Source organism: Quercus robur, chromosome 5, assembly GCF_932294415.1.
Source record: "Quercus robur chromosome 5, dhQueRobu3.1, whole genome shotgun sequence".
Lineage (NCBI taxonomy): Eukaryota > Viridiplantae > Streptophyta > Magnoliopsida > Fagales > Fagaceae > Quercus > Quercus robur.
Genome location: NC_065538.1, coordinates 18,654,295 through 18,707,692, shown reverse-complemented (window position 1 = coordinate 18,707,692; position 53,398 = coordinate 18,654,295). Strand labels below are relative to the sequence as shown.

General features: G+C 33.1%; 3 protein-coding genes and 1 long non-coding RNA gene across 7 annotated transcripts; 2 read left to right on the top strand and 2 right to left on the bottom strand.

Annotated features, from left to right (window-relative positions):
* Positions 1 to 7,170: 7,170 nt before the first annotated feature.
* On the bottom strand, positions 7,171 to 9,174 carry LOC126725372 (uncharacterized). The gene is made up of 3 exons (XR_007655444.1): positions 9,117 to 9,174; positions 8,157 to 8,222; positions 7,171 to 7,378 (listed from the first exon to the last, which is right to left on the bottom strand). It is a non-coding gene; the product is annotated as an uncharacterized LOC126725372 (long non-coding RNA).
* Positions 9,175 to 14,347: 5,173 nt separating this feature from the next.
* LOC126725370 (ABC transporter G family member 29-like) lies at positions 14,348 to 22,031 on the top strand. Its single transcript, XM_050430070.1, has 21 exons — positions 14,348 to 14,733; positions 14,858 to 15,067; positions 15,271 to 15,355; positions 15,509 to 15,668; positions 15,751 to 15,827; positions 15,919 to 15,972; positions 16,219 to 16,309; positions 16,639 to 16,940; positions 17,337 to 17,932; positions 18,044 to 18,204; positions 18,433 to 18,542; positions 18,770 to 18,923; positions 19,049 to 19,168; positions 19,240 to 19,397; positions 19,575 to 19,907; positions 20,000 to 20,374; positions 20,451 to 20,584; positions 20,676 to 20,903; positions 21,007 to 21,178; positions 21,282 to 21,536; positions 21,616 to 22,031. Exons 1-21 carry the CDS (start codon positions 14,417 to 14,419, stop codon positions 21,886 to 21,888), a joined length of 4,365 nt encoding a protein of 1,454 aa, XP_050286027.1. The 5' UTR covers positions 14,348 to 14,416; the 3' UTR covers positions 21,889 to 22,031.
* Positions 21,211 to 30,435, bottom strand: LOC126725371 (pentatricopeptide repeat-containing protein At1g28690, mitochondrial). Of its 4 annotated transcripts, none has more exons than XR_007655442.1 (5): positions 30,080 to 30,435; positions 24,871 to 26,550; positions 23,767 to 23,919; positions 23,605 to 23,665; positions 21,211 to 21,872 (listed from the first exon to the last, which is right to left on the bottom strand). XR_007655442.1 is itself a non-coding variant. In XM_050430072.1 (3 exons), exons 2-3 carry the CDS (start codon positions 26,460 to 26,462, stop codon positions 21,860 to 21,862), a joined length of 1,605 nt encoding a protein of 534 aa, XP_050286029.1. In that variant the 5' UTR covers positions 26,463 to 26,550; positions 30,080 to 30,432; the 3' UTR covers positions 21,211 to 21,859. The 4 variants fall into 4 exon arrangements, 1 of the variants encoding a protein (XP_050286029.1); XR_007655441.1 differs by having other exon boundaries at positions 23,610 to 23,665; positions 30,080 to 30,434; XR_007655443.1 differs by having other exon boundaries at positions 23,610 to 23,919.
* A 6,430-nt stretch (positions 30,436 to 36,865) lies between these two features.
* On the top strand, positions 36,866 to 37,741 carry LOC126727931 (uncharacterized). Its single transcript, XM_050433827.1, has one exon. It carries the CDS (start codon positions 36,866 to 36,868, stop codon positions 37,739 to 37,741), a length of 876 nt encoding a protein of 291 aa, XP_050289784.1.
* Positions 37,742 to 53,398: the final 15,657 nt, after the last annotated feature.

Sequence of the window (53,398 nt, the reverse complement as noted above, 5' to 3'; positions counted from 1 at the left end):
ACCCGAGAGTCTTAAGGCAAACGTGAAACAAGAGATACAACTTCATAAGTAGAGGGAGAGGGCACCCATTTATCCTACCAAATCATGATGCTATGGCCATTACCTACTTGCCACCTTCTGCCTTTTTTAACTAGTGCCTAAGCCACCAATATACTCCTCCAAGCAAAGGAGGGATTTTGTCCAAGACTTGCATCAACAAACTCACATCTTGGAAAATATTTGGCCTTAAAAACCTTATAGAATAAAGAACCATTCCCAGTCTGGAGCCTCCAACCTTATTTTGCCAACATGGCCAAGTTAAATTGTTTTAGGTGCTTAAAGCCCATACCCCCATAAGCCTTTGGAGCACAAAGTTTCTCCCAACTGATCTATACCATTTTCCGTACCTCCTTACATTGCCCCCACCAAAAATTCCTAATAATACTTGTCATTTCATCACAAAGAGAATCAGGAATTTTAAAGCAACTCATAGTATATGTTGGAATAGCTTAGGCCACAGCTTTAATCAGGACTTCCTTTCCAGCTTTGGACAAAAGTTTTTCCTTCCAACCTGCCAACTTCTTAGTCAATTTTGCCTTGACTTCCTTGAAAGTATTCTTCTTATTTCTTCCCACCAACGATGGAAGACCCAAGTACTTCTCATGCTGTCAAATCACTTGAGCACCAACCTAACTTTTATCTCATCCTAGATCTCCTTAGTTGTGTTATAGCTAAAAAACAGGGAAGTTTTTGCATGGTTCAACTGTTGGCCAGAAGCTTGCTCATACGTGCACAGTACCTTCTATAAGGCTTCACACTCCTCAACAGTGGCTTTGTAGAAAATTAAACTGTCATCTGCAAAAAATAGATAAGCAAGGACCTCCCCTACACACAGATATACCTTCCAACAAACCATCAACTGTGGCTTTTTTAATTAGCGTAGAAAGACCTTCAACACAAAGCAAAAATAAATATGGAGAAAGCGGATCACCTTGACGTAGCCCTTTGGTGAGAATAATATGGCCACTAGGTTTACCATCAATACGGACAGCATAAGTGACTGAAGAAATGCATTGCATCATTAAGCTTCTCCATCTTGAGTGAAACCCTAGCTTCTCCATTATTTTATCTAAGCATGTCCACTCCACCCTGTCATAAACCTTGCTCATATCAAGCTTAAGAGTCATCTCTCCTTTAGCCCCTGTTTTCTTCAAATTAATCTGGTGCATCATCTCAAAAGCCACTAAAACATTATCAATAATTAACCTACCATTCACAAAAGCACTCTGAGTATTACTAATAACAGATGGGAGGATTTTTTTAAGTTTATTGGCTAAAGTTTTAGATGCCAGTTTATAAATAACATTGCATAAGCTTATTGTTCTAAATTCAATCACTCTTTTAGGTGAGTTAGTTTTAGGGACCAAGACAATATGGGTTTCATTAAATTTTGGCGGGGTAATGCCCAAATTTAGGAAATCCAAAACTGTCTTAGTCACTACACCACCTACCGTAGACCAAAATTTTTGGAAGAAAAAAGGGGGCATACCATCCGGGCCTAGAGCCTTTAAAGAATACATCTGTTTCAAAGCTTTGTGCACTTCACCTGCTTGGAATTCCCTCACCAGCATAGAGTTCATGGATTGTGTCACCTTAGGTTGCACGGCCTCCATAATTTATGTGAAGTCCGAAGGTTTTGAGGAAGTAAACAAATCAGAGTAGTACTCAATAAAAACCTTCTCAATCTCCCCATGATCAACCTACCACACATCTTCAGCATCAAAAATCCCCTCAATTAAGTTCTTTTGAAACCTTGATGAAGCCCTTACATGAAAGAAATGGGTGTTTCGGTCTACTTCCTGAAACCAATTCAGCCATGCCCTCTGTTTCCACATGGCATCTTCTTTATCAACCCAACAATTCAATTCCACTCTAGTTTCTCTTAAGTCTTTGATAACAGCTGATGATGAAGCTTGCATCTCCAACCCCTCCAAACGCTTTTGTAAGAATGCAATCTTCTTCCCCACATGCCCATACTCAGTCGTATTCCATACCTCCAATTTGTTTTGGCAAGACTCCATGCAAGATAAAATAGGAAAATCTGAAGCCATACACAACCCTTCCCCCCATGCCTCAGTCACAACTTTCTCACATCCCTCATCCTTCAACCACAGAGACTCAAACCTAAAGATTTTCTTGTATTTCTGATGTTTTTTCTTTGAGAACAAATGCAGCAAAAGAGGATTATGGTCAGAAACAGAAGAGGATTTATGATGAAGCTTTGCATAAGGGAATGAAGAATGCCAATCTATAGAAGCTAGAGCTCTATCCAGGTGCTCCCTAATTTGAGTGCCATCCTGTTTCTGATAAAGCCATGTGAATTTTGGACCCTCAAACCCAACCAACTTCAACCCACAATAATTAATAGAAGCATTAAATCAGGTCATTTGCTGAATAGGCCTAGATTCACCTCCCTCCTTCTCAACCTGACACCGAATTTCATTGAAGTCCCCAATCACTAACCATGGCAACTGTGAAACATCCCTTAAAGAATTAAGGAATCTCCATGATTCCACCCTTTGTGAAGTCTCAGGATGACCGTAAAAGCCTGTCCAATGCCAACACCCAATCCTAGCACCCCCCCCCCCCCCTCAATCAATGCATCAATAAAAGAGAGCGAAGAATTTAGAATATCCATTTTAATATCAAACTTCCAAAATAAAGCCAACCCTCCCTTGAAACCATCACTTGGTACAACAAAACTGTCCTTAAAACCACACTGATTGCGTACAATTTTTACCCACTCTTCATTTGACTTTGTTTCCATTAAGAAAACCAAGTTGGGTTCTTCTAACCTAATAACCTTTTTCAAGGTATTAATTGTCTGAGGGTTCCCACTCTTAGACCCGGTAGGGTTGCCCAGCAACCTTTGCCAATCCCAAATGTGTGGCAAATAAAATACTAAGTCTTTTAGTCTCATCATCAACTTTCTACTTCTTTTCATTTTTAGAAACACCCCCCTCTACACTACCTCCACCCTCAGCATTTCTTTTTGGGCCTAAGTTCTCCACTTTATCCATCAACATCTGCTCATTATTAGGCCTACAAGGAAGCCTAGTCCACGTACCATTTTTATGCTCTTTAGTGAGGTCAGCTCCATCATTCTTACCTGCTGCATTTGCCCCCTTAGATGCATGTTTAATATGCCCTGTTTTCACATTTTTCCTCTTCTCTAAAACTTCATCCCAGCCCACCAGAAACCCCACACTTCCCAACTCAGCTTGCATGCTAGCAAAGACATTTTCGAACCACACTACCTTTGACTCCCCTAACATCTCCACAAAACCATGCACCAATTCCAGACTCACCTCATCCACCTCCTTTCCCTTAATTTCATGGATAACCTCAGCAACTAATGCGTTTGAAGTTGGAATATTATCAGCAAGCTCCTTCTCTAAGTCCTCAATTATTGCTTCAAAATCTGCTAAATTCTGGGGATTTTTTGAATTACCAGATATCGCGAAAGGCGTACAACTCATCTCACCCATCCCACCGCCACCCCCAAATAGCTCCACCACCGTTGTAGACTTTCCCGATCCTAAGCTACCCCCCTCTACTCCCTGAATCAGCGGGATTGAAGGATGTTGATTAAGCCCAATTGACACGGGTGCTCCACCCCTAGCAGACTGATCAATGGGGGCTCTAACCGTTGCTAATTCATAACCCTTCACCTCAAGAACTTGCCTCTTGGCCGGACTAAATAATGGAGCCTTAATCCAGTGCCCATATTGTTGACGTTCCAACGGCAGAGTTCCATTGCTTTCAGCTAGATTTCGCAATCCTTATCATCATGCAATAATATCCCACACCAAAAACAGATATTCGGTAATCTCTCGTACTGAAAGGATACCCACCCCTCTAAGTCATCCTCAAAGTTTACTTTTCTTCCTCGACACAAGAGGTGAGAGATATCTACCAAGACTCTAACCCACATAAAAGTACCTCCCCTCATCTCTGAATCATCCTGAGGAATAACAACTTCACCAATAGATTCACTGATTTCAATGGCAGTCTCCAGGCTCATAAACTTGTATGGCAGATCATGTATCTAAATCCAAAATTTAACTCTGTTAAACTCAACCTCCTTTATAGGTCTATTTCCTTCAAACCGTTGTATCACTACTAAGTGTCGATCATAAGATCAAGGTTCCCCAAGTAAAACTTTTACAGCATCTACCTCCTGGTCAAAAGTAAACAGGAGTATATTGTCTCCCACGTTAGTAATATGGAAGCTCGTCTTTATGCGCCAAAGAAGGCGAAACGTACGCACCACTGCCTCAATGTTCAGTGCCCTCTTTGTAAATAATTTTATTACTAACACACACTTTGGTGTCTGGTTTTTCTTTGATAGCAAGACTTTCTTGCCTCCCACTCCAAGAGAGACAAGTTATCACACTTGCGAGTAAGGTCTTCCATCTGCGGCCACCACAGAGTATTCCCACCCCAAGTAGAAGAGAAGCAAACCCTAGCCCTACTAGTAGCAGATTACTATAGGGAACAACCATGTCTTTCTCGAAGAGAAAGGTAATGGCAATACTACAGCCTAAGTTTGGGGAGCGGCGAGAACCCTAACCCTAGACCGAGAACAAAATTCACCACACGTTTAAGTGTATGTGGTGCCTATCTTAATTATAGTACCTTGTCCATTGTCTCTAAAGTTTATAAAGCTAATTATTTCCCAAATTGTGAACTCTATTGTAAGTGAAGTTAGGACATATATAGCCCCTTATCTTATATAATATAACTCAACAATTCCTAAGCAAAGACCAATGGAGATCGATTGTCACCTCGCACCAATATAGAGAAGGCTAGCTATGGCAACTTGAACATCCCAAGAAATTCCAAATTTTAATGTACATGAAAGGTGTGCAGAGATATATACTATCCCAACAATGAAAAACTTGCTTTATAGCTGTAGGGGTCCATATGTGAAGGCCACGACAAGTACGAAGCAAATAACAATTAAACCATATATGATTAGTCTAACATATATACGGTTGGCAAGGGAAATAGAATTGAAATGAAGCATATATAGAGTACTAGTATATATACAAGAGCAAAACCAATGCGAACTAATAGAAATGATTATTTATGTGCATGATATAAAATGCATGAGTAGTGCATGCATGGAATAATGCAAGTTTATAAAGCAAAAAGTCGGAAGCTAAGCTACAGTCGTTTACCCACACTAGGACTTAAGCTACCTATCATTCTTATATTTCTATCATTAACATTAGCTATATCACATGTTGTGAACGTGATTAACTAATACACCTATCTTACTGTGATTTGTAACTAATTCTAGAACCGTTAGTCAGTTTTTCTGTTCTGATTTCCCGCCAAATCGTATAACGGTAGAACTGCATAAGCCTATGTTCTCATTATATTAATATTAATTAATTCAATAAATTAGAGAGCTTCAATCCCAATTTTCTCTCTATTTTGTTAGATGCTTAATGCCTTTAAGCCTCTATCGAATGACATCCGTACTGGTAGCACGAAAGAACAAAGCCATATGGAAGCTAGCCACCCCTTCAAGACACATATAAGATCAATGTGGTATGAGTAGTCTTTAGTCTTTACACGTGCAAAGTCAATAGAGGTTATTACACACTCATTATTGCTTATTTTGTATGCATTTCTTTTTGAAATCATGTTTTGAAAATACAATTTCAATTCATGCAATATAGTATGCATATAATGAGTGTGTAATAATCATTACACATTTCAAAATGTGGTAGTATAGAGAAGCTAAAGCTATTATACAATGGAATTATGTATGCATTCCTTTTTGAAATCATGTCTTGAAAATAAGATTCCAGTTCATGTGATAATATGTGTACAATGTGTGTAATAAAGAGTGTATAATAATTATTACACATTTCAAAATGTGATAGTATAAAGAGGCCAAAGCTGGCTTCTAAAAAAAAAAAAAAAAAAATGCCAAAGGTATTATACAATGGATTGGAGGGTGATGCCAAAGCTATATCATACAAGCGATAGCCTATGACCATGAATAATTACAACACCATGTAATCTAAATTATACCATTTAATAGCAAATTGTTGCTATCAAAAATTCATCATATTTGTCATGATTACTGAGAAAGGATTTTGGTGAGATTATGTTGCATACTTTACAATAAATGAAAAGAAAGGTGTAATATTTCATTCACCATCAACTGTCACACCATTAATATTTGTAGATAAAATTTGTAATGGACTTTGTCCATTTAAAATTTAGATTTTTTTTTGTTTTTATAGATAATTTGTCACATCCATTTCTTTGTTAGTAATGGATACATATGGTAATAAACACAAACTCTCAAGTTTGAAAATCAAACAATTGAATATGTTTTACAAGTGTAAATTTGTATTGATGAATTTGTAGGTACAGTTCTCTATATTTAAATTCTACTACAATGGAATAATCTTCTAGTTCGATCTCCTTAGTCTTCAATTCAAGTTTTGCGTCGATGTAGTCTTGACTCGAACACAATATGTCCTCCACTTAGATTGGGAAGTGGATTGAAAGGTCTTTGGAAAGAAATTGCAATGAATCTCTTGCTGTACATTTGTTAGATATTTCTTATTCATTGTGTGTTCTTCAAATGTTCTTGATCTTCGAAGATTTGTGGTGGAAGTTCTTCGGGGGCTTCAAAGCTCGAATTCGTTAAAGTTTCGATGGATCAAAGTCTTTGAAGTTTCTGGAGGCATTGAAGCTTGATTCCAGTAGAACTTTGAAACTTGGAAGAATGATTTGTATGATTGTTCTTCAAATGTTCTTTGTCTTCAAAGATTTGTAGTGGAAGTTGCTTGGGGTTTAGAGGCTTGGATCCGTAGAGCTTCACTAATTTGTAGTTTCTTGGCTTTTATGGAGGTTTTTAAGCTTGATTTCAATGAACTTTTAGATCTAGAAGGATAATTTGAATGAATTTTCTTTGAATTTTATTCGTCTTCGAACATAAAGTTCTTGAAGGTTTTGGAACTTGATTCCGGCAGAATTTCAAGACCTCTGAATGTTTCTGAATCCCCCTCTACAAGACTAAGAAGGGTCTGTATTTATAAGAGTCTTGAAGTGTAACGCCCCAAAATCATAGGCAATAAAAGTATATTTAATCTGAATAATCCATAAAAATATTAAATAAAAGAAACTAGCAACCTTGAAACTGATTACAAAAGTCAGAGCTCTAATTCACCAAATACAAAACATCCTCAAAATAATTCTCCAATACAAAGTTTAATGCCATAAAATAATAATAAAATCCTCAGTTCCACAAAAATTAATTTGTAACTTCTGTCTCCCAAGAATCTCTACTCCAATAATCCACCTAATGTATCTGTAATGGGAAATAAAGGGGGGTGAGATAACTCAATAAGTAGAATTCACTAACATTGGGGTGTGGGAACAAACCTTTCAAATAAATAATTCTTTCAACAGATTCACAACTTATAATTCACCAATATTTTGTCATCAACTATTTCATGTAAAAGAAAATAATATCTTTATATTGTGAGCCATCATAATATATATATTGATACCATCACATAAACAATTCCCTAGGCTTTTCTCGTGGTCAACGTTTACGCCCCGTTGACAGGGTTGTGTTGTCCCCTTTTTGGGACTGGAACCTCCTTTCATCCCATTTCTCAAGGATGGCTCCTTTGGAACCTAAAAGTACACTCCCTTGCTAAGGAGCTTCCTTTTGGATCCTCAATAGTATGCTCCCTTGCTAAGGAGCTATCAAATGTGCACTGTCCCCTTTTGGGACCGTCCCTTGCTAAGGACTAGCTGCAGCATGATTGTCCCTTGCTAAGGACTAAATATCATACTGAGCTTCTAATCACGACTTGCCATAGGTTTTCAAAACAAATTCAATATGCTCACAAAATAATCCATTCATACTTCTCAAAATATAGAGACATATTCACACATACAAGTTTAAATAAAATTAGGTTGTCCCACAAGTTTTTCATAAAACGAATAGCCAATGTGCACATCAAACATTTGTAAAATATTCATTTATATATAGAATATCAACATATTCTTTCATATAAAATAGTTTAATAATTAACGCTGTTTTGGGAAAACCCCCAAAATTAGTAAACACCACTTACCTCTTAGTTGCAAAAATAAAGGAAATCAACCTCCCTTGAATCACAACAATTCAGTAGAATTAGAACCTAGCAATACCAAAAATAGGTTCATCAATACACAATTTCCCACTTCAAAATTTATTTTCACACTTAAACGGTTTTATCCTAAACAATATTAATATATCCAAAATCCTCCATTCATTCACTTAACTATCAAATTTACTATTGGAAGCCACGTATTATCTTAATTTGTTGCTTAGCATTCCCTCTTGATGCCATTGGATGTCCATTGACTCTAACCATTATATATATAACTATATATATTCAACTTAACATTGAAGGCCACGCGAGATTGCTTTAATCCATCAATCTAGTGCTAGAATGCTCTCTTGATGCCGCTAGGCATATACTGACCTTAATATTACATATATATATATATATATATATAATAATAATAATAATAAACCAAGTGAAAGCTACGTAAACAATCAAGCTTGGACCATGCTTAGTAGGGAATAGCATGGCAATACTTGAGGTAGCATGTGTAGCATGGCAAACTGTCAAAATTTATTTATTATTCTTAGTTTTTCAGCCTCAATGTTGGACTTAGAACTACTAGGTCAGTGCAGCTATGTAAACAATTGCTATTATAATATTGAAATAATCACTCCAAGGACCCAAAATCTATTACACGTTGAACTAGTGTGAAAGCAAAATAACCAGTCAACAATTGTGGCTTAGTGTAAATGCAATAACATAAGCATTCTTTTCACTTTAACATGGTGACCAAGTCCACACCTATTACTCTATTTGGCTCAATTTCAAGTCTGTATCTCTGCCTGACATATTGACCAAGTCTTTATCTAATATAATACAATTATAGGAAACCCTTTTCTATTAGTATAATGATAGTCTAGTTCCAATCAATTGCAAGCTATTGACCATACAAACTTTTAAATCTTGAGCATGAGAAAATCATACCTGAAGACTCCCACCAACGCCACAGTGGAGAAAGGCAGAAATTCAATTGTCGGCTGAAGCAAAAAGAAATCCCATCAGAAAAACACGTGTGACCTAAGAGGAAAAGGCTAGGGGTTTCAAGGCCCATATATGTACTTTTGTCACCTCACTTGGGCTTCATATTCCATAGAATTTATCTTCTTTTTAATACCTTAGGCCCAAATTTATTTAATCCATTTTAATTATAGGCCTCCATTAAAATTTAACGTATAATAATTTAATTGGTATCAAATTATGGGGTGTTACATGAAGAGATTTGGAGGCACATGATTGGCTCACACTAGTGATAGGTGTCATGATTTGAATGAAAGGACTTTATATCTTGTTCTCCAAAGGACACAAGGCATTATATGATTAGCCATAGTATTCTAATTTAAAATAACACATGGCAGTATTTAATTTGACTGCTCATGTCATTTTAAATTAAATATCAACATGTGTTGACGTGTGATTAACCCTCAAGTATTCTTTACAATTTTTATTTAGAAACACTTTGAATATTTCTATTGGTCTCTAAATAATTTCAATAGGACCCACTAAACAGCATGTGGCGCTTTGTGATTGGTTGCAAAATTCCCCCTTCTATACGCATATATATAATAACTGAAATAACAAGGCATAAACAATTAACCATGCTATACCCATAACCATTTTTATTTAATTTTGAAATAATTTAATCCTAAAAAGTCAATTTTCACTAGCTTAAGGAAATATAGTCATTTGATAAAGGGTTTACCATTTTGCAAAGAATGTTAAGTTTTACACTTAACCTTCTACTACTAACTATGAGATAGTTGACATGGAAGGCCATGAATGGGTTCCTACTTACTTCTTTATAAAGGATAGTTGTTACTTGTTATACACAACCATACACATACAAAATATGCTTTAGAATTGTGACTTAAAGTCACAATTTTCAACTTGGAAATGGTGACTTAAAATCAAAATTTCATTAATGCACATTTTACTTATGCATACAATTGTGTACAAGAGTGTATGTAATAAACACCAATCTTTCTAAAATTTAGCATGTGAATCGGTGGATGTGTTGTGAACAAATTTTCCTTCTCATTGTCAAATATTATAACAAACTTGATACATGTGGATTTAGTTACAATAATAATCATATGATGTGAAATTCAATCATTAGATTTGGGTGGCCTCTTGTAACATATAGCCAGTTAGGACAAAAGTACTCCATGCATGCCACATGGCACTTGGGCCATGTCATCCCCTCGTACCACATTACCATGTTATGTCATCATCATACATCTTTTTCTTTTTCTTTTTTCTTTTTTTGATAATCTCATCATCATACATCTTATATATGCATCAAAGTCCTACATCATACTAACCTGTAACCCATCCAATTAAAAAATTGAAAGGGAAAAAAAGATAGAATTATAGAGATTATGCATCAAATAGATGAGGGATGGCATGGCACAGACATGAAAGCATTTTTTTTTTTTTTTAAACCAACGAATTCATAACTACTAGCCCGTAGCCCATTCAATTAAAATTTTGAAAGCTAGAAAAAAATAGAATTGCAAAGATTGTGCATAAAATAGATTATTCGACATTAGACCAGTCATGAAGAAATAAAAACCCTATGGACAGCCTAAAATGTGCCCATAACCACCCAAAATAATAATAAAAAGGCCAATCAAATTTCACCACACGTAATACTTCTAAAAAAAATTCACCAGTAATAAAATTATCTAATGGGTAGAATTTTAATGATAATGCTAGAGATATTATAATTTTACTACATAATCTTTATAAATTACCGTGACAAATGAATGTGATTAGATTAGTAGAAATTTTTTTTTTTAAAGGAATTATTTGATTGGTAGATCCGAATACATCTTAATGAAGTATTATTCTAGAAGCAAAATTGCATTATAATTTTATAATATACATAATATATGTTTTTGTGCGTATCACTATCTTTGCATGTCCAGTCCCGCTGCCTCACTTAGTCACTTTTACACGCTCATAATGCTCTCGGAACTCCTGCTTCAAATGAGTCTCACTTCCGCTTCAATACACACACACACACACACACACACACATATATATATATATATATATATATATATATTAGTAATAATTATTTTTTTAAAAAAAAAAAAAAAAAAAAAAAAAAAGAAGAAGAAGAAGAAAGAAGAAGTAAGTAAACGTGAATGATGCTAATAAGGAAATAGGATAGATTTTTTTTAAAAAAAAAGTTATAATCAGTTTAGAATTTTAAATTTATCTAAAGAAGAAGAAGATAGAAGTAAAACTCAATGTAACTTATTTTTTAAAGTTATCTAAAGATGATTTATTTACAATTTTTTTTAAAAATATTTCAGGCACCTAATCTGAAATTTTTTAGATAAAAAAGTGTCAAGTTAGAACTCTACACGAATGTTAATCATAATTTTATATTAAATTTTAGTGTTTATCCAAAGAATAAAAGAGTGAAGGAAGAGATTGGATGAAGAGTTTGGATTGTAATCAAATTAAAGTTTTTAATCAACTTAGAAATTATAGGAGAATAAGATAACAACAACAAAAAATTATATTTATTAGCTAGATTGATATTTTTTTTTTGTTTACGTTATAATTAATATAAAAAAAAAAAAAATTCTTCCGTGAGATAAAAATAAATTAGAGTCCTAATTTTCTACAATTTTTTTTAGACACGAATTAGAGTCCTAATAATAAACTATTCTTTTTTAGTTTTTTTTTTTAAATCTAAAAATTTAATAAAATTTCTATAATTTGGTGAAGTCACTTGGCGCAACCATGGCTTCTAAGCCCAACTCTGATAATATACTATTCCTTTTTAGTTTTTTTAAAATCTAAAAATTTAATAAAACTAGTATTATACCCATGCAATGCACGGTTTAATAAAAAATATTTTGATAATAATAATATTAAATTTAATAACAAATAAAATGAAAAAAGAATTAATTCAAAATTTAAGATTAAAAAATAAATTGTACTTATACACTTAAAAGAAATTTGATTTGTATTTCTTATTTTGATATTTAAATCATTTGTTTTAGTGTTGATTTCATTCAAATGGTTATAAGTTATATCAACCCTAAATCAGCATATGTATCAATATGTAACATTCTAAATTAATAAATAAAAATATAATACTCTAACTTAATGTAACATTCTAACTTACTAATAAATAAATATAGCACCCTAACTTAAAGTAATGTTTGTAATCGTATTTTGTTTTAACCTTTAAGAACACATATATTATTTTTTTATAATAATAAAAAAACAAAAATATTAATATTACATATGAAAAAATAATGAATTCAATAATTGAAACGGTTGAAAACAAAATTAAGCCAAAACCTCAATTCATTAATGAAAAAATATCCAAATTTTTGAACTTAAAAAAAAAAAAAAAAAAAAAAAAAAAAAAAAACGGAGTTAAGTAAAGATAGACTTACATAGAATGGAAAGGAAGAATATAGCAAATAATTGTAAGTATATAGTAAAAATAATGAAACACCAAAAAACTGTGTGTATAAATAGTAGGAATTTTAGGTTGTGAAGAAGATAATATGAACAAAAAGAAGTATTTTAGGTGGAACTCAAATACTTTTTTTTTTTACTTTATTATTAGGAAAAAGATGACATAAGATGCAAATTTATCCATAAAAATAAAAATAAATAAATCAAAATGTAGGAAAAAAAATGCAAGTTCTGTCTTTTTTTCCTTTTATATTTTTTAAAGAAACATAGGAAAAAAAATGCAAATTCGATCTTTTTTTTCTTTTACGTTTTTTTATCTCTCTTTTTTATTTAAATTCTATCCTTAGATAATTTTATTCTATTGATTTTAGGCTTTGTTGATAACATTTTAGATAATCACAACTATTATAATTGTAAATCAAATACTACTTTCTTTCATTACTTGATTTGTCATATTTATCCAAAACATATGTATATATATTATGTCCCATGCGTTGCACGGTTTTATGAAAAAACTTATAAAATAATGTATAAATAATTATATATTTAATAGATTCAGTAAAGATAAAAGAAAAAATTATCAAGTTTAAATAATTATCTCACTAAAATAAAGGGTAAGATTTCTTCATAAAACTAAATTAAATTGATAATTCCAAATTGAATTTTAAATTGATAATTATTTTAAAAAAAAACGTACTAAACAATTGGTAAATATAAAATTAATATAATCTTGATAATATTATAAATTAAAATTAAAGTTGATAATTCAAGAATACATGTGTAGAATATCTTGATAATTTGATGTAACATAAAAATCAAATAAGAAAATTGTTAAAATTAATCTATTAATTCTAAGGAATTTTGATATATATATATATATATATGTCATTAATGTAGAAATTATCAAGTTAATGGAGATATATATTGTTTTTTGGAATAGATAGAGATTATCAAATTATTAGAGATATATATTGTTTATTGGAGTAGATTTATATTAATCATCTCTTAAAGAATTTGGATTATGCTTATCTCTTAATAATCAAGTTTTGTATCTTGATATTCTGATAAAATAATATTAATTTAATAATATTAAAATTTTGAAAATTTAGATGATAAATATTATCTAAATTAAATTTTTGTATGTTAAATATTATCCCCTAATTTAAGAAATATATCCTAACAAATAAAAAAATAATATCTAAATTTAATTTTTGTATGTTAAATATTATCCCTTAATTTAAGAAATATATCCTAACAAATAAAAAAATAATGTTAATCTAATTTTATTTAATGATAAGAATGAATTAGAGTCCTGGTAGTATACTATTCTTTTTTAGTTCTTTAAAAATTTAAAATTTTAATAAAATTTCTGCAATTTGGTGAAGGCATTTGGCGCAACCACGACATCTAAGCCCAACTTTTATTATATAGTATATGATTTCTATAATTTTGTGAAGTCACTTGGCGTAACTATAGCTTTTAAACCCAATTTTTATTATATAGTATATAACGATAAATTTATAATATAGGTAATAATATATGTTTTTGTGCATTTCACTATCTTTGCGTGTCCCGCCGCCTCACTCTTACACGCTCATAATGCTCTCGGAACTCCTGCTTCAAATGAGTCTCACTTCCACTTCAATACACACACACGGATATATATATATATATATATATATATATATTCGTTTGCATGGCACAATATTCACATCAAAAGTAGAATTTCCTCTCTCTCTCTCTCGCTCACTAGTGAGGGCATTGAAGAGATATAGAACAAAATGAGCGAGATAGTGAACGCGGATGTGCAGAACCCTTTTGCAAGTCCTTCAAGATCATCAAGAAGAGAAGATGAGGAGGCGGCTTTAGCATGGGCTACCATCATACAAAACCTTCCCACCTACGATCGCTTGAGAACTAGTATATTGCAATATGCTGTGGAGGGTGATCAGAACGATGAGGCCAAGATAGTGAACAAAGTGGTGGATGTTCGAAATCTTGATGCCAATGACAGAGAAGAGTTCATTCAGAGGAACTTCAAGGTTCCCGAGGAAGATAATGAGAAATTCTTAAAGAAACTAAGAGCTCGTATTGATGAGTAAGTTTGAGTCAACAATATTTTTGCTTTTTTTCCTTGTATCTGCATGTTCTTGTTGCTGTTTTGTTCTAGCTGATTGTGAAATTTGTTGTCCATGAATTCATTATCAAATCTTCTGATGCAGAGTTGGGATCCGACTACCAACAGTAGAAGTTAGATTCAACCATCTACATATAGAAGCCGATTGCTATATCGGCACCAGGGCTCTTCCAACTCTCTTGAACACGGCAAGAAACATTGCAGAATCGGCTCTTGGTTTGTGTGGAATCAGATTGGCTGAGAAAAGAAAGCTCACAATACTTAAAGATGTGTATGGGATCATAAAACCATCAAGGTACGTAATATCATCTAACAAAAGCTACATCAAGAATGGTTTCAAGATTTATTCTTTATAGTGGCATGGTGTATATAGTTGTGAAAAATATATATATATGTATGATGTATCAAGCTCCTGACACAATTCCAATGAACATTTTCATGCTGTTTTAAAGCATTAAATTTTTTTCTAAAATTTCATGATTTATTTTTCTGTTGCAGGATGACCCTCTTGTTAGGCCCTCCTTCATCTGGAAAGACTACCCTTTTGTTGGCACTAGCAGGAAAGTTAGACTCAAACTTGAAAGTAAGATATCAGAACCTTAATTTGTTTTAGATCACTTCAATTTTATTATCCAGTTGGTCAAGCCCTTAAATTTATGCTACTGTTTTGATCAATCAATTAAACCTAGCTAGTAACAATAGTGATGAATGTAAACATCATATTTTTGTGGATTAGGTGCAAGGACAAGTCACTTACAATGGTCATAGGCTTGATGAGTTTGTGCCAAGGAAGACATCTGCCTACATTAGCCAAAATGATGTTCACTTGGGTGATCTTACAGTTAAAGAAACCTTAGATTATTCAGCAAGGTTCCAAGGAGTTGGGAACAGATACAGTAATCAAATTGACTTATATTGTAATTACCTTTTATAAAAAAAAATTATATTACAAAACTAATCCTTGTTATACTAATTTAGATCTACTAACGGAGCTTTCATGGAGGCAGAAGCATAAGGGAATTTTCCCTGAAGCCGAAGTTGATCTTTTCGTGAAGGTAGTAGAAAATTGTTCAAAACCAATTAACCAAAATGTTAAATGTATAATTTTCTTTATTTTCTGGGTTTATTTTTTTTGTTGGTGTCCAGGCAATTGCAATGGGGGGAGCTGAAAGCAGTCTAATTACTGATTACACTCTCAAGGTAAGTATGAGGGTTAAGATTTGAGATTGTAGACTTCCTTCTATTATAATTGTCTAATTGTCAAGTTTTGGTTTCACCAAAACAGTGAACTTTGAAAATTCTAAATAAATTATATATGCATTTGTATTCACTTTGACACTGTTAACTACCTTCTTAAATGAGCACGTCTATGGGTATTTATAGTTGATCATCTTTTGAGTTGTTGCATATCTTAACTAAAGCAATGTAAATTGTTGTATGGAACAGCTCTTGGGGCTTGAAATATGTAAGGACACACTAGTTGGAGATGAGATGAAAAGGGGAATTTCTGGTGGACAAAGGAAGCGAGTAACAACAGGTTAATTTTCTTAATCTAACATTATACATGAAGTTATTTTCCACTTTCATTTTTTTTAATATTTCAAGAAAATGTTGATCTGAACAAAATTGAACCATGCATAATCAAAGTTGATTCTAAATCATGTGATTTACAAAACCCATAACAAATTCTATATGATATTTTATTTATTTAGCACTGAACAGCATATATTGTTGTTAAACAAAAGCAAGATCTTCAAAATAATATATATGCTGTTGTGAAACCTGTTACTTTCATGATTAAAAGGTTAATGAGTCCAAAAATTGAAATTGGAGTTCTTAATTGCCTTGATGTTCGTTCATGCCCAGGGGAGATAGTTGTTGGACCAACAAGAACACTTTTCATGGATGAGATATCAACTGGCCTAGACAGCTCCACTACATTTCAAATTGTGAAATGCATGCAGCAGATTGCGCACCTTACTGAGACCACCATCTTGATGTCCCTCCTGCAACCTGATCCTGAGACATTCGATCTCTTTGACGACGTTATTCTCCTATCAGAGGGTCAGATCATCTATCAGGGACCGAGAGAGCATGTACTGGAATTCTTTGAGAGCTGTGGGTTCGAGTGTCCAGAAAGAAAGGGCACTGCTGATTTTTTGCAAGAGGTAACTACAGAGATGCAACATATGGCAACATGAAAAATTCACTTGGCTGCCTTAAACATTTAACTAGAAGTGATAATTATAACCATATATCTCTGTACTATGAAGTGGAGGTCACTGGTTGGTCAATAGGCTTATTTTGAATCATTTCTACCAATACCTACCATAATCATTTACTGTTTGCAACTTGGCTACATTGCTGCACCATGTTATTAGCTATAGAGTAATTAGGAAGGTAAACTATATAATTGTCTAAGCTAAATGGTTCTCTTGGCATCGACTTGAAATCAATGTCCCTACGATAATTGCTAATATATAATGAATATGCCACATATTTGTGTCAAAAAGCTAAAATCCTTTCAATCTAATGCTTTAATATGCTGTGCATTTTTGTTGCAGGTTACGTCAAAGAAGGATCAAGAGCAATACTGGGCAGATAGGAACAGGCCATACCATTACATATCTGTTACTGAATTTGCAAGCCAGTTTAAGGCTTTCCATGTTGGTGCACAGCTTCAGAATACGCTCTTGATCTCATATGACAAGTTAGAAAGCCATGGAGCAGCTCTTGCTTTCTCAAAATACTCGATCCCAAAAATGCAGCTCCTTAAAGCCTCTATTGATAGGGAGTGGCTCTTGATCAAGAGGACTGCACCTGTTTATGTCTTCAAGACTGTTCAAATTATAGTTGTCGCAGTCATTGCATCAACTGTGTTCTTGAGGACTACACTGGATAACACATATGATGATGGATCCCTATATGTTGCTGCAATTATATTTGCCATGATTGTCAACATGTTCAATGGTTTTGCTGAGCTCTCTTTAGCTATTATGAGGCTTCCAGTGTTTTACAAGCAAAGGGATCTCTTATTTTACCCTGCATGGGCTTTCACCATCCCAAATTTCTTGATTAATGTTCCCATGTCAGTTTTAGAGTCTATAGCTTGGACAGTCGTGACATATTATACAATTGGATATGCACCAGAAGCTAGCAGGTAAGCTGAACTACACCAGAATATCATGATAAGTGCTTAAAATACTTTAGCATAAAGGACAAATATGTCAGTAGGAAAATTGTTTGATATGTACCTTTTCTTTTTCTCCAGGTTCTTCAAGCAACTACTGGTAGTTTTTCTGATCCAACAAATGGCTGCTGGGCTATTTAGGCTCATGGCTGGGTTGTGTAGGACTATGATCATTGCTCATACAGGGGGAGCACTTTCTCTGCTACTCTTGTTCCTGCTTGGAGGTTTCATCCTTCCAAAAGGTTTGTATTTTCTCAGCTATTTCATGATGATAAACTGTAGGTTGAGCCTTTTGACATAGATTGGAGCATTCATTTTTTTAATGTAATTATGCTTTACTAAAGGTTGCATTTTTACAGTCTAGTTTAAAATACAAATTCTTGAGTGGAAAAGCAAATCTACTAGCTTAGTTGAAACAAGTGTACATGCTGGTTTAATGAACTAACATAATGCTGCAATGATTGCAACAGGGCGTATTCCTGTATGGTGGTCATGGGGCCACTGGGTTTCACCTCTATCATATGGTTTCAATGCCTTAACTGTCAATGAGATGCTTTCTCCTAGGTGGATGGACAAACTGGTATGTCATTCAAACAATTATCATAAAATATTCCTTGTTAAATATGTTGCATGGTAAAAGGGCACTAAAAGTGCAATTGTGAAAATAACAAAGGAAAAATAGTATATGACCATACATATGGATTTTATTTCAAGATTCAGAAGACAAAATACAACTTCAGCACATCGCTTTTAAATAACAAAACTGAAAGAAAACTTGCTGATTAAATTGTTGCCATTTCATTGCAGGATTCAAACAATATTACAAAGTTGGGTGTGGCAGTGTTGAACAACTTTGATGTTCCCCACCACAATTACTGGTATTGGATTGGGGTAACAGCTCTCTTGGCTTTCACCATCCTTTTCAACGTCTTATTTACCTTCTCACTCATGTACCTGAATCGTAAGTTTATAAGAACCTTTTTAAGACTAACTTTATCCTCTTAATTTCATTCAAGGTAGAATATGTATGCCTCTTTGCTCATAGTTTAACTTAACATGTTCAAATTTCATGTTTCTTTGTGATAGCTCTTGGAAAGCCACAACCAATTATTTCTGAAGAACTAGGAAGTGAGCAATCCAGCATGGGAGAAACTAAGGGAAAACCAAAACTGCAATCTAATAGGTCCATCAATGAAAACCAGACGAGTAAGAACTTTAACCTTGCTCCCAATTTCAATCAACGCCATGAGTTTCTGACATATAATTAAAATCTACAGGAGAATTGCAATGCCTTGGAACAAGTGATGAGTCCAATACCAAGGAACCTAGCAGTATGGCTGCAGATGAGGTTGCTTCAAAGAGAGGAATGATTCTTCCTTTTACACCTCTAACCATGTCCTTTGACAGTGTAAACTATTATGTGGACATGCCCTCAGTAAGAATATATTCTTCTTGTTCTATATCTCATTAGTATTCTCAAGTTTAACTTGTAAATTCTCTATAAGGTATTATTTTAATTCTAGAATGTATTAGGACATCACTTCCAGTATCTAATTCAACTACATCACTTCCAGTATCTAATTCAACTACCTGAATGACTCTTAATGTACAGGAAATGAAGGATCAAGGTGTGAAAGGGGACAGGCTACAGTTGCTTCAGGAAGTGACTGGAGCATTTAGACCTGGAGTCCTGACTGCTTTGATGGGAGTCAGTGGGGCTGGAAAGACAACATTGATGGATGTTCTTGCAGGGCGAAAAACAGGGGGCTACATTGAAGGCGATATTAGAATTTCTGGGTTTCCCAAGAAGCAGGAAACATTTGCAAGAATTTCTGGTTACTGTGAGCAGACAGACATTCACTCCCCTCAAGTCACAGTGAAAGAGTCCTTGATCTACTCAGCTTTCCTCCGACTCCCTAAAGAAGTCAACGATAAAGAAAAAATGGTAAGAATCAAGATTATGTCAATAGCATGTCAAATGTATAGTTTGAATTTAACTACTGTAGCTAAAAATTTTCATTTGCCGGTTCTTTCCAGGCTTTTGTGGATGAAGTGATAGAACTAGTAGAACTCGATGGTCTTAAAAATACTATTGTAGGGCTTCCGGAAATCACTGGTTTGTCCACAGAACAAAGGAAGAGGTTGACAATAGCAGTGGAGCTTGTTGCTAATCCTTCAATCATATTTATGGATGAACCAACTTCAGGGCTTGATGCAAGGGCGGCAGCCATTGTTATGAGGACTGTGAGGAACACAGTGGACACCGGAAGAACAGTAGTCTGCACAATTCATCAGCCTAGCATTGATATTTTTGAATCCTTTGATGAGCTGCTATTGATGAAGAGAGGAGGACAAGTCATCTACTCTGGACAGTTGGGTCAGAATTCTCGCAAAGTTGTTGAATACTTTGAGGTATTTTATAAACTTCTTCTTAATAGAAACATAAATTAAAATAAATTCTAATTTCACCATTGATTTGTAATTGCAGGCAATTCCTGGAGTCACTAAAATTAGAGATAAACAAAACCCAGCAACATGGATGCTAGAAGTGAGCTCAGTTGCATCCGAAGTCCGACTTGGAATTGATTTTGCTGAGCATTACAAATCATCATCCTTGTCTCAGTAAGTATTTTACATGTCACAAAAACAGTAACAATTTCTGGAATTGGTAAGTTTTGTTGGTTTTGGATCTAACATTATATGGCATGAACAGACAAACAAAGGCTCTAGTAAAAGAATTAAGTACTCCATTGGAGGGGTCATCAGATCTCCATTTTCCTACTCAGTACTCTCAGTCCACATGGGGCCAATTCAAATCCTGCCTTTGGAAGCACTGGTGGACTTATTGGAGAAGCCCTCATTATAACCTTGTTCGATACTTCTTCACATTAGCAGCTGCCCTTTTTCTTGGGACAATTTTCTGGCAGGCTGGCACCAAAAGGTTAGCATATACGCCCACTCGGATTCAGTGGAGATTCTGCGGAATAAAGCCCAGTGGTATCATATTCTAGCTCACTATCTTATTTCTTGTGTTTTTTGTTTAGGGAGAACACAACTGATCTCACCATGATCATTGGAGCCATGTATGTTGCTGTCCTATTTGTTGGAATTAACAACTGTTCAACCGTGCAGCCAGTTGTAGCTGTTGAAAGAACAGTGTTTTATCGAGAAAGAGCTGCCGGAATGTACTCGGCTTTACCATATGCCATAGCACAGGTGAGAAAAAAGTGTTCACCAAGAAATAAAGATCAATTGAAGTGTTACAAATTAAATATTATGAACTTGTCCAAGTCTATTAAACTCTAACATTGTTATGCAGGTGATTGTTGAAATACCATACATATTTGTTCAGACAACATATTATTCTCTTATAGTATATGCGATGGTGAGCTTTCAATGGACAGTAGCAAAGTTCTTCTGGTTCTTCTTCATCACCTTCTTCTCCTTCCTCTACTTTACATACTATGGAATGATGACGGTTTCAATCACACCAAATCATCAAACAGCTGCTATCTTTGCATCAGCATTCTATGCACTCTTCACTCTCTTCTCTGGCTTTTTCATCCCCAAACCGGTAATTTCATTTCCACTGCTTTGTATAACCTTTAAAATCAGCACTTCTCCTCACATACAATTACAATTTGAACTTTCAGAGAATCCCCAAGTGGTGGACATGGTATTACTATATCTGCCCAGTGGCATGGACAGTTTATGGACTAATTGTGACACAGTATGGTGACATTAATGCAACGATCAAAGTGCCAGGAATTGTGCCAGATCCAACCATCAAATGGTATGTGGAAAATCATTTTGGGTACAACCTGAACTTCATGGGGCCAACTGCTGCAATTTTAGTCACATTTGCTGCCTTTTTCGCCCTCATGTTTGCAGTCTGCATCAAGACAATGAACTTCCAAAACAGATAGCAGAAGAAGTGTATGAATTAGAATGTGACCAATTAGTAGCTATTTTTTGCCACTAAAATTCTTGCAAATTTGTAAAGAATCTATGAGACCAGATGCTGGGGAAAGAACAAGCCAATAACGAATCATTTAAAAATTCTAACAAACTGATTGCATCTTAGCTTTGTTTTTCTTTTAAGATAAACAAAGTTATGCTTGAATCCCTTGTTCCATACAGGCTTACTCTATACTACATTTATGCTGTGCAGGTCCACACCGCCTATATATCACTGCAACACAGCCACCCACTTCATAGTTTTAAGAGATGATTTCTTTTCTTTTTTTGAAAACTACAAAAATATATATCAGTTTTATAACTTTTTTAGTCCTTATAATAATAGATTGACTTAGTGACTGTAGGTACTTAGAGAAAAGAGAAAGAATTGAAAAAAATTAGAAACAATTTCACTATCTCAACAGCAACAAGTAGCCATTGTGGCAAAGAATGTAATGCAGGAGCTTAACCAAATCTTATTTCAATATTTCACTTTAGATTTTCAGTGGATAATTTCAGATTGTAATGTAGTTATTTGTTTAGTTTGGATTGGTATCTGAGTTGGTTAGGATTAGTTGTTCATCATTACCCTTTGTTTAGGATTATCGGATTAGTATTTGAAATTATTTAGGATTATCAAATTAGTATTTGAAATTTTTTAGGATTTGTTTAGGAGAGTTTATCCTTATCTTTGTGATTCCTGGCAGCTGCATATAAAGCTCCGGATGATTTCCTTTTTATTGACAAACTATGATTATTATTATTGAGATTATTTGCAGAGATTGCATTGTGTTTGTTTGGTGGTGAATCCAAGCACCTTAGGTGGGAAGCCTAGGTTGTCCTACATCAGAATGTCAACTTGGAAAGAGGAGGGGAGAATGTCATTTCTGCTTCTCATCAAAACTTGGACCACTTAAATTAATTCTCGCACATCATTACTAAACGAAGCCAATCTTAATTCACACTATAAATGTGAATTAAGAAAAGGCAGTAATAATTAACTATTATCTTAGCTAGGTCCAGCCTTTGTAATTAAGAACATACTTGACATATGAGGTTCAGGAAATGGGCTGTCATATAACGGACCATAACATAGGGGCTGTCATGTGGAAGAGAAAGAAAAACAAAACAAACTGCATCAGCAGTTAAAGGCTTTACAACAAGATTGGAATTTGTGCTTGCAGTCTAACCCAAGAACCCAAAGCAGATATTCATCTTCAAAGGATATGACAAAAGCTCTTCAACTGCTTCACGTCTCACAAAAATATAAAGGGCAAGGCCATGCAAGTCACAACCTAGACCCTCTAAATCACTTCATCAAACACCTTGTGTACAATACGTCAAAACAAATTCACAGTAGGTTGGTGTTACCCAGACATAAAAGCCTACAATTACAGTCAAATTCACAACCTAGACCCTCTAAATCACTTCATCAAACACCTTGTGTACAATATGTCAAAACAAATTCACAGTAGGTTGGTGTTACCCAGACATAAATGCCAACAATTACAGTCAAATTCACAACATAAAGATTAATATAATCCAAACTAGTCCATCCATAAATATTCGCAAGAATCAAAACCTCCAAATTTAAAAATACATAAATAAAAAACAATTTTAAAAAAAAAAAAAAAAAAACAATCAAAATATCGGAGCACACAAAGAGTACTATGAAAATCTATTACCTTACCTGGATTCGAGAGTTGTAGACTAACACACTTACAAGAACGTTTGGACAAGAAGTGGCTGAGATCATCATCAAAATAACCAAACCATAATGGATTAGAAGATTAAATCCATAGAAAATTTTAAAAATAAAAATCTTTGGCAAAGTTAGCAAATCTCACCTTCAAACTGTCTTCGCAAAGTTAGAGAGAGAGAGAGAGGATTGAAGGAAGCAGTTCAGTGCAGTGGCGTTGCTGTATGCGAAGAAGCAGATCAAGAAGTTGAAAGTGGAGTAAAGGGACACAATGGGTGGCAGGCAGAGGGTGCAACCAGTGCTGAAAGTAGGAATGGGTTGCAACTGAGGGTGAGACTTGAGAGGGTGAGGGAGGGGGGTGGATAATTGGTAAAGTGAGCAATCTTATGGATTTTTATTTCTAAATCTTAAGTTAATTCGTGTTTTAATAACAAAATTTTAACAATAAAAAGGCTATACCCTCCAAATATTTTCAAAATTGTGTCCATTTAACTCGTTAATTTTTAAAATATATTACTTAGCACTTATCAAAAATATATATTAATTAGCAAACTTTTCCCTCTATTATGGGAAACATCTTGCATAACTGTAAAGGAAAAGACTCATGAAGCTGTTTTTTTTTTTTTTTTTTTTTTTTTTTTTTTTTAAGGTTATTACAATAAACTGAGGTGAGAAACCTCATTTTACCAAGACAAATGGTTTAAGAAATACCAGGAAAAGGTGCATAAAGAAAATTAAGAGAACAAAAATTAATAGCTCTAAAAACAAAACATAGCATTAACAAACAAAAGTCACTACAAATAATTAATTTACAAAGAAATGACAATAATCAAAGCAAAAAGCCACTACAAAGAAATTGCTTTTTTACCACCCTATCCAAATTATACAAGTTTACGGCAAATTTCCAAGCATGCACAAAAGCTAAGGCAAAGACAGCACAGCTAAATATGGGGGAAGAAAAAGAGGGGGGGGGGGGGGGGGAGAGGGAGAGAGAGAGAGAGAGAGAGATCGCTTCTTAAAAGATTACATTGAAAGATTTTCCAATTAAGTTGATCTGAATGAAAAGGATGCTAAGAAATTTAACACAGAAAAACACCAAGCAAGGCTCTGTCAAAATACTTTTTACCATTAGAATCCTTGGATACTTAGCATCCACGTTTGAAATATTGCACAAACTAATTAAAAGAGACTGTCTCCCTAATTAAAAATGTCAGTTTCAGATTATACCTTTTACTCAAATATAAAAACTTACAAAGCAATGTCGGTTCCAACCCAACTGTATCCAGTATCTTTGGATATTCCTTTTACCTTCATTACATCCCTAAGCTCACTTACATTGTCCCATTTCCCAGCAGCTGCCAAAGTATTGGATAGTGCAACATATGCCCCAGGCCGACCATCAGCATTCAACTTAAAAAGTTCATTTGCAGCTATGCTTGCCATCTCAACATCACCATGCAGCCTAGATGAACTAAGCAGAGCCGCCCAAACATCAGAATTAGGCTTTTCATGCATCCCTCTTACAAAATCCCATGCTTGCTTTAAACTTCCTGCACGTCCTAAGAGATCAACCATGCAAGCATAATGCTCCATCTTTGGTTTCATCAAGTAATCTCTCTCCATGCTCTCAAAAATTTTCTTCCCTTTATCAACTAGCCCAGCATGTCCACATGCTGATAGAGCACTTAGGAATGTAACATTATTGGGTTCAAGGTGGCTGTTGTTTTGCATCTTGCTAAAAAGCTCAAGTGCTTCATCTGGAAATCCATTCTTCCCATATCCATCAATCATGGAAGTCCATGAAAACACATTCTTATCAGGCATGTGGTCAAAAACTCTCCGTGCATCATCAATTCGTCCACATTTAGAGTACATGTCTACTAGAGCACTTCCCAATTTAATGTCAGTAAAAAGTTCAGTCTTCATAAGTTGACTTTGGACTTGTTGACCAATTTCAAATGCTGCCAACACAGAGCAGGCCCCAATAACACTAGCAAATGTAGATATATTAGGCCGAAAGTTCAACCGTTGCATGTCAACATAAACCTCAACTGATCTCCTAGCATATTCAATTGATTTACTGTAACCTTCAATCATTGCATTATATACAACTAGATCTTTTTCCATTGTCTTCCTGAATATATCTTCAGCGTCTTTCACAGAGCCTTGATTCATGTAACCAGAAATCATAGATGTTGAACATATCACATTCTTTTCCAACATCATATCAAACACAGTCCTCGCATAACCAACCTTCCCATGCTTAACATACGAGTCAACAAGTGCTGTATAAAGAACATCATCAGGTTCAACCTCAAATTTCACTATCTGTGCATGCACCAGCCTTCCCAAACTACACAGCAAAGGCACTTCACAAGCACAAGTAGATGCCTTTAAAATCATAGAAAATGTAAACCCATCAGGCTTTTCACCAGAATAAACCAACCTACGAACCAAACTAAGTGATTCTTCGACTAACCCATGTTTAAGATACCCACCAATCATATAATTATAAGCAGAAAGAGTTGTCTGAGGTAATTCATCAAACACTTTGCGTGCATATTTAATATAGCCACATTTCAAATGCAATATGAGGAGTTTGATGGAGATATTGGTGTTGGGTCTGAACCCAGTTTTGAGAATATGGGAATGTATCTTTTGGCCATAGGAAGGGTTATCTGAGTTGATGTATTGCTGTAGAGCAGAGGATAAAGAGGTAACAGTTGGATGAGAGAAAGAGTCTTGTGTTGGCAGGAAAGTTTGGTTTGGTGGGACCGGGAGGTTGTGTTTCTGTGATGATGAGAAACAGGAGGGTCTAATTATGGGTATTCTAGCATTTTTCATCTTCCCATTTGATCTGATACGAACTGCTTATGAGTCACTTGAGAAAGCATAGTCCCCAAACCTCACACCATGGGGCATTTCTAACAAACTGAAAAATTAAAAAACAAATTTAGCTAGGTTCAAATCAAAATCACAGTTGTTGAAAGGAAAAACAATAATAATATTAATAATAAAGAACCTAAAACCTAATACAGATCAACATATTTTGAAGAAAACAATAGCGATAAATACGAAAACAAAAATGAGAAAGACAGAAGAAGAAATATGTAGGGGCGTTGGGCAGCAGCTGAAGAAGAGGGAATTGGTGTTTTTAGAGACATAATAAGGACCCAAGTAAGAAAATTTATTTAAATAAAAATATAAATCTAGAGAAACAAAACAGCATAGTAAAAATAGAAATAAACAATAATTCCATAGTTGGGGGAGGGAAGTCAAATCCTAGACAAATCCATCAGAAACACCAGGAAGTGCAAGTTGACTATGGTTCTTGGCAAAGAAAAGTTAAAAAATGAAGGAGTTTAGACTTTAGATGGATTTCAAAATTCGAACCTACAACAGCAACTTAAAAATAAAAAGCTTTCTCCACTAAGCCACAACTTTCATTTTTGCATTATTTTAAAACTAAATCTTATATATCACTTTAATTCAGTCACGTTTAGTGTAAAACATACAAACACAGAGTTGAAACAAAACCAAAGGATGGCAGTGAACACTGAACAGCACCCCATATTACATCATAAAAATGGGTATTAAAGAATGTCAATATGCATGAAATGCAGCCCAAATTACATCATCTAGAAACAACTTGGACACAATTAGGAACAAAACCCATGAATTAAACATAAGCCCTTGATTTAAAGTCCAAAGGATGAGAACACAAACAATTGCAAACATAATATAGCTACTTATCTTAAAGAACATTGAAAGAAAAATTCTTATTTAACTATAAAGAGATGGAAATAAATAGGGTCACTATATGACCAATTATCATATTTCCTGAACCACAAACAAGAAGAACAATTTATAACAATCTCTTTTTTCTCTTATACTATGCTTATTGGTAGTATTATACACAGCAATTAATTTCATATGATTTTCCCTAACCATCATAGTGTCATTCTAATATCCTTCAAAAATATACAAGTAATTAAAAAACTCACAATTTAATGGGCTTATTTAGAAAGGAGATATATACAGGCAGTTTTATTTTCACCAGGATCCTTCAGCTAAAGGTTGGCACAGTGATATTAAACAATTCATTGTTGAGCTAAGACTGTGATAAGAGGACAGTGAAGGAGGAATGTACTTATTTTTGCTGATATAATAGAATGTGTATTACACTATTACTCCTGCTAGTTACCATTTTATGCCAAAATTTTAGCAGGAAATGGGATAATCCCAACATCAGAGGTAAGTTGTCAGCTACTCCCAACTGCTATTACCTCCTTTCCTTTTAATACGTGCTTGGGTCTCTTTCCTGATCCCCTAGTACTCTGAACTCTTGAACAGTAAACAGCAAAATAACATAAAAACACAATACTTACCTCAACTTAAATTCTCAGCTCAGAACAAAAACAAATCTACTATCAATCTTTAGTTTTGCCCATGAGCAAAATAAAAAAATAAAAAAAAAAAGAAAACATGAAAGATAATCTTAATAATAAAAAACAAAAGCAAAGACTATTATTCCATTGAGAAACATTTATTACTTGGTTGATCAGACATTAGAAATCTAGACACAAAAATTACACTATCCTCGAAGAGAATCAAGAGAGCAGTCCTTTCTTTATTAATTCTACATCATATTACACACCTGTTCTGCTTTCAGACATGAACTCAACATGGGATGGGACTACAGCAGTTCATCCATTGGAAGAATAATAAACCAGAAAGGATCTATGTTGATGGGTTCCCATCGCCACTGAACGCCAAGCAGCTCTAGATTCATGGCCTACTAATTCTAACAAGATACTTTTATCGGGCAAGAGGAATGAGAGAGATATTTTAAGCATTCCATTAAGTTATGTATCAACATTAAGGATGCTGTATATCAAGCCCAAGCGGCCAACTGACACAGTTAACTCTTACAGAAGGTCTCTATGTTAACCTTTCTAGGAAAGTGGAATTCATTTTCCCTTTTCAAATATAATTGGTGGTCCAAGAAGTTCAAAATCTACTTCCCTTTTCATAAAATTATTAGAATTAATAATACATCAGATACTTTTTCTTATATGTTCAAAATATACTGCCTGCAGTACAGGGGAATCGATAAAACAAAAATAAGGAGCAGTTGCTAAATTAGTATTTGTGAAGATAAGCCCATTTAAGACATTGGAGAAAATTATAAATGTGGAAGACAATGTACACATTACTTAGCTGGTAACAAATGATATTAGCTATCCTAATACTACGATCATCAGGAGAACCACTTTTCCAACCTTACCTAGAAGAATCAAATGTTTACAACACAGTGGTATTACAAAACATACCACAAAATGCTTATAATACAGTGCCATCATACTTCTAGAGTTAAACAGATGCGTTCTAGTTATAAATACTCATTCTTTGCTAGAGTCACCAATTGTGCTTTTATGCTTGTATTTTACAGTGGTATTAGACTCTCAGGAATTTTCTACTTACAAGTTACAACCAAATAACACAACCATTGCTGAAAAATCTTAGAAATGAATACCCCAATCAACTTCCTGTCCACCACAGAAACTCTGAATTTCAAAAGCGTTTAGAATTCTTTAGTTCTTTAATCCCTTCATTACAAACAGTGGTTGAGACTTCGTATTAGAAGGCACGATAATTCCAAAAACTTCACTATAAAAAAAAATGTCTGAATTAAGTATGTAAATGCTGCAATTATATACATTCCTATTAGAACTATAGTTAAATGATTAAATCCATAAATTCCTAAATAGTATCAGAGCGGAAGGTCCTAAGTTCACGAGGAGTGTTAGAATTATTGTTATATGATTAAATTCACCATTTCTTAACGGTTTAAGTTGTTGGGACAATCAGCATTTTAGCTCTCTTTCTACTTGCCTGCCTACCATACTATAGTCCTCTTGTCATATCCCCCAAAATGCCCGTCTCGCATCTCCACGTGGAACTGGAATCTCTCAACACAATATACATTGTCTCGCTGTCTTCGGCAGAATGGGCTTTTAACAAATCCCATTTTCCTCTTTTTTTCTGGACTTTTGATTAATATGACATAAGGTAAGTAACCTAGCAGGTTGAAATCCAATTCCACCAATAAAACTTTGAATCATGAGTTCATGACTTTCACTCATGCTTTTTTTTTTAAACTTAAGTTTTGATATGTGCCGAAGCTCGATCAAGATACAGAAATCATTGTTAGCCAGAACTCCTCTCCTATACATTTATCATCGTTATTGAAAGGCACAAACAATTGATACGTTTTTTTTTAATCCTTTTTCCAAAGCTGTTTGATATCAATTATGTTACATTCAGTTTTAATAATTGTAACAAACAGAACATTAACAACCGAAACTTTAACAACTTCAGCCAAATGATTAAATTTTCAACCAAAAAATCAAAAACCCAATTCGAATCTAAACTCAAAAAACAAGCGCTCAGTCACATACCTCAAATAAATCGAAACCAAAACGCAGAATCACGTGCCATTTTATCCGGGTCGGTATGTATGTACGGGCTCAGTGATTCTCCTCTGCTGCTGGTACTTGAAGTGTGCTGGCTTTTTCTATTACAAACAATTTTATTTATGTTTGTCCAAGACCAGAAATTCTGAAGAGGCTTGGGCTGAAGAATTCAAAATTTAATTGAATTTAGGCTAGGTTTCAAAGAGGAGTGGAGAGGCTTGGGTCCCAGTTTAAGAGGAATATGGATCTTTTCGAACTTGGGCCTAATTATTGGTGGGTTTTGATTGAATAACCCAAATCCCTTGTATGAAACTTGAGAGTGAAATGAGCCTCCCTCCACTCCCATTTAAAATACTCTTACTCTCTCATTTTTATTAGATGTGAAAATACTAGGCAAGTGAAATATCTAAAAGGGTTTTGAAAAAAAAAAAAAAAAAAAAAAAAGAGCGCCCACCACATATCAATGTTGTTGTCATTCTTTCTCTCTAGTCCCACCCTGCCATTCTTTGAGGCTAGCAATGGCAGCTCCAACGATTGGAATCTAATGTTTTCATTGAAATCTCTCTCTCTCTCTCTCTCTCTCTCTCTCTACTATGTTGTACCATACAACTTATATGGGTTAAGTCACGATATGGGATACAAAACAATGCAATGTAAACGATACCATATTTATTCAAAAACTAAGATACAATACGTCAAAAATATAATAATTAATTTTAATTCTAGGTATTTTAGACAATTGGTGTTTATTTTAGATTTAAAAAATTCATTAATGCAAATATCAATTCTTAAACAATAACTGACAATAACATATATCAATTCTTTATACTATTCTATAAGAGGACTCTTCTATTTGGGGTAAATTTTTTAGTTACTCCAAAATACACAACTTTTAAAAACTTTAATATATATATATATATATATATAAGAAATACAAGAAAAATCTGAGAATGTTCTTACATTTTTTAAATGAACAATGACTTAAAAGGTAATTGCGAATTGAATCAAATTTATCTATATGAGAGACCTATGCAATTGAAAAGTGGGTATAGAAAAATTTAAGTTTTCCTTCATGTTTGTTTGGTTGAATGTGGAAAATTCTTTTGTTTAGTTTTTTTTTTTTTTTTTGGAGAAACAATTCTTTTGTTTAGTTAAAGAAGAAAAATGAAGTGACATAAAATGGTATTTATAAAAATTGAGTAAATTCTATTTTTCATACCCTAAGATTTGGGCTAATGCCAACATTTAAGACTTTTCAAAACTGATCAATTTGTTCTATAAAGCCAACTTAGTCCCTAAAATAAAAGAGAAGCTGAAAATAAAAATAAAAATTGAGAGTCTGGATTTTAATTTCCATTTTTTAGAAAGAAAAATTAAAATAGAAGAAATTGTGTGGATTTTTCCTAACATTTAAATCAAATTTATGAAAGAATGCAATTTAATGCAATTTACAAGCATGGTAATCAGATTTATTTCCAAGTTTAATCAATAACTCAACAGGTTTTGTTTTTTCTGTTTTCCATACAAGATTTAAAATTTCACTTGAAAATTTTAAATTTTGGAGTTAGAAGGTGACAAAAGGCAGAGAGCATTATCAGATTTCAAACTCAATCTGTAGAAAATTCCTAGAGTCCCTAATAACATGGATGCTTAAAGTGAGCTAAGTGGCAGTGAAGTCATGCTTGGAATTGATCACTTGGATAACATTGTTTTTTTTATTATTATTATTTAAAGAATACTAAATATTTTAACACACACACGGGAAGAAGAAAAAATGTCTTAAAAAAACTGACAATAGTGTATATCCAAAGAAGTCATAACATTGTCTTCAATGGTTTAAAGAGGAAGCAAATAATCTTGCCATAATCAGTTGATTATTGAATATTATTGCCATACTACTGTTTATGTATGTATGATTAGGAATGGATTAGTAATTGCCTTTAAGCCATTGTGTAGTTAGGAGGGCGTCTATTATTGTCTTTGTAGTAATTGCCTTTAAGCCATTGTGTAGTTAGGAGGGCGTCTATTATTGTCTTTGTATTCTTCAATGACTTTATGTGGTTAAGTATTAATGCAGTCTTAAAATAGGGAATCTAAGAGCATCCAATAGATTAGTCAAAGTCATTTTTGGAGGGCAAACCCAAAAAATCAACTCCAACAACCTCTCTAAAAGGTAAAATTTTCCAAAAAAAATTTAGAGTTGCTACAGTAGCTCTCTTGAAGAAGAGAGCACTGTAGCAACTCCAAACCATTTTTCTTACTTAAAATAATCCATACTTGAATAAATTCGAATAAAAAATTTAGCACAGTAAATTAAAATTTCAGCATTTATCTTAACCTCAACGGCTACAAAGACACACTACAACAAAATGTATTTTTAGCAACGAAAATTAGTGAGGAAATATTTTTCATCTCTAAAAATACAGCTTTAGCAACAAAATATGAATTTCGTCACTAATAATGAAAAAAAAAATTACAACATTTAGTGACAAAAAATAATTTTCATCGATATTGTGATCTGAAAAATGGGCGCCAGCAGGGGAAACTTTGGCGCAAACTTAATTAATCTATAGCGACGAAATATTTCGTCGCTAAAAATTGAAATTTTTAGTGACAAAATATTTTGTTACTGAAGGTATTGTTGTGGATAGTATTAGTGACGAAAATCATTTTGTCACTATAAGAGAATTCTTATCAAGGCTTTTAAAAAATTTAGCATTTACCATCTCAAAACCTATATTTATAACATATAACACACCACTTTACAACATTCCTTACATCAAAACTTCTATTTTTTTAACACTTCATTTAAATATTCTTTCTTTATTATTTTTTTACTATTTCTCACTCTCCCTCTGTCTCTCTCTCCCACTGTCTTTCCATCTTCCTCAACCTGGTGAAGCTTCTTCCTCCCTCTGATATTTGCTCTCAAAACCTCCATGGCTTGAGCTTTTCAAGCTCATCACCGATAGACCACGGCCACAGCCACAGCCACAGCCACCACCACCAACCACAACCTCAACCCCCAACCACCAAAAAAAAAAAAAAAAACCCACGACACAAACCGAGAAGCTTCTCCCTCTCTCTGATATTTGCTCTCAAAACCTCCATGGCCTAAGCTTTTCAAGCTCATCACCTCTAACCACAGCCATAGCCATAGCCACCACCACCAACCACAACCTCAACCCCCAACCACCAAAAAAAAAAACAAAAACCTATGGCACAAACCGCAGCGAAAACCCACCACAAAACTGCCACAAAACCGTCACCCCAGCAATGCCGATCCTCACCTCAACCCCGATCCTCAACCCCGATCTTCAACCCACGGCCTCAACCAACTCAACCCACGGTCTCAACCAACCCCAACCAGCGTCAGACCCACCACCGTCGAACCCACCACCATCGAACCCTCCACCATCGGACTCAGACCCACTTGTAGTCATCGAGACGCATCAGACCCACTAGAGGGAGAATCTGAGAAAGAGAGATGATAGAGAACGAGAATGAGAGAGTGAGAGTGAAAGTGATAGTCTGAAGAGAGAGAAAGAAAAAATATTAAAAAAAAGATAGCAGCTTGCTATAGTGCAGTCTCAAAAATGAGAGCGCACTATAGCAGTATTGTAAATTTTTTACAATATACCAGTTTTGATGGAGTGTGTGTTTTGGGGTTCAGCTACTAAAATATAAGATTTTTAGCATTTAGAAGCTTTAATAAGAATGCTCTAAGGAAAAAGTAACAATGAAAAATAATCGTAGCTAAAAATAATCATGGTTTACATTCCATTTTTTTAGCGATGAAATCACAATTCATCACTAAAAGTATGCTATAGCGATGAAATATTAATTTCGCCTCTAAAAATCTTAACAAAATCTGGGTTCTTTAGTGACGAAATTGACCTTCGTTGCTAAAAACATTAAAACCCTGATACCTATTGCAATGAAAAGTAGGCATTAGCGACAGAAATAATTCGTCGCTAAAGACCTAACTATATATATGCCCCTTTTATTTCTTCATAACTTCCCCAAAAGTCTGAGCACACTCTCCTTGCCCATGCCATCAATACCGATTCTCCTTGCCCACCTGACCCACACCGTCAACTTCCTCAACCTCTTAACTTCCTTCGCCACCCCGTCCCTCACCTACAATGCCGCCTCCCTCGCCGATCTTGGTGTCCCTTCACCTTCCCACTAGTTCACCGAACTCGCCGATCTCAGTGTCCCTTCACCTTCCTACCGGTTCACCGAACTCGCCAAACTCAGCATCCCTTCACCTTCACCGCATCCCTTCGCCTTGTCCACCGATTCAAGCTCCCTGTCCTCCGATTCTAATCAAGTACGACCACCGCCGCCATCATCAACGTCGATAGCCCCTAACGCCGCCGCCAATCTGAACACGCTGCCTCTCTAAGGACCCACTCTTCGTCTTCCTCGATTCATTTCCCATTTCTTCTTCCTAGGTTTTCTTCCTTATTGGCTAACAAATATTTTTTTTTTTAATAAACGAAAATGATGTAGCATGAAAATTACGACTTATCAAATCATTCCGAAAATTTGTGTGTACTTGCCATTTGAAACACTAAAAAAAAAATCCAAAAACAAAAGGGATTAGATAGTACAAATATATTGGGACTGTGTGTGTAAGTGTGATTGACTTTAAAGTTTAAAGTAAAGACAGAAAGTTCCAAAACTAGATTAAAGCCGTACGAGTAATGTAATTCCATTTATATATATATATATATATTTTGGTTTATATATCTCTGTCAAAATGCTAGTATTGTAGCATGTAATTGAAAGTTTTTTTTTTTTTTTGGTATTTTTGTTCAGTGCATGAAAGGCTTAGATTTGAAGGCTTTGGTTCTTTTTTTCTTTTCTAGTGGAGCAATTGAAAGTTATTTGAGTTTTTTTTTTTTTTTTTTTTGGTAGTTGTGAAATCAGAAAAAAAAAATGGATTTTTTTTTGAAAATTTTTTTGTTGGGTTGTGTTGCAGAAAGTATTAACTTGATGATAATGATGAGTTTAAGAAGTATAAAAAAGAAAAACTTAAATATTGTGTTTTAGGTTGATAGTGTTTGAACAAGAGTAGTAGTAATTGTGACTAAATTAGTGTTGGGTTTTTCTTTTCTTCTGCACACATAATAATGTATAAAAGGACCACATACTCTATACTTGTGATGTTTGTGATTGGTTTTGTGGTGAGTTGTTGTGTTGGGGCAAGTGGGTGGCTTGCATGGTGTTATAGGTGGTTTAAATTCATATTGAGAGTATCTTTAGTTTCTTACAAATGTGAATGAAACTTGTTAATTAGATGTGATGAATATTACTTTATTCGATTTCAATATTTGTAAGCATTGTACTTGTGATGTTTGTGATTTGTTTTGTGGTGGGTTGTTATGTTGGAGTAAACGGATGGCTTGCATAGTGTTATAAAGTGGTTTAAATTCATATTGAGAGTTTGTTTAATTTCTTACAAATGTGAATGGACCTTATTGATTAGATGTGATGAATATTACTTTATTCGATTTTAATACTTGTAAGTATTGTACGTGTGATGTTTGTGATTAGTTTTATGGTAGGTTGTTGTGTTGGAGCAAGCGGATGGCTTGCATGGTGTTATAAGGTGGTTTAAATTCATATTGAGAGTGTGTTTAATTTCTTGCAAATGTGAATGGACCTTGTTGATTAGATGTGATGAATATTACTTTATTCGATTTCAATACTTGTAAGCATTATACTTGTAAGCATTGTACTTGTAATGTTTGTGATTTGTTTTATGGTAGGTTGTTGTGTTGGAGCAAGTGAGTAATTTGCATGGTGTTATAAGGTGGTTTAAATTTATATTAGGAGAGTCTTTAGTTTCTTGCAAATGTGAATGGAACTTGTTAATTAGATGTAATGAATATTACTTTATTCAATTTCAATACTTGTAAGTATTATACTTGTGATATTTGTAACTGGTTTTGTGGTGAGTTGTTATGTTGGAGCAAGCGGGTAGTTTGCATCGTATTATAAGGTAGTTTAAATTTATATTGGGAATGTTTTTAATTTCTGGCAAATGTGAATGGACCTTAATGATTAGATGTGACGAATAGTACTTTAACTAATTTCAATACTTGTAAACATTATACTTGTGATGTTTGTGATTGATTTTATGGTGGGTTGTTATGTTGGAGCAAGCAGGTGGCTTGCATGGTGTTATAAGATGGTTTAAATTCATATTAAAAGTGTTTTTAATTTTTTGCAAATGTAAATGGACCTTATTGATTAGATGTGATAAATATTACCTTATTCAATTTCAATATTTGTAAGCATTATACTTATGATGTTTGTGATATGTTTTGTGGTGGGTTGTAGTGTTGGAGTAAGTGAGTGGCTTGTATGGTGTTATAAGGTGATTTAAATTCATATTTGGAGTATTTTTAATTTCTTGCAAATGTGAATGGACCTTATCGATTAGATGCGATGAATAGTACTTTAATTGATTTCAATACTTGTAAACACTCTATACTTGTGATGTTTGTAATTGGTTTTGTGATGGGTTGTTATGTTGGAGCAAGTAGGTGGCTTGCATGGTATTATAAGGCAGTTTAAATTCATATTGGAAGTGTTTGAGTGTGCAATGTATATTTGTTTAAGTATTAATATAGACTTGTGCACTCATGAATGGGATAAAACTTTATTTAAGTAGCTTATAGACTTAGATGTTAGAATACATTATGCATGAGTTGTCCTTATTTTACTAAAGTAGCATTCACCTTGCAATTGTAGTTAAACATGGATAAAAGTTGGATGATAGTGGGTAAGACACCTGATGGCAAATTAAGTCATCTATATATTGAAGGGGTCAATACATTTATTAATTTTGCAAGAGCGGTTGTGGACTTAAGTGATAATATTTTGTGCCCATGTATTCACTCTGTGAATTGCTATCGACAATCTCTTCATATTGTGCGTATCCATTTGCTTCATCGTGGGATTATGCAATTTTACATTAATCGATATAATCATGGAGAACCTCGTGTATTGAACGAAAACTTTCATGATAATGAAATTTTGGATGGTGATCACATGGATAGTATCAATGCCTTCGTAGGTGACCGAAATAGAGAGGAACCAAGAAATGCAACTGAAGATGAGGAAGTGCTTAATTTTGACAAACTTGAGGAAGATGCAAAGCGTGAGTTGTATCTAGATTGCACTGATTATAGTATCTTAAAGTTTATTATTGAGATGTTAAATGTAAAGGTAATGACTAACTTGAGTAATAAGAGACTTGATATAATGCTAGAATTACTGACAAAAGCTTTAACGAAAGGTAACTTGGTTCCAAAGTCAACATATGAAGCAAATAAGATATTACGTGACTTGCGCATGTCATACAAGCATATAGATGCATGCAAAAATGATTGTGCACTATTTTGGAAGGAAAATGAAAACCTTGATAAATGTCCAGTGTGTGAAGCATTTAGGTACAAGGATATACGTGCCCAAGGTAAGAAGACTCCTCAAAAGGTATTGCGTTACTTCTCATTGACACCAAGACTGAGGAGATTGTATATCTCAGGCCAAAAGGCTAAAGACATGAGATGGTATATAGACAAACATGTGGATGATGGGATAATGAGACATCCGGCTGATAATGAGGAGTAGAAGGAGTTTGATTTGCAACATCCTAATTTTGTCTTCGAACCTCACAATGTAAGGTTGGGGGGAAATGAGATTGCTATTTACTTAAAACCATTGATTGACAAGTTGAAAGAGTTGTGGAAAAAAGGTGTAGAAACTTGTGATGCTTATAGTAAAAAGCATTTTCAGATGCGTGCAACTTTGTTGTGGACAATACATGACTATCCTAGATTTGGTAACGTGTCTGGGTGGAGGACAAAGGGTTATCATTCTTGTTACACTTGCAACGATGAACCATATTCAGAAGTTTTGGAAAATAAAATTGGATTCATTAACCATCGAGCTTATTTGCCTATGAAATATCATTGAAAACATAGTCGGTTGCATAATAGTTTATCGGAGAAACGGAAGAGATCTTTAGGGTCTGTTTAAATAGAACTTATTTTGCTGAAACTGAAAACTGAAAATACTGTAGCAAAATAATTTATAAATGTGTGAATAGTACCGTGAGACCTATTTTTAATGAAAAAGTTGCTGAAAAGTGAAGTTTGTGGGTCCATGAACAGTGCACGAATACACTGTTCTGGGTCAAAAGTTGCGGCTACTGTTCATAACAGTGATAAACAGTAGCGTTTTACTCCTGAAATGCGTGCCCACAAAAAAAAAAAAAAAAAAGCTGAAACGTAAACATGAAACGCAACTTCAGTGGATCCAAACAGATACTTAGAGTTACCGATGGGAACGATACAAAAGCAACTACATAGAATGCCAAATATAATTTTAGGAAAGCATCCACATAACAAAAAGAGACAACTCATTAGGGAGCTAAATTGGTCAAAGGTAAGTATTTTGAACAAACTTCTATACTAAAAAAATAAGAAGCTTAAGCATAACATTGATGTCATGCATATGGAGAAGAGCATTAGTGAGAGTACTTGTGGTACTTTGTTGGGCATTGAGGGGAAAAACAAGGACACTGACAAGGCACGGATAGACTTGCAAAATATGAACTTTAGGCATATGTTGCATTTGAAACAATGTCCTGATGGATCATATGACAAGCCTCAGGATTTCTTTTCATTAAGCCCAGATGAAATGGATGGCTTCTATGACTTTTTGAAATCAATCAAGTATCGAGATGGCTATGTAGCCAACATATCAAGGTTAGTGAATGCAAAAAATGATAGATTATCTAGTTTGAAAAGCCACAACTGTCATGTGCTACTACAACAAATTCTTCCAATTGGGTTGCGTGGGTTTGCACATAAAGACATTAGTGTTGTATTATTTGAGTTGGGCAACTTCTTCCAAGACTTATGCTCAAGGATCCTAAAGTGGAGTGAATTAGAGAAACTAGAAGAACGTATAGTTCTTATACTACGCAAGCTTGATAGGTTCTTTCCTCCAGCATTCTTTGATGTTATGGTCCACCTTACTGTTCATTTGCCTCAAGAAGCAATTCTTGGAGGCCTAGTACAGTATCAGTGGTTGTACCCAATTGAAAGGTAATTAGATCCTTTGATACCTCCATCAATTGCATCTTTCCCATGTAGTATAAAATCACATACTCCAAATTTTTTTTCCTCGTAGGTACCTTGAAAAAGTGAAAAAATACATTTCCAACCGAGCTCAACTAGAAGGTTCGATTGTAGAGGCTTACATTCTTAAAGAATGTATTAACAATTGGTCTTTGTATATTGATGGGATCGAAACTGTGCATAATCGAAGAGAAAGAAATGAAGATTTTGGTGAATCTAGCGAAGGATTGATAGTTTTTTCACAGACTACCACCTACAGGTGGTAGGCAGAATGATGGCAACTTGTCTCGTGTATTGCTTGATACTGCTCATTGATACTTGTTGTACGATGGTCCTGAACTAGAGACTAATTTAAAGTATGTGACTTTATATACATGTATTGTTTGATCAAGTTTTGAATATTATTTGCAATGCTTAGCTAAAAATAAATCACCTTATTTTTAACACTGAACACAAAAGCACATTGTATAATCCTATTGAAGAAACCATAACTCAAATCTAATGACAAGAGTTTCCTAAGTGGTTCAGAGAACATGTAAGACATTTGAAATTTAATCACACACTAATAAAAATTAAATATTTAAATAGTTTCGTCATTGCTTATTACTAATTAATATCACTTGTTGTATGTCATTATAGATGAATAGATTGAAAGATAACAAGTTACTAGAAACTACTAAACAGTTATGGTCATTAGCAAATGGTCCTAAATCGCATGTGAAGGAGTACACAATTTGTATGGTCAATGGTGTAAAGTTCCATACAAGGGACCTATTATTGTCTTTGTAAAGTTCCATACAGTTTGTATGGTCAATGACGTCTATTATTGTCTTTGTATTCTTCAATGACTTTATGTGGTTAAGTATTAATGCACTTTTAAAATAGGGAATCTAAGAGCAGACAATAGATTAGTCAAAGTCATTTTTTGGAGAGCAAACTCAAAAAATTAGCTCCAATAGCCTCTCTAAAAGGTAAACTTTTCCAAAAAAAATTTAGAGTTGCTACAGTAGCTCTCTTCTTGCTACAGTAGCTCTCTTGAAGAAGAGAGCACTGTAGCAACTCCAAACCATTTTTCTCACTTAAAATAATCCACACTTGAATAAATCCGAATAAAAATTTTAGCACAATAAATTAAAATTTCAGCATTTATCTTAACCTCAACGACTACAAACCAGAACAAAATACAAAACACAGTCTTTCTCATAAAACTAATGAAATAAAAAAAATTATATAAAAAAAAAGAAAAAAAAATCAACCCACAATATCTGGAGATAGAGGACAGAGGATGAAGACTATTTCTCTCTCCCTTGGTGAAGCACAATGGTGATTTCCCCTCTATGCAATGAGAAGATGAATGGCATGTTTTAGTGTTTTTAGTCCAAGTGAAAGAGAGAGATATCTAAAGATAAAGGTAGACCAATAGGTAGAAAATGAAAAGCAAAAGTGAAGATAAAGAGAAGTTAGGATACGTGTGTGGAGGAGAAAAAGCAAGAGAAAAAAGAAAAGAAAAGGAGGAAATGTATGAATGGTAAAAATTGAAGAGAGAAGGAAAATTAAAATTGAGAAATGCTATCACAATATTTTCACAATTTTTTCATAATAAATCTTAAGTAACAGGTTGTTACTATCTATTATTGTTGAGGAAAAAAAATTAGTAGTGGGTTCAAATTAAAATCAATAACAATTTACCACATAGAATTTGTTGTAAAATTATTATGAAAATATTGTAAACATAATAATTCTCATTAAAATTAGATGATCCTACTACTCACTATATCGTTGTCACAAGTGCTCCACAAGGTTTATTAAAAAAATATCACCAAAAAATTTAAATATTAAAGAAAGAATGAAAAAAATATTAAATAAAGAATGAAGAAATAACATTTAAATAGAATAGAGAAAACATAAAGAGTCTATTGAAAAGTGTATTTAAAAAAATAGGTATGTAAAATGTAAATGTAATATTTTATTCTCTAAACAGTATAAAAATTTAGAAAGACTGTTAGAGCTTAGAGGTATTCTTAATGACTGAATTTTGTGTAATTGTTTTAAGAAGACCAACTATATAAATATGGGTCATAAATTTTGGTCAATCGATAAAAAGGCCCAAATTGCTTTTCAATATGGAGGCAGGATGGCAAGAGAACCCCCTTGTGGGCTTCAATATGAACTCTCTTTTATATTGTCCATGGTCTTTCTGCCTAAGTTTCTTTCTACAACAGTCTTGGGCCTTTCTCATCCTTAATCTCCCTGTCAACCTTTTAGTGACGGAGATGGGAATGGCCAGGCGCTAGATACTCCTTTCTTCAATAAAAGTTTCACTTATTTAACAAGAATATTAATAATAATAATTTTTTTTTCTTCTAATAATTTGATAGTTCTAGAGTAGGAGAGATCATCCGTATGAAACACCAAGAGACATCAATTAAACTACAAGTCTATTAACCAAAAAAAAAAAAATACTAATAATAAGGGATTAAAATGAAAGAATATGGATCTTTTAAAAAAATAAGGGGTGCGTTTGTATAAGCCATTGGAAAATTGTGTTTAGAGTATAAAATTAACATTTGTAAAAAAAAGTTACAAGGGATTGTATTTGTAAAACAAAGTTTTGAGTTTTAAAAATACTCTTTTTATCTCCCCAAACATCTAACCAAATGGACCCAAGTTTAAGCTTTAATATTAAATTAAATGTGAAATAAAACCTAAAAATTATGGGAAAAAAAGTAGTAAATTTTATCCGTAACAAAATTGTGGGCAAAATGGCTAAATATCATTTATTTTTAAAGCATGTAGCAAAAAGCCCCTATTCTCAAAATATCTAGTAAAATACCACTGTTTGTTGGGACTCGATTTTATCAAAATCAAGCTCAAGGTAGAACTCGATATTAGTAATGTCAAGTGTAGGGGAACAATTTGGTGACCCAATCCTTGTTGTTCAAGTCTTGGTCCAAAAAGTCCAACACAATAAATTCTTGTAGAGTATGGGCTAAAGAACTCGGTTTAAGTAAGTTTAAACGGTTTGTTGCATGGGTTAAGGGAATACATGAACAAGAACAAATGCCACTATGTCGAAAGGTCACCAGGAATGATAGGGCTCAAAACTTGATTCATGGATACAGATCAGTGCAATAGGATTCCTCTTAATGCTACAGTATTCTCCTCTTTTTTCTTGTCCCCTTCGCTTGGGGGACTTTTACATATTATATAGGCCTTTTCCAGTCATCTGGGCTTTACACTTGTTGATCATCCAAATCCCCACTTGAGCACCTGTCCCATTAGATACCTCTCTCAGTTCTTTGTGAGTTATGGTAGCCAAGGTAGCACTGTTCAGGGGTCTTCTCCACATTAATGCGGCCAGGAGAGTAGTTGTAATGCATTTAATGTGATGGTGGCAGCCTTTACTTAGATATTTCGGGTTTCCTTCCTTTTTATGTATTTAGAAGATGGGCTGTAGTGGCTTGGATGCACCTTTGCTTCGGATTTTCAGTATCCAAGGAGAAATTACTCATCGGACATGTTTTCTTTGCCCCAGTGGGTCTGAATAAGGATTGCTTGAGTCACGCTGGCTCCTCGGATGGGCTGGCGTCCTTGAACGGGCCTAGGGCCCAGCCTGTTATTTTGGGCCGGTCCCCACATCAAGTTTTATGCATATTTTGTCACTTAAATTTTTAAAAAAATTTAAGTGAAACTCACTATTTTCGAATCCTACTTATAAATACCCATAGAACTTGATTTCGATAATATCAAGTTTTATACTGAACTCAATTTTGTTAAAATCAAATTCTAAAACATGGGTAATTTACTAAATACTTTAGAAAGATTAGAGTTTTTCTACTTACTTTAAAAATAAATGGCATTTATCCCTTCTCCTCCAAAATTGTTTTAAGAGAGAAAGGATCCAGGAGAAGCTGGTGGGGATTGGGGGTAGTTGAAGGACTCCAAATTCTCATGCTGTGGCCACCGGCCAAGCAGAGAAATAGAGAGGAGCTATAAAGACCGAATTGTCAGATGAAAGAAACGTCTAATAACCCTTAACGCCAAACAACCTAATTGTGACCTGTTTTTTTTTATAGTGCTATGGGCATGGCTATGGCACAGTAATGAGAAAGTGTTGCGTTGAAAAACAAAAAAGCGTGTGGCGTCCACTGGTCCTAATTACCACCTTTTTTTTTTGACATTGGAATTTGGAGGCACCGAGTTGACGCGGCTTTTCTCCCACCGCTGGAGTGTCTAATCTCATTAAACTCCAAAACAAACATAAAAAATAATAATAATAAAATAATAACTTTATTTTTAATGAAAAAAATGGTCTTTGCGTGTGATTATTGATCCAACCGACGGAGACTAGTTACGTCCGGGTTATTCACGTTGTGACACAGTATTATTTTTGAAGCGTTACGATTTGAACCAAACGACTTCTAAATACACAGGTGTAATTTAATTCAAAACTTTTAAAGGGAGTGTTTGGTTCGCTGTAATATACCTTTAATGTAATGTATATTAGGATTATGTGATATTGTGATATTAAAATTTTTGATTTATTTTATTTTTTCTAATATTATCATAATCTAAAATTACATAATATATCACATTATTTTAATTTCATCACCTTCTTAAACAATGTAATATTATATTATTATATTGAGATTACATTAATGTAAGATTACAATAATATAATATTATAGTATAATATAACATCATAACGAACCAAATTTCTCCTAAGTCCGACCAACTCATGCCCAAAGGCAACATAAGAAAGCTTATGCTAAAATTTATTTTAAAAAAAAAAAAAAAAGCAATATGCAAACGGTTAACCAATAATATTAAAATTTTTAATTATAACTAATAATACGTTACATCAGTATATGTGAAATTCTTGGTCAAATTATTTCTTTCTATAATCTATACTCTATTGACTTTCTCAAACATAAGAATTCTCTCCTTTTTTTTTTTTCTTCAATTCTTTGTATTTGTTGAGACATTTTCGTTACAAACCAAGTCAACCAAAATTTTCTATTTCCTTTTATTTATTTATTTATTTTTAACTTTTGGAACAAGAAAAGTTAGGGTGCAAGAAATGATTCAATTCTATTAAGTATTAACAGCTTTTTTTCAAATTACACTTAACCACAGAGTTTAAAAATAAAAGAGGCATATCAAAATAGGGACGTAATAATTAAAAAAAAAATGATTATATCATACAAAAAGTCAAAGAACTTGCAAATTTGATGGAAAAAAGAGTCGGTGGTTAAAGGTCGAATTTTATTTTTTCTTTTTCTTTTTTTTTATTATTATTTTTTTAACTTTGAGATTCACGTAGAATGCTAAATATTTAGTTGAGTGCATGGATTAAAATGTGATTCTTTTTTTGCTATAAACAAGTAATCATACCTAACGGCAATATCTTCATTGATTTGTTTTCCCAAATCGTAAAGTAGATACATAGTCATGTGCAGGTAGCCGAAATTGATAACCCAAATTGGAATTGTCATTGGACTTGGACTTGGGTTGAAGTTTCAAAGAAGAATATAATTATTTAATTTTAGTGAGGTTGGAATTTCTCAAACGTTAAGCAAAAGCAGATAAGCCTCCACCAAATATAAATTTGCATTACATTGTTTAAGGTTTCAGCACAACAGCGGTACATTGTGATATTTCCAATGTTGCTTGCGTTATCTTTTTCTTCTTTTTTTTCTTCTTTTTTTTTTGTTAAATAATTATAAAACTGATTGGCGTTTTAGTTTAATAATAAAAAGCTATTATTAGTAAGAATGGCAATGAGGTGAGGTAGGCCAGAAGGATAGAGTCTTCACTCCCGCCCCGCATGATTTTTTTTTTTTTGCCCCATCTCCGCCCCGCCCCGCATGACTGGAAAAATTTTCTTACTCCATCACCGCCCTTTGGGACCCTGCAAAACCCCGCCCCACCCCATAAAAATCTACTTCTGGTTGATTTGCCCACAACTATTACAATTTTTTTTAATAAAACATGTTTCATTAATAAAAATATACTAGAAATTACAAATAAATTTATCCTATTAAATCAAACTAATTTTTAGCAAAAACTAGATAATATTATCCAAGTGTTTTACAAGACAATATCACAATAAAAACAAAAATCTCTTAGTACAAAATCAATGATTTAATAGTATATAAATTTGTTTATAATAAAGATAAAAGAAAACGTTAAAATTGGTATTTTATTTCCAACCTTACTAGAGAGAAAAAAGAGGCAGAGAACTACGTTAGGTAGAATATAATATATTGATAATAAGTTTGTTTAAATAGTAGGGTTTTAAGGTGTGAAAATTTTATAATTTAACTCTTATCAACACAGGGGGGTGGGATGGGTCTAAAACGTCTAAACCCATCCCCGCCCTGCCACATGGTACTGGATAAAATCTCGCCCCATTCCCACCCCACCCCACCCCACCGGGGCGGGGAAAATCCGCATAAAGCGAAGTGGGAAGGGACGAGTCAAGCTTGATTGGGTAAAATTACCATCCCTAATTATTAAGAGCGGATTCCAAGGTTGAAACACTCTATGAAAATAAATATAAAAATAAAAAATAAAAATAAAAAAAAAAAAAAATTGGGAGGCAAATTACTGTTACTATGCACTCTTGTCCCTTACTAAATCATGAAGCTTCCTGGTATTAGTTTTGTGACACACTCATCTCTGTACGTTGGGGGCCAAATAATTAATTTGATCATAGGACAGATGGACAGAATAAGGAAAAGCCATGTGGTAAGGTGTGACAGTGACACTCCCTTGTGATTTTACCCTTGAGAATTTTTGTTTAAAACTTTTTAAAGGACCAAGTTATTTGTTTTTGATAAAAAAAGTTGATTAAGAGGGAGTTTGGAATCAAATTATAAGTGGTTGCGTTTGCGTTTTCTGACTTTTTTTTTTCTTTTTTTTGGTTCCAGCTGCACTATTTGACCAAGTCAATCGTGAATAGTACATGGATGCACTGTTTACGGACCCACAAATTTCACTTTTCAGTCATTTTTTCATTAAAAATGGGTCTCACAATACTATTTACACATTTAAAAATTATTTTGCTATAGTGTTTTCAATTTTCAGTTTTCAGTTTCAGCAAAATAAGTTATATTCAAACAGACACTAAGCTTAATTTTTTTAGTTTTATTCTTGGTAATTTTTGTTGTTGGGCTAATTTTTTGGGCTAGTATATTTTGTTTTAGATTTAATCTATTAATTTTTTATAGCCTTTAAAAGGTGGAAAATGCTAAAACTACAAAATTTTTACAAATTGCTAATTAATGTGGTAAATGGTTATTGATAAGTAAAAAATGATGTAGGTATGCAAACCAATAAGAATTTACTATCTCAATAGTTTGTAAAAAAGTTTGTGATTATAACATTACAATTAAAAAATATTGATGGCATTTTTATGGGGGGACAATGTAAAATTTTATTGAACAAAATTGCTGAAATTAGTACCTATTAATATACTTATTTTTTAAAAAAACGTTTAGAGGGCCAATTGCCCCCTAGTCAATATATAGCTCCGTCTATGTTTATTCCGTTAGATGTTTCTGTTAATTTTAATAGAATTTTCGAATTTCATAATGTGGTAAAAATGCCAACTTCAACTACTAAGAAAAAAATTGAGGGGAAAAAAACATTCTACCTCTAATTTACTTTGAAGCCTAAGTAATTCTTTCGCCTCAAAAAATTCATAAATTAAAAAAAATATATATATATCACTCTTATTGATCAGTCATGTAAGTCAATCAATTTAAACTTTAAGAAAAGAGAGTAGCACACTTATGTTGTTGTCATTATCTCTACTTTTTACAATTTATCAGAGAAAGGAGAATGGCCTGTGAGGTTTTTCAACCTTTTTCTAACTTTATATAATTTGTGTTTCACTAAACATATAGCATTGTTTTAGTTTATACTGTTAACGTCTTACTATGTTAAACCCTTTCAGTAATTTCTCCATGTTTTAAAGACCACCTATGGTATATGTAATTTCTTCTTTTTATTTTTGAGATGGGAGAGGAGAAAATGAGAAATACATCGAACAGACTAAAGGATAAGAATAGATGTCAATTAAGTTACAATTATAAGAATATAATTTTATTGAAAAGAGAAGGGTGTACTACTTTAATTCTAGCCACTTCCTTTGGGTGCAGAGAATCCCAAAATAAGGAAAAGAAGAGATGGGCAATAGACCATCTCTATTACAAAACATAGCCCTACAAGTCGGATTGTGGGTTATAAAATAAGCTGATCTTATATCCAAAATGAAATCTAACAAGCTTTGAGCAAAAAAATAAAAAATAAATAACAAAAAAAAATTGTAAGAAAACCTTTGATATTAATTACAATTAACTGGTTGGATAGACCAATAAATGATGTGGTACCTTCAAATAAAGAATATGGTGATTTACCCTATATAAGTTTGTATGACTTTCTTTAGTCTTTATATCTTGCTTCCCTTATTATATCCTTTTTGCCTTCTAGTGATAGCCTTTGAGTTTTGAGTCCTCTAACTTGATGTTCAGTATATCTTTTATGTTTTAGTAGCAAAACCAAAGGATAGACAACATGCAAATTAATTAACCTGTGAGTTAAGGGGTTAACTTAAAAAATGCTAGCAGTGTTTGCCTGTTTGATTTTTCCTGACCAGCAGAATAGAAGGGTCGAGTATGCAAAACGTTTGTAAATTATTCATGGGAGAGCTTATTTTTATTTTATCAAACTTATATTTGGTTTATGTACAACTTTTTAAATTACAACTTTTTAAATATTCACATTTTCTTAAATACAGTTGTACTTTATCCAACTTATTTTTTAAACCTCAATTAAAAATTCACTTTTTCATAAGTACAGTTGTACTCTACCCAACTTATTTTTTAAACCTAATAAACCGATGAAAATAAATTATTCAAAATGAGCATTAATCCTTATAATTCTTCTATCTAAGCAATGCTACTTAATTCCCTAGTACCATTGAAAAATTATCCTTACTTTGAATTAAACTCACAAGAGGTGTGTAGTTTGAAAGATGCGTCTTTTTCAATTTTTTGGCTTGAGCTGGATTAGGTGGAACATTGGAGCCTTGTTAAGGCATTGTACTTATCTTGTAGCTGTAGGTTAAGCAAAGGTTTGCGGTAATTCATTACAAAAGCCTTGAGATTTTACAATTTACATGGTTGTGACAACGTACATTTTTGGCATGTGGGATGCGGCTATTCACAGTTTTGCATAAAGATTAATAACTTCTTTTTAAAATAAAAAATAAAAATTATTTGGCATCTCACCATATTCAATTGTGAATCAAAAGTTATGGTCAAAAGAGTGAACCAATTTCATTTTTCAGCATCGTTTTCAAAGCGATTTGAGCACTTTTGAATTGTGTTTATTTCCAAATCATTGTGAACTCTTTAATTTGACATATGTCAAGCTTATCATTAAGACCGAGACCAAAGGTTATTAATGTATAAAATGAGGTGTCATGAGAATGTCGCTAGATTTGGTTGAGATCTCGTCGAATCTCAATGGATTTGAGACTGAGAAAATGAGGGAGGATGAGGGTTGAGGGGGATGGAAATTTCCAGTGAGCTTGGAATCGGTTGATTTGTTTTCGTCAAGTTTCAAAGCCCAAAATTGCCACGCAACTCGCACCCCTCGGTTGTTGATGCCGGAGATCTATTGCAGACTACCTATCTACTAGGATTAAGTCGATTTTGATTTGAATGGCATTGGGTTGGACAGTTTCGTCACGTTGCCAATTGGTTTGTACAACCCTAGTTTTTACAATTGCTGATTAAAAAAAAATTATGATCGAAACAATACCATTTTTACATTTATCTTACAGTAATATAATTTTTATTAACATTAATCATAATATATTATTTCAATAAATTTTTTTAAAAGAATAAAATTGATTATATATCTAGATTTATTGTATTTTCAAAAGGAAACCAAATAAAAAAGAGATAAATGAAGAATAGTATGCCTAAAATAGGACAAAAAAGGGTTTTTGTGAAATGTCTGAATATGATTCTTGCCAACGTGACCTCCGTCAGCCGTCAGGTAACATCAATTGAGAGAACATCAACTCTCTTGAAAACACCACCGAAAAAGGCCGTTGATGTTTACATTCTTGCCGCTCTTGTAATTCAACACATATTTATGAACTCAATTAGCATTCTTGTAATTCAACACATATTTATGAACTCAATTAGCATTTTGTGTGCTTCAAGTAGTTTTTAAGACTAATAAAATATGTAAAACTATTGATCTTTAAATTAATTTAGGAAATGAAGATAGATTTCAGTTATTCATCAAAATCAAAATTTAAAATAAAAATCTTTATTTTTAAAAGCATGGATATTACTTGCCATCTCCAAAATTAAAAAAAATGAAAAAATAAAATAAAATTCTCACCCCATCATGCTGTGTGCATGGTTTCTTTTTTTCTTATAATAAATGAGTTAGGGAAAATTTGAATCCAAGTCTTCCATATAAAAAAATTGGATAATACAAAAATAAGAAATAAAGATTGCACTCAACCTTCTGCCAATATTGTTGGTTTAACTGCGCCCCCGTTTCTTGTAACTGTTGAAGTGCCTTTATATGAGAGCAGTTTTTTTTTTGAGAGTCATATATGAGAGCAGTTGTTATAGCCTATATTCTATAAATTTTTTTATGGGCCATGTTAATTGATGCCCTTAGGGTAATTATTAATATACCATAATATGAAAATTTTGACACTACTTTGATGAGAAATATAAAAAGTTATTAACAATATTTATTGTTTTATAATTCTCTCAACAAAATATTTTTAAAAATAGTTTCTAAACCAATGCCCTTAGGGTATTAGTTAACATTTTCCTTAATTTATATGTAAGACACATTGGCATTCCATACTTTCATTGAGAGGCTTTATTTATGCAGGTGTTGTTTTTGAGTTTTTTTTTTTTTTTGTTAAAATAGACACCATAAAAATAATATGATGTAGAGAGAAAAAACTAGAGACTAGAGAGAGTGATAATGGAGAAGCCACGTGTAGACCAAGGGAGCCAAGCCACTTAGGCTCGCTAGACATTTTGAAAATATTTTATTTACCCATATAGAATAATTATATTTACAATTGACCCTTAAGAAAAATATTCTCTCCAACCGTGATTACTTTCTTATTATATCTTTTAGTTTTCAATTTTTTTGATCACACGTCTGTGATTTATAATTGATTTAATCACAATTTTGTCCTACTATATTGTCAAAATTTGTTTTATTTTTTAATTTAAAATATTTCGTATAAAGTTCACGTTGCTTATAAATCATAGAGCAAATGATACGTGAATTGAGATCTATCTCCTTAAAAAGAGCGAGTGTTGTATCTCAATTCAAATAGTGTTATATATTTCTTCTCAAAAAATAATATTATTCAACATTTTATTCAATTACCTTTTGTATTATTTTCATTATTATTGTATTTGCACCAACATTTCACAAGCTTTAAGTGAAAGATCATAATGCTCAAAAAAAAAAAAAATAGAGAAAAGGGAGGTAAAAGATCATTGAGAACCCAAGTTCCATGGGTCGGGTTATTTTTGGGTTCAAAAATTGGCTTTATTGAACATGGATTTATTACCTTTCATGGACAAAAGATAAAGTATATACTATGATTATAAATAATTCTTAAGTACTCTCGAAGCATGATGAACGATGTTTCCTCTTCTCACATTTATGGTGAGATGCATTTATTAAATTTATGATGTGGTATACCATAAAATGAGAGAAGAAAACATCATTTCACCATACTTTAGGGGTATCTAAGAATTTTCCATATACTATATAAGAATTTAATTATTTATGGTAGATAGCTTGAAAAATGGAGCCTATGTGTAAGCTTCAACAACGTGACCAACTCTCAACTACCAGGGTTATTAGCCACAAGCCAACTATATAAATGGCTTCCCACCTACCCAATCCAATCGGGCAATTTCTTTGTTATATTATCAAACATGTCTATATTTCATGGCCTTAAATAATCCTCATGGAAAAAGACTTGCGCCTGCACAACCAAAAAAAAAAACCCTCATGGGAAATGGATATTGTGGGATACCTTTGACAATGTTCTCAAGCGCTTTCGTTTTTATTGGAGGCTGCTGACCATGAAAATGCAAGGACACTTGTTTTTTTCTTATGAAAAAATAAAAAAGGTGCATCTTTCATATTTAGAAAAAAGGATCTTGGGTTTTTTTTTTTTTTTTTTGGTACAGTAAAGTTAGTGATAAAAAAGAAAAAAGAAAAAAAGAATTCACAATATTTTCAAATTAGTCTATCACCTCACATATGAACCCACCACAATTTATAATTTGATTTTTGTAACAACTCATGTGAAGTGGTAGGCTAATATTAAAATATTGTGAAATTTATTCATATGTGATTGTGAAGTAGTAGGCTAATATGATAATATTGTGAAATTGTTATGAATTTTTGTTGTGTCCTTAGAAGGAATCAAATTCAAATAATGATTAATGAGCAATCTTCACCTCAAAGCAAATTATTTGAAAATTTAAATTAGAGATTCATTGATGGAGTGTGGATATTTATTCCAAAATTCCCATAATTTTAAAATTTCTAAATTAATTCCCTGTAACTTCATAATGTGATTGTTTGGGAATGTTGTGAAATATTTTATGAATTTTTGTTGTGTCCCACACTTTTTGGTTTGAATTTATGCTTAGCATTTTTGTTTGTCTTAATAGGTAAGCATTCCCATTAAGAATGCTAAAATGGATATATGCTAAATTTGAGCATCAAAACACCAAAAAAGCAACTCCATCAAAGCTTTCAAATTGTAAAAGTTTTGGCATACTGCTACAATGAGCTTGTATTAATACAAGCTCACTGTAGCCTGAATTGTAAAAAAGAAGAATAGTTTTTTATTCTCACGTTGGCTGAGGAGGTTGGCTGGTGATTTGTGTGTAGTTGTTTTATTATTATTTTAATGAGTAGTTTATATTATTTAAATAAAATGGTAAAAAATATAGAAGTTTTGATGTTTGATGTATCTTAAAGTAAGATGGTATAATAAATAAAGTAGATTTTTGAAGTGTTAAATACTAAAAATTTTAGAATTCTTGATAGGAATGCTCTTAGGTATATTGATAGAATCTCATAAGTTGCATTAACCATTGTCTCAAAAAAAAAAAAAAAAGTTGCATTAACCCCAAAAAAAAAAAAAAAAATTGAAAATACGTCATTTGCTGCTATAAAAGTTATAAAATATTGGGTTACAAAAAAAAAAAAAAAATCATAAAAATGATAGATTGATCATCAAACACCATATAACTATATAAGAATGAAGGTCCAATGTTTAGTACCATATCTCATTCAATCAAAAGCTTTGAATGATGTTTCTACTTAAAAATTCCACAATTTATTTTTAGGCATTAATGCAAAAACAACACATCTAAGTATGCAAAAAATGTCATAACTTTTTCCTAATGAATGAGAGGGTATATTGTAATTACTCTTAATAAAAGTTAGGTTAATAATGAGCCTATAAAAAAATGGTAAAAACTTTGTACTCTTGACTTTTACTCAAATAAAAATAGTGGTGAATTTATGAAAGAGTAATAATTATTACACACTTATTATTGCACACACTTTATATACACTCATTTGAAAATCATATTTTCAAAACATAATTTTACGATTTTACTATTATAATAAAATAATGTTTTTAAAACACGATATTAATTGTATGAATGTGCATCTCATATATTAAATTTGTAACTATTAACCTCAAACTCTTTCAGAAAGCTTCCAAAATACAAAAAAAGTAGAGTGCACGTCACATGATCTTATCATAGCATTTATTTCTACACTTATGAAAGAGTAATTATTATCACAAACTCATTATTGTGCATACTCAATACACACTAATTTGAAAATCAAGCTTTCAAAATATGATATTACGATTTCACAACTATATCTAAAATAATATTTTTGAAACACAATTTTAATTGTACGAAATGTATATCATACATACAATGTGAAATTATTAATCTCAAACTCGTCGGGGAAAGCTTCCAAATCACACCAAAAAAAAGAAAAAGAAAAAAATAAAGTAGCGTCCTGACCACATGAC

Excerpts from the sequence above, each read along its gene's own strand:
- LOC126725370 (XM_050430070.1), top strand. The coding sequence starts at position 14,417 with ATGAGCGAGATAGTGAACGCGGATGTGCAGAACCCTTTTGCAAGTCCT. Across the intron at positions 15,669-15,750 it reads AGGAGTTGGGAACAGATACA|ATCTACTAACGGAGCTTTCA; the intron begins GTAATCAAATTG and ends ATACTAATTTAG. Across the intron at positions 19,169-19,239 it reads CATCAATGAAAACCAGACGA|GAGAATTGCAATGCCTTGGA; the intron begins GTAAGAACTTTA and ends TAAAATCTACAG.
- LOC126725371 (XM_050430072.1), bottom strand. The coding sequence starts at position 26,462 with ATGAAAAATGCTAGAATACCCATAATTAGACCCTCCTGTTTCTCATCA.
- LOC126727931 (XM_050433827.1), top strand. The coding sequence starts at position 36,866 with ATGGATAAAAGTTGGATGATAGTGGGTAAGACACCTGATGGCAAATTA.